Genomic DNA, 72,089 nt, shown 5'->3' with positions numbered 1-72,089 from the left:
TGTTCATTGAAATAAATAAATGATGAAAACATTTCTGCTCATGCAGAATGGGTCTTGGATGCAAAATGGCTCATGCAGAGTAGTTCTTGCCAAGAGCTATTGTAGCCTGCTGTTCAATATACTGTATATCAGGCACCTCTGGATGACATTTCTAAACAAAGGATTACGATATCTGATGTAATGCTGCAGCTGTATCTTGCTCCAGGAAGCCGGCAAATGGAATCACTTCTGTTCTCCCTGTCTCATAACACAAGACCCAAGCGGATATTCAATACAAGGTGGCAAACTCAAAACTGATAAAAGGAAATATTTTTTTCTCACATAGCACACAATTAGACTGTAGAACTCGTTGTCACAGGATGTCACTGAAGCCGAAAACTGAGCAAGTTTAAAGGAACTGAACATTTCTATGGATAATAAGAAGAGCCAGAGTTGCTAATATACATTTTGGAGAAGATATTAGGCTTCAAGGCTTAAGCCAGTCTTTACTGGCATTTAGGAGGTTTTTTGCACCTTTCTAAGAAACATCTGGTACTGGCCACAGTGGGAGAACACATCCTGAATTACATGGAGCATGGATCTGATCCTGGATGGCAATTTCCATTATATTCCTTTGTATGTCTGGAGGAATGTTTAGATGACATTGACAACTGGATGTATTGGAGCTTTTAAATAAAGTGTTGATAAAAAGTCAACATTTACACACGGTAACCTAAAAGAGAGAATAAATGTGATTCTTGGAGTGGCTCTGCATATTCCCACATATGAGTAATGAACCAACCAGTGCCTCTTAACAACAGAACCTTCTCTGAGCAGTGCCTGTCACAGCACACATGTTCCTCCTCTTATCCCTCCCCTCAGTGTCTTTGAACATTCTGAGGGTGAGGCTATATCAGGGTATGCTGTGCCTTTTACCACCTTAGCTCCTTCCAACCGGTTGTGCCAGATGGAAGTGAACCTCTCTGGTGCATCAGGTCTGGGTTTTTTTACTATATTTTAATGCCTTTAGATAATTGTTTTTGTTAGCTTTTAGTGTTAGTTTAATTTAGCTTAGTTTTAGGTTTGGTTCCCTGTGATGACAAAACTGAAGAAGAAGAAAGCAGGATTTAAGAGATGCTCTTCTTTCCCAGCCAGCTTCCTGGCATTGGACGACCATGTTAGGTGCTCTAAGTGCCTCAGAGAAGGTCACTCTCCTTCTTCTGGGTGTTCTTTAGGTCAGACTTCCACACCCAGAGTGGGTAAGGAAAGGCAGAATAGTCTGTCTGTGCTCCTAAGCCAATGGTTTCTGGGAGATTGTTAGATCCGAAGACCAAGAGGCCTATTTCATCTCCAGCTGTCTTGTCTGGTAAGACTAAAGTTCCTAAAGGATCCCACAGGTCTGGGTTGTCATTGGTTCCCGCTCCTGTTCCTGTTTTGTTGGATCATTCTGGTAAAGCTGCTATGGTGTCAAAGGCATTGTCTGGTCAGTTGGTGGCTAAAGACCCCACGTTTAAGCTGTTGGTTCTGAAGAAAAAGGTGAGAGAGAAGCCTGCCACTGTTAGCTGTGCCAGATCCCAGAGGTCAGATTTTCTGGATCTGTCTGATTCTCTCATGTCCTCTGCAATTCTGACACTGAAATCTAAACCGTTTCCATATTCGGCTTCACAGCACACAGTTACGGAGCTGAGACTCTCTCCAGAGCCGCTGATGCCTAAACCCATAATATTGGTACTGTTGTTCATTCCCATTTCAGTGCCATTGTTGGATCTGAAAAAGGCTATTACAGTGGTGGCCAATGTTCACCGTTAATCTTCTGAACATTCATCGGATCTGAATGAGAGACTGTTGGGGAAGAGGAAGAGAGAGGCTTTGATAGATCTGAATTTGCTTCATCTGTAAAAGGGGTAGATTAGAAGATCATTTTGAATCTGTCTCCAGATCCATCTTTGCCTCCTTCTCCTACTACTCTTGTAAGTTCACCAGGCTGATCCTTCTCACCTTTTATGTCTCTACACCCGCTGTTGCTTTCTCTGACGATAGCCATAATGGGATCTGAGATTGGATCCTCAAAAGAGGATAGAGGGAGAGTGAAAAGACTTGAACCATCCAAATTTTTGCCACCTAAGTCTGGGTTTCCTCAGTCTTTTGGAGCATTCCTCCTATGGGTTCCTGGATCCCAACTATTGGAGAGACTGACAGTTCTGTTCTCCATGGTCTAACCTACCCCCAGAATTTTTGATTCATCCACCTTATGGTTGTAAAAATGATGTTCTGACTGATAAGGATCTGGTATCTGAGGATTATGTGGATCCAATTCTGCCAGATCCTTCTGCAGCTCAAACGGTGGATCCCGGCATTTTGTCGGAAGAAGAAGAAGAGGTGTTAGTGCCTCTTTTTGAACAGGGTCAGGTGGATACTGACGTTGATCCTGATTTTGTCACCTGATGAGCATATGGACATTGCTGCTGCATCATCTTTCTGAGCATCCTTTGCAATTTCACAAATTAGTGGATTGTATGGAATCCACTTTGAATTTACCTTGTTGCTGTGGAAGAGGTGCCACATTCTGTATTCAACGTTCTAGGTCCTCCTTCAAGGAATAGGATGTCTTTACCCACATTGGATGCCGTTTGCAACCTGCTAAGGCTGTGTATTTTGTCAGCCTATCTAAGATAGCAGACAAATGCTATCAGATACCTCATGACTGTTTTTCATATGTTCATACTCACTATGTTTACTGTTCCTCTAACAAGAGCCAGAAGGATGAGCAAATTACATGCCTTGATAGCCAATCTTCCATTTACTCTTTTTCACAAGGACAATGTGGTTCTTAGACCTGATCCCAGGTTTTTACCAAAAATAGTGTCTCAGTTTCACATCAGTTAATTTACCAGTGTTTTTTTTTCCCCCAAAGACTCATGCTAATAAAGGGGAATGTGCTTTACATACTTAAGATGCTAGAAGAGCTTTGGTATCTTATTTAAATAGAACAAAGCACTTTAGGAACTCTTCTAAATTATTTCTTATGCTCAGAATGATGCAGTGTCGTTCATCTGCTCAGACAATTTCCAGGTGGGTTAAGCAGTGTATAATTGAATGTTACAAGTTAGCAGCAATTCCTATGCCCACTGTTGTGAGATCTCATTCCACTAGGGCAGTAGCAGCATCATTTGTTTATTCCTACTGGGGCAATATGTAAGGCTACGACTTGGAAGTCAGTCCATATGTTTACTTAACATTATGCTTTGGATTTGGCTTCAAGAGAAAATGTTAGGTTTGGTGGAGCAGTGCTGCAATCATCATTTAATTAGGAATCTGTCCCACCTCCTGAGTTTTTAGCACTGCTTGCCAAATTACACGTAAGTGGGAATATGCAGAGCTATTTGAAGAAGAAATGAGGTTTGGTAATTTTAACCAAAGTTCTTTGAGAGGCCTCGGCGTACGCTCACTTCCTGCTCTTCTCTTCCCTTTTCTCAGAGTCCTATTTTGGTTCCTTTGGGTCAGTGGTAGAAGCAACTGAGGCAGGAGAGGGGGCAGCACCCCTTATGTAGCCTCACCTTCAGAACGTTCAGCGACAGCGAGAAGAGCAGCAGGAGGGGGCACACAGGCACTCTAAGAGGCACTGCTTGCAGAAAGTTCTACCAGTAGGCTGCACTGCACCGCCCATTACCCACACATGTGAACATGCAGTCATCTCGAAGAATTCCAGTTACAAGTATGTAACCTTTTTTATTTTTTTCAGATGCCAGTGAGAACAATTGATAAATACTTTGTAAATGGTTTCTTATGAATAATCTTCAACTCTAGGAAAACAGAAATCTCACTACTGGGTTGAATCAGGTTTTAGAAGGAGACTCTTTCTTCCTTCATATTGACACTTATTGAAGAGACTTGTTCAGAGATAGTGGGCAGGTGGCTCTATCTCTTAGGTACTTATCTGTTCCCTGTTATTGTAGTATTTGAGTTCCTCATAATCTTGAATGCATTTATCTGTGAGTTAAGAAAGTGCTATCCCCATTTTACAAAGGGGGAACAGAGGTAGAGAGAGACTTGCAGAAGGTCATAGAAGAAGTCTGGGGTGGAATAGGGATGTGAACTTGGGTTTCCTGGGTCCCCTTGTGCCCTAACCACTAGACAATCGTGTTATAATAAACAGCTGCACTAATTTAACTGAGAACCTTAAGCATTGCCATGTTTGAACCTACCTGCATCAAAGGCTAAGCATGGGCAGGAGCTCTTCAAAATTAGGCTAGGGCATTTGTCATTTGATTATGATGTAGAAAGGATCGCTGCTACTGAATGAGAGGCAGTGACATTGCAGTTCTACAATATTTTAAACAATCAGCTAAGTGTTATTAAGTAGCTTTTACTGTAAAAGAAAGGACCATTATGCTAAGAGGTACTGGTGACTGCACTGATCACAAATCTCTTGGGACTGGGTGTGAATGCACCTTTCAGTTTACATAACTGACTTAATCAGAAGCCCCCAGTCTAAAACAAAAGGGGACTGTGAAAAACCCTGGAGTTTGGACTGACTGGGCAGGCAGAGAGGCTTTGATAAGTATTGTTCATTTTGCATCTGTGCGCATGATGGAAGGCAGAACACATGGAAATTGAGAACAGAGACAACACAGAGAGGCAGAGGCGAAAAGCAAGAAAGCCAAGCACTAGCTGGTGAGCACAGTGTGCCTTGGAAAAAGCTAAAGAGAGAATTTTGGGTCTGGTTTTGGCTAAAGAGGCTTTGGGGCTGTGAAACTGCGCCTTTTGGTCTTGGTTCCTCCAGAGTTCAGAGAAGGAAGACTTTGTACGTTCCTTGTAAATAAGCAAGCATGCGCCAAAGAAAATGCCACATCCCAACAATTTCTTCTTCCAACTGGCACATCCCCAGGGCCCTAAAATTTGACTAACCACTCAGGTCAAAAAGAGGCAACATTAAAATGAGGCCTGTGACTTTTGGCATTTTTCCTTTATATATCTGTGGTGAGCTGTGATATCTGTTAATGATTGTGCATAATTCTTAGCGACAGCTAGTCTGTACTAAAAACCCACTATTGTTTTTGTTACCCCATCTTACCTTACCGTCCACCTGTTATGTATTGTCTGTTAGACTATAAGCTCTTTGGAGCAGGAAGTGTCACTTATTATACATGTATACAGTGGCTAATGCAATGCTGTCATGACTTAATTGAGGTCATTAGTCACTACCACAATATCAATGTAAAATAATGATAATGTGATATTTGCCTTCCTTCCCCCTCTAATTAGACTGTGTATAACTTACTATGAAAGACCACTCACTCAAATTAGGATGTACAATGATCCAAGTACTTCAATGTTGGAAGGAACCACTTTCACATACATGATTATTGTTTCTGTTTTAGTTTAAAACATCTACAGGTTGTGCCTAATCTACCCAAAAATGTCTCTCTAAATCATTTAGTGAGAAAGTAGGGATGGAAAAGTCTTTAGATGAGATAATACATTATTCATTGGCCATTACCCCTTACGATTTAGCCAATGCAGGACTGTGCACTACAGCACATTTAAGAACTTGTGTATCCACATTCTGTGGCCATATGTTGTATACATGACTTGGCTCATTAGGGTTTGTTCCATGCTCTCATGTGGTATGTGGGACTTTTTCATAATTCTATATTGCAATATATTGGTCCTAGCTAACTTAATAATAGTATCTTAAAACAGGAAATTGATAAAGAAAGCCAATTTTGCTATATTACAGCATTAGCATACCAGGTATTACTATTTCCTTTAATAGTTCAATAAAAAATATTGTTATTAATGATGAATAGCATTTGCATAGCACTTTACACAAACAATAGAGTCAATCCTGCTTCACGCTAATGTACTCACAAGGGCCTTTTTCTAAACTGTCTTGACACCTTTATTTTCCTACTGATTCTGTTTGAAGAGAGGAAAATTAGGCAATGGAAAAGAAAAGAAGAGAATCTGTCCAACAAGGACAGAAAGAAAAGAGAAGAGGCACATTCATACCAGGCCAGGAAGTAGGCAGATCACTTGCTTGATACTATAGGAGAAGTGAAAAGAGAGGGACTCATGCCCACACAGCTCAGGAAGTGGCTTTCAGAGAGTCTGAATGAACATCATACTGGAGAATTCCTTCCTCTCCTCAGTGATCTCCCTAACAGGACTTGAATACCAAGTTATCTTCCTACCACCACACAACAGTCAAAACCCATCACAGCTATATTAAGAAAAGGAGAGAAAACAGTATGGAGAATATTGTTACTGTCACTATATAAATCTGGTATTAAATACATTGGTGACCTTGAGCATTGTGTTTTGGTTTCAGGATAACAAATCTTAAATCTTAGTTTTCTTTTCATTCATCATAATTTCATTGTTCCTCCTCCGCCCCCTGTACTTCTGTTTACCCACTTCATGGTTTTCTATAGCCGTGGTACCTCTAGACTAAAGGCTATTGTGGCTGAATTAGTGTTTATCCCTTAAATCTGTGACTTTGGTGGCTAAATCCTGTGCAGCTCATTGAAAAGGTAGGAGGTTCAGCTAAATGTCCATCTTTCCTGTCTTCCTGTGGTGGCACTGTTCTCATCCTTGAGATTAATGATGTTCTGCTTTAGGTTGACTTGGCTGTGGAGTTTTATGGGTAATTTCTGCACTATCCCTTTCATTAGAAGAGTGTCTGGTTCACAGATTGACAGAAATTTATAATTAATTAAAATAAATGAATAATACTTTGCATTTTTGGTAACACTTTTCATCCAAAGTTTTCAAGGCATCTCACTGCTTACCTGTCTAGAAGTCTATTTAAAATTATTATTTAAATCAAAATAAATATTAATTCAGTTTTTCATAACTGCTTGTTTACCTTTTTCTTGTTTTCTGTGAAGTCTTCTGACTTATTAAGTTGCAACTTGTAGGAATCCAAACTTTGTCACAGAGCCCATAGAAGTCAGTGGTAGAGCTCAACAAAATGTTTTGACTGAAATTTTTCCCCACAAAAAATGCAGGTTTGGCAACACCAAAACAGTTAGTAAATTCATGTTGATTTTGCCAAATCGTTTGTTAGGTGAAAAAAACACTGGAAAAAATACAAAGTTTTGTTTTGACATTTTCAAAACAAAAATGTTTGTTTTTCAATTGAAAATTAGTTTGTTTTGTTCCTTTAACTTTTTTAAAAAATTTAAAAAGTTTAAAAATGCTTGAAACTTAAACAAAACATTTCATTTGACCCGAAACGTTTGTTTGGACTTTTCAATTCACCAGACATTTTTTTAAAATCTTGGTTTTGGTTTATTAGAATTGTCAGTGAAGTAAAAAATACATTATTCACCCAGGTCTAGTCAATGGGAGTTTTTCCATTACCTTCAATGGGCTTTGGTTCATGTCCATAGCTCCTGTGCAATGTGTTCTATAGCCTCTCATTGCGAACGAAAGATTCCTTCATTTGCGTAGCACTTTCCCTGTCACAGTGATTACATTTCTCTTCTAGACTGTTCATTGCCTTCTCTGCATTACAAAGCTGAGGCATTTGCAGGACCACGATAGTGTGAAACCTCTATTCCATTGTGTCATTAACCATTTTGGACAGAGTGACAGGTCCTTGGCTGGTGTAAATCAACACAGCTCCATTGAAGTCAATGGATGTAAAGCAGCTAAGGATTTAGTCCAGAATGTAGGGAACATTTCCAGAGGAACTGATAGCGTGAAACTGTGTGTTTCACTGTGCTTTTTGTCCTGCTTGACAGGGAGGAGGTGGGTTCCCTCCTATTAGACAAGAATTAACTTTCTTTCTTTTTGTCAGCTTCAAAAATATTCCACAAGGCTTTGGGGAAGGGAGAAGGAGTAACCGAGCTCACTGAATTGGACAATGAGGAGGCAGAGATAAAGGGCATCCTAGAATGTCTTGAGAACAGTGATTTGGTATGAACAGTCTCTATGCAATGCAAACAGTTTACATCAACCAGCCTCCTTCCTTTTGCCTCTCCCATACAAGCCAACTTCTCCCCTCACCTGTCCCCTGTGATTCATCCCACTTCTCTACTTACTTGATTTGATTCAGTCTATTTCCCTCTCATGTTTCCCATATACTCTGATTCCTTCTCTCCTGATCCTTCCCACCAATCACAGTAGTTGGAATATTATAATCCACAGCATTTGTCAGAAACTATGTTAAATTCTCACTTTCCCAAGTCACTGTTTTCTGTCCTCCTTGCAGTTGTCTGTGGAGCACCGGCTTCCCATCTTGAGAAACCTAGAAAGAAAAATCAATATTGTCAACCACCTGAACAGTGACCTGGCCCAGCGGCTGGTTGACATCACCTCCATCAATCTAATCAAGAATACGGTAAGAATATAAGATGTAGGAGAGAAAGAGGGACTCAAAACTGAATCCAGACATCCAGGTCTTATTCAGAGCTTCATTCTTTCTCTAGGTAATAGTGCCATGAACAATAAGGATGGTTATTGGTGTCCTGGGCATGTCACGTGACATGCTTCTGAAGCCCATATGATAACCTGAGCTGAGATTTTATCAGCTCTCATGAGTTAAGTAAACATATTTAGGTTTATTCAGTAACTGAAGTGATCTATAACAGACTCTGTGGCACTTTTGGCAAAATTATATTCTAGAGCTAGTCATTATTCTGTTTACTATATGTGAAAATCCTCCTGTTAGATGCATTTTTCTTCAAATGTCACTTAACGTTATTTATTATTTGTATTATAATAGTGCTGAGGAGACCTAGTAAAGGACCAGAACCCTACTGTGCTTGGCATTGCATAAACACAGAACAACAACACAGTCCCTGTCCTAAAGAGCTTGTTGGTATAGAACTACTGCCATGATAAGACACAAATGTGGCTGCATAATCTTTTGGAGATTATATAACATATTATATGCAAAGTGCTTTGTGATCCTTCAGGAACCCAAATTTAATGCTGTTTTATGATTTTATCATGGATATTTGTAGGAAAGCAATGCCTGTCCTGGAATCGCCTGTTACCATTGTCTAACAAGGCATTTAAACGTATTTCCTCATTAGCATTCTGCCCGTTTAGAGGACAGGACCTAATTCATCCCTGATGTAAGTCTATTGAAGTGAGTGGAGTTATGCCAGGGGTCCTGTTCCTTTGCCATGGGAGCGGAGTAATTCCCATTGATTTCAGTGGGAGTTACCAATGTCCTGAAGCTGGAAAATAGGATCCCAAAGATTAATTAGATCCATGATGTGGTAGCTGTCAGACCACAGAACTGTAATGACTAAGATAGGATACACCCTAAGTTAATGAGGTTGATCACTTTTCTAATTCCCTAATCGGATTGCGTTATTTCCTCCGCTCTTCTCCTTCTCCAAACATGGGGGGAGAAGGGGACATGGTTTCCAGATCTCAGCTGAAGCTGTTCACTCCCTTACCTGTCTCTTGGACTCTTTTCTGATGGTAATGCTTCCACAGAGAAAAGTCTTTCACGTGTAATTCTGAGTACAGCTAATGAGGCAAGAATTTCTCTGTGCTGATCAAGGAGCTGAAGGAGGAATTTGAGGAGGCTGCCATTGCCATCCTAGTGGCGGTTGGGAAGCACTGTCCAGGAGATGTCGTGGCCACGCTGCAGGAGAGATTCCAGCCAAAAGTCCTGCCCCACCGCAGTATCCTTTGTGCAATGGAGAAGCTCTGTCAACTCAGTGGTACCATCTTTCTGAACTTCTTGTTGTCTGAGTTTCTTGTTAGAAGTGTTCACCTGTGTGGCCCCACTAAACAGGTCTGAGTTACCTGGGCTTTTCCTATGTACCCTTCCTATAGTGACTGCTATGCCGTGGATGGTCAAAAATTTTCCACCTTACCTGGCTTTCAATGGAAAATTGGGGTTGTGGACTGCAGAGCTGAGTAGGCTGCACCATCCAAAGGGACAGTGCACTCTATATGCTCCCTCCTCAAGCTCCTTTGGGGGCAGTGCAGCTTCACACTGCCTCCACCATAGGCATATGCCTTAAAGGTACAATCTGGCCCAAGGCGCAAGGTAAGTGCTGTACCCTTGTGTTTTTACACTTTCATTTGGTTTAGCTCATGCTTTTGGTTGCAGCAGGAACACCAGTTTGGCAGAGACCATATCATCCAATGATTAATCTTGGCTTCTTGCAGAAGCCACTGACAGCTAGGAAGGTTGGGGTCTTGGGAGGCTTGAGGGGAAGGATCTGCTTCTGGAGCCAGGAAAGGAGCTTTTGAAGGAGTGGGAGGCGGAGGGATCCATTGGCTACTGCTGGGGAGTGCAGGAAGAGGTGGAAAGCTATCCCGGTGAAGATGTAGGTATAGATACCTACGTATATAAGGACCCACAATATATCCTGGACCTGCACAACTGGAGACCCTCCTTCTGCTCTCCCTCACCTATACACATTTCCCCTACAGTTTTATTTTTTAAATTCTTGCAAACATCATTTTCCTGTGAAAATATTGCATTCCATAAGAGTTCCTTTCTGAGAGGCAATCTAGGTATATTTCCAGGCCACAGATAGAAGATCTATAGTCCATAGCCAACCTTTGTCCTCTGTATGTTAGTGGATAATGAGGGGAGAGCCCTTCATGGTATAGTGTTCCTGACATTTGGCTTTTTATAAAAACTACTTGCTGGAGAAGCAGTTTATCAAGGTATCAGCCCACTTGGAACTGCCCACAAGTAACAACTGCTTGTAGCAGGATCTTGAGCTACATCTATCAAAAATGCATAGAGTTGTGTATCCCTTTTATGTATGTGATATGAAACATACACTCCATTGCTCTGTGGTGGGCTGGACAGGCAGATACAATTCCCTTAAGCAAATCTCCCTTCATCCTGTACTGAAGATGAATCCCACAGGACAAAAAAGAACATTCCAGCTGGAAACAAAGGTGATTGTGTTTTCCTTTCCTCTCTTCCAGTAATGGCTCCCTATATAGGTGCAATGTGGGACTGTGTCCTGCCAGCCCTACCCCTAGTCCAGTCAGAAGAATATATGCTGATATTTAGTGATGGTGAGAATTTCAAGTTTCCTTGTATTTAGGGATTTTCCATTTCCCAGGTCTGGATCTCATTTCCCACAGACTTCCTTTATTGACTTTATGATGCATTAGGAGGGAGGAGTAACAGAGGGTCCTGTGGCACCTTTAAGACTAACAGAAGTATTGGGAGCATAAGCTTTCGTGGGTAAGAACCTCACTTCTTCAGATGCAAGTAATGGAAATTTCCAGAGGCAGGTATAAATCAGTATGGCGATAACGAGGTTAGTTCAATCAGGGAGGGTGAGGTGCTCTGCTAGCAGTTGAGGTGTGAACACCAAGGGAGGAGAAACTGCTTCTGTAGTTGGATAGCCATTCACAGTCTTTGTTTAATCCTGATCTGATTGTGTCAAATTTGCAGATGAACTGGAGCTCAGCAGTTTCTCTTTGGAGTCTGGTCCTGAAGTTTTTTTGCTGTAAGATGGCTACCTTTACATCTGCTATTGTGTGGCCAGGGAGGTTGAAGTGTTCTCCTACAGGTTTTTGTATATTGCCATTTCTGATATCTGACTTGTGTCCATTTATCCTCTTGCGTAGTGACTGTCCAGTTTGGCCAATGTACATAGCAGAGGGGCATTGCTGGCACATGATGGCATATATAACATTGGTGGACGTGCAGGTGAATGAGCCGGTGATGTTGTAGCTGATCTGGTTAGGTCCTGTGATGGTGTTGCTGGTGTAGATATGTGGGCAGAGTTGGCATCGAGGTTTGTTGCATGGGTTGGTTTCTGAGTTCGAGTTGTTATGGTGTGGTGCGTGGTTGCTGGTGAGAATATGCTTAAGGTTGGCAGGTTGTCTGTGGGCGAGGACTGGCCTGCCTCCCAAGGTCTGTGAAAGAGAGGGATCATTGTCTGGGATGGGTTGTAGATCACTGATGATGCGTTGGAGAGGTTTAAGCTGAGGACTGTAGGTGATGGCCAGTGGAGTTCTGTTGGTTTCTTTTTTGGGCCTATCTTGTAGCAGGAGGCTTCTGGGTACATGTCTGGCTCTGTTGATTTGTTTCTTTATTTTCTTGTGTGGGTATCATAGTTTTGAGAATGCTTGGTGAAGATCTTGTAGGTGTTGGTCTCTGTCTGAGGGGTTGGAGCAGATGCGATTGTACCTCAGTGCTTGGCTGTAGATGATGGATCGTGTGGTGTGACCGGGGTGGAAGCTGGAGGCATGACTGGACAGTCACTATGCAAGAGGATAAATGGACACAAGTCAGATATCAGGAATGGCAATATACAAAAACCTGTAGGAGAACACTTCAACCTCCCTGGCCACACAATAGCAGATGTAAAGGTAGCCATCTTACAGCAAAAAAACTTCAGGACCAGACTCCAAAGAGAAACTGCTGAGCTCCAGTTCATTTGCAAATTTGACACCATCAGATCAGGATTAAACAAAGACTGTGAATGGCTATCCAACTACAGAAACAGTTTCTCCTCCCTTGGTGTTCACACCTCAACTGCTAGCAGAGCACCTCACCCTCCCTGACTGAACTAACCTCGTTATCTCCACACTGATATATACCTGCCTCTGGAGATTTCTATTACTTGCATCTGAAGAAGTGAGGTTCTTACCCACGAAAGCTTATGCTCCCAATACTTCTGTTAGTCTTAACGGTGCCACAGGACCCTCTGGTGCTTTTTACAGATTCAGACTAACACGGCTACCCCACTGATACTAGGAGGGAGGAGGTGAGAGGAGAATTAGCAAGTGCTTCCTGAGCACAGGGAATGCAGTTCTGCCTAAACTTATACGAGGAAAGGGGCAGGGAAGCTCCTTATACCCTCTTCTTCTCCAACTGAGATCCAGCTACTACTGACCCCTACCTAGCTTATGTGTTTTCTTAGGGCAAGGATGAAAGAGAGTAGAGAGACGAGGCAGAGGAAGTAGCTGAATATACAGGTCAGAGAGGTCTGGAGAAGTGAGTCCAAGGGAGATTTTCAAACAGGAAGGATATATAGAATTGCAGAAATGTACAGAAAGGTGGCTAGGGAAGTCAGTGGAGATGGACAGAGTATGGAGCCATGGTTAGGAAGGTTGTGAATGTGAAAGAGGATGAAGATAATATGCTCCTAATGTCTAGGAAAAGAGTCATTTGGATTCAGTGTCCAGGGCCAGATTTTGAAACCCTTTCCCCCTCAATGTTACAGCATTGAAGCCAATGAGCCTATTCCCATGAATCTGTACCTGTCATTGGGAGTGAATGTTCCAAAATCACTTCCTCAGTGCTTTGGTTTTGTTCTGTACGTAACGTTCACGGAGCAGGTGCATCGATCCACCATTTGTTGTTTGTTTCTAATTTCAGAGGGATTAAAGATCAACTCTCCCTGTGAAATCCTCAGTCAATGAGACTCTTTTACCAAGTGAGCTATGGGGTCTCAGAATTGTCATGTATTTTTTCCTCTGTGGTACAGCGTGGCTAGGCAACATTTCATGTTGACTATTCAACTTGCAAAGGCTGAATCATGTAAACATGTCTGGGATCTCCAGTGGAGTTTAGAGGGGAGTAGCTATCAATTCCAGGAAGGTGGTTTTCCAAATTGAGTTTGTGAAAAGTGTGGATATTCTTTATTTCAATTATGGACCCCGCAGAACTTTCCAAAACTATGCTGATTATTACCAATTGTAGAGTAAAATACAATTATTTGGCTCTCCATGCAGTACTAAGAGAACTCTCCAGGTGTGCATCAAGGTACCTGGAACAGCCACCACAGGGAGTCGAGGAGCTGGACATTACCAGAGAAACTGCAGCTGCCAAAGCCTATGTGACCTTCCTGGTGCTCTTCAACAAATGGTTCCCAACTGCAAAGGGAAAGGTGAGAAGAGGAAATCCTGGGCACTGAGTGTTTTTAGTATATGTGTAGAATTTGGAAGGTGAATGTGTACAGGTGGAAGGAGTCTGAACGCCAGCGCTATAGGTTGAATTGTCTATTTATCTACAGAACAGCTATAGCTTGGGTGACAGCAGGACAAGCTTCCTTCACATCTCTCTCTGCCTCTGAAAATGTGGTCTCATTTTTGATGTGGAGGAATCCACCATGGGAGAAAAAAACCAGGGTGTGAAGTGAGTAAGGATGGGCTAGGCCACCCTTCTGTTTCTAAAGGCTTCCTGATTTTTTGCAGGAACTGAGCATTAACTTTTTGACATTGCGTTTCTAGTCCTAATGGTAGTGAAGATCCAAACATGAAGCAACATGTGAGTTGTCAGACAGACAGCTTAAAACAATACCTCTGTGAGGTTTTAGCTGTCCTTTTTAATCTTATCTGGGCATTCTCACTGAAGCCTAATCATGCCAGTTCAAATGTCAACATTGTTAACCATTTCAAGATTGATAATTTTAGCAGAAACATTCATCTGACATGCTTATCAAGTGTAGTTGGACTATAGGTGACGCAGGTAGGTTTGATTGACATTTTCCTTTATAAGACAGCTTTTCAGTTGCTTATAACTTTGCCAAACTTCAGCTATTTAGGCTGAAATTTGCCATGCCAGGAATCTGAACTTTTCTTTGAGATGGGGTCAGAGCAGGAATTTCAGCAAAAATGGTTCAGCTGTTTCTCAAAACAAGTTTAGGGAAAATACATTTTTCCTGTGTTAAAAAATAATATTGTTTCACTGAAAAGCTCTAGAGCATCTTTGATTTGGAGCTAGGGGGTTGAAATTTTGCGGGGGCGGGGGGAGGAGGTCAGTCTGCTCGCAGAGTTGTGCCTTTTCCCGTTCCTGTGAAAATTTACCCAAATTCGGCCAAGTTCCAAGCCTGTGAAAGACTCAGTGAATGAAGCAGGGGTCCTTTAGAAAAAATCCTGGGGTGCTGTGATTGTCATTAAAGACTGTATACTGAGTGCATACATACAAGAAAGTAGAATTAGGGTTGCACACGCTACCTTAATACTGGAATTTCCTAATTTTTTAGTGTTTTGATTTGCAACCCTAACCTTCTTTTGTCATAAATAGAAGTTAAAGTTGGAAAAGACCTGTTATGTCATTTTATCTATCCCTGGTACCAATGCCAAGTTGTTATCTACGCTGCCATCTCCCATGGTTTGTCTAATATGAAATAATTTAAGCAATGGGAATTCTGTCACTTCTGTTGGACTGTTCCACATCCTGATAGCTTTCTACACTAGGAAGTTATTTAATAATTGTATTAATCCTAACTGCATCCTAGGCTCTAAGTTAGTCTGAGGGAAAGGATAAAGGGAACAACAGACATCATGAAGAGGAACAGGCACGGACAGAACAAAAGAGACCTGGGCAGAGGGATATGACAAGAGTTCTCATCACACTTTTCCTATTTTAGCTCTTGGAGGAAAGTGAATTTACAAAGCACAGTAAATTGGGCAATGTTGCAAATACCAGTGAGAACACAAAAATAATCAAAAGGACCCAAAGAAGCTAAAAATACAGGTAGCAAATTTCACTATCACAGTCAACCTGGGAAAATGCAGGCTAATACACATTGTGGGGGAGGCAGGAGGGTCAAATAATCTGAAATGCTGATATTCAGTGAAGGAGGAATGTTAAAACAAATTTCAGGGTGACAATGAGTAAAACTAGCTGAAAATTTTACTGTATAAAACAGCAGTTATAAGTCAATGTGACTTGACATTGAATACACAGAAGCATCCTATCACAGACCTCAGAAGTGAGAGACCTTCTCTAGAAAATTTTGGTGAGATATCACTGTTAAAACTGTAGATATTTCCAGGAACCTCTACGCTGCCAATACATGGACATGTTGGTAACTATACTCAATCTTGCATGGCAAATGTTTATTCCTTGCCTTTTCTTCCTCCTGTGTAGGTGATGGAAGCCACGCTGGATGTAATTGGTCAGCTGTTTTTCATCATATCTATTCAAACACTGAAAAATCATCTTCAATGTTTGATCACAGAACTCCTGAATCAGTATGGGACCAGGATACAACATTTTTATGTCACAGAGGTGAGCAATCCAAGGGTATGTCTGTGATTAGTGACTAGAGGAGTTAGATTGCTCTTCATTACCACAGAACCACTGCTTCTATGTTGTGAGGAGATACTGATTCCAAGGCTAGGCTATGTCTGAAAGGAGCTGGGCAGGGACACATATCTACAGTAAGGAATAGATGAGGAACTGGTTAGATATTTTTCAGAAAACCAGAAGAAAACCTGAGAATAGGATACAAGTAGTTGAACCACTGACCTGATCTCAAATGATGGTAGGTGACAGATTCAGAGGCCTATGGAATGAAGCATATGGTCAGGGGTAGGAAACCTATGGCACGCGTGCCGAAGGCGGCATGCGAGCTGATTTTCAGTGGCACTCACACTGCCTGGGTCCTGGCCACCGGTCTGGGGGGAGGGAGGGGGGGCTTTGTATTTTAATTTAATTTTAAATGAAACTTCTTAAACATTTTAAAAACCTTATTTACTTTACATACAATAGTTTAGTTATAAATTATAGACTTATAGAAAGAGACCTTCTAAAAACTTTAAAATGTATTACTGGCACGCAAAACCTTAAATTAGAGTGAATAAATGAAGACTCGGCACACCACTTCTGAAAGGTTGCCGACCCCCTCTTTTCCCTGGAGATTCAGGAAGTACAGAAACAAGTGTGGGATAAATTCAGCCATTGACAGGATATGCGGAAAACCTTTCATAATTAGAAGGAGAGTTCCATAGCTGATTGGTTCAATAGATCATTCCTTATTACTCATCTCTTCTTTACCACAGTGCCTGTGCCATCTTCTGGATGCTGTACTGTGCCACAAGAAATGGAGTAAGAGATTGTACCATAGTCTGGACAATATTCTCAGTACTCTATTCACACAGGTAAGGAGGTTGACTCCAATCAGGAGTGGAAAATAATGTCACTTTGCTCCAGATGGCATTCTTGGTCGATAATTGATTTTGCCCTTTGCAGTTGTCTGTTCTCCATCACTTTCCTGTCTCTTGTCCTGGGCTGTTTCGTTTCTCAGATATCCTAAAGAAGGGTGAAAAATCTAACATTTCTGTAGAGGGCTGTCAAGACTGAAATTTTTAGGGATGATTTGATCTGCTATTCCATTGAGGGGGGAATGCCAGCTCTGAGGATGGAAGCACTGCTATTCCCTTCTCTGTCATCACAGATCTGTTCCTCTTCATCTGCTGTTCTCTTCTCTATCACATGGGGCACTGCCCTTCTCTCCCGCTCTCTAGTTTCAGGTCAGGAAGTGGGTGCTGCTTTCTCCTCAACAGGAAAGTTTCATCACAAGACCTCTCTGGAGAGAACCTAACAACCTCCCTTGGAGGAATTCCCTCTTCTGATGCACCAATCAGGGTCACACAGACTCTTGTTCTTCTGTCAGTGGAAAACTTAACAAACGTATCAGAGACTATCTTGGGGCACTCCTGTGGGGCTGAACAAAGCAAATATGCTCTTTCTCTTTTAGAGGAGCTGGTTTGCTAAACATTCCTGGAGTGTTGAAGGACCAGGTTTTCCAGCTTCTGTGAATGTTTCAAATCCTCCTTTGCTGTGGCACCATGTGTCTGTGACAGGGATTTCTTCTGTTTTCAGGTTTCCTCTAAGATTGAAATATCTGATATGCTAAGTAACCGGAATCAAACCTCTGCATTGCGAGCCTTCCAGGTGCTGGGTAAGAATAGAAAGAAACATTGAAATGAAACAACAGTAACAGGATCTCAGATTCCTGACTCTTCTGAAAAACCTCATTTGGAAATGTGGTGATGCATTTTCTTCCCTTTACGTCGCTTTTTATTAGTCAGACTTCTCTTCTGTTAGGTCCTATTTATCAGGAGGATATTATGGCTTTCCTCAGAAGGCCAATGGAAAGTGCAGAAGAGGTGGAGTGCACTGCAGCTCTCACAGTCTTGAGAGAAGTTACCCAGGAGCGTAAGTAAGAAAGGAATGTGTAAGAGTGGAACTGTGGTGGGAGAGCTTGTCTACCACTTGCTTATACTCTCTCTGGCACTAGCAAGTGCCATCAGCTCCTCCCTTTCACGAGTACCAAATGAACGCATACAAATGATATGAATTATCAGTGTGCCTCTGACTGTCAACCCCAGGGACCAGGTGCTTTCTTGGCTGACTTCAATGGAACCGTGTCCCAGCTGAGGCTCTTGCACCAGATTTTTGGAGCCAGCCTCTTGTGTGCAGGGCAGATTTAAGCTTGGCGTTAGAACTTTGTGTGTGAATGTCTGAACAATTTTATATTTGAAATCTGAATTCAAGCATACATTCCCAATCTTAATTCATGTTCACAACCTTACTGATATTTTAATAGTGCCGGATCCTCAGCTGGTATAAACCAGCATAGCTCTATTCAGTCTCAGTCTGGCAGCAGGAGCAGAGTCAGGCAAAACAATCCTCACCATGACAAAGCTGTCTCACGTGCTTAGGGTGAGGCTTGCAACATATTTAAAGAGTCCCAAAATACCCATGGCATGATGCAATGCTACCATACCATAATGGTGCATCATGAAGTGGTGATGTAATCTTACAATAAGACAGCCGTTGTGCTTACATAACTTTTCCTGGATGACAGAGTCTAAAAAGGAGTTAACCAAATGTTTATCTAATCCACAAAAAGGCAAGAATGCTGGTAAAGGAAGTTAAAAAGAGTGAGGAGCTTCTTGTGATAGACTCCAGCCTGCCAAAACTCCTGTCTGTATCCTTTCAGCTCCCCATATGGACAAAGTAAAAGACATCATGGTGCAATCTGTGGCTCTTCTCATACAGGAAAACAACTATCAGGTAAGAGAACATTCAAATGTATGGGAACAGACTTGTCTTAAGCTTGTAGGGTGGGAGATGAATGTATAGAATCACCAGTGTAACTAAAGGGAAGGATTTTGCCTGTTGCACTGTGGCTCTGGCAACAAAGATGATGCAGCTGCATTCTCTGATTTCTTATTTATGATCAGCAAGACCCGACCATCTACTCAAGAAGCACAATGTAAAAAACTCTACTGTGGGGATGAGCATTTCAGACAGTACATTTGTGGTGCATGGTGGGATTTTTAAATATCGTTGACTGTCTTCATTTGTGTGTCTCCTGGAGGTGAAAAGTCCTCTCTTGCAGTTGATTAGAAGTTTTGCATGCTGTGGGTATCTCACCCTGCCAGGAGGCAGTGTACTTGTGGATTTTCTCATTCGGCGGTGTGAACTCCCTGTCTGCACCATGGTAAGAAACAGAAAAATGTCTCCCCTTATTTTTAATCCTCCTGGCCTCTTAACAATTATTGTTACCCTTTCCCTGGACCTTTCAAACTTTGCCATACCTTTTTCTGCCATGAATGTATATACCACTATGTATAGGGTTACCAGCTAGCAACTGTGAAAAAACGGGACAGGGGGTGGGGGGTAAAAGGCGCCTATATAAGAAAAAGTCCCCCCAAATGGGACTGTCCCTTTTAAAAACGGGACGGCTGGTCACCCTAAGTATGTACGATTGATATAGAAAATATCATACTATGTTCTGTATAATTTTCTGCCCCTTATTGCTGTCTTCACCAGTATCCACCAGTTACATTTATTTAAGTTAAAGGGATGGTGTCAAGTATGTTTTATGCCAAAATGCAGGTTTTGGTTTTTGTAAAAACAAAAAATTACAAACCTTAATGTGAATGGGAATGATTTCCCTTTTTCAAAATTTCAATGAAAAGTGCTTTTGGGACATGGCAAGCTGGGAGAAGGAACGGGATTTAATTGGGCTTCAGTTGTTTTTTTAAGGATTACTGTGTTGGACTCAAATAATTATCTTTCAAACATTCCTCTAGATACCTGCAGTCACCCAAGCACTTACTCTATCCCTCTTCCCCTCCATCTCAATATGGTTAGATGGCAAATAGATAAACTTGTCCTGATTTTTCATCTATTTATAGAAGCCTGAAGGTGACTGGGATGAAGAGGCAGTCCAGGTGTATAGTATCGACACCCTAAACCTGGTAAGCATGAATACACATGGGCTGATCAAACTTTCCAGTAGTTCCACCCAAAGGGTTCCCCCTGACTTCCTCACCTGCATGCACCAGCTGAGACATGCCTCAAAGGGACCTTCCTTCGGATGTATTCCTCATGAGAGCCATCTATATGCAAAAGAGCCTGGGTTGGTCATGAAGAGGGCAGAATGTGATTGGCTAGGAAGAGAGGAAAGGGGTACCTTGGATCCCGCTAAGTGCTGAGTTGTTCTTGTGAGATGTTGAGTATGCTTAACTCCCTTTAATTTCCTTGGCATTCAAGGGTACACGTTAACTTACTGGAGGTGCTTAGCATACCAAAGAAATCAGGACCATAATGAGAAGGAAGGATCAAACAAAACAGTATAGATTTGGATGGGCTATTGTGAGAGTCAGAGAAAGGCAGTTGTATCTGCCATTAAGTAAGAGGTCAGAGTTCTGAAATATTGGTTAAGAAGCAGCAATTTTTTTCCATTGATAAAAGGAAAGTCACAAGAGAGCTGATGTTGCATGTGTAACACCAACAGACCCCGGTTGTCATTGGGCGGGATCAAACCTGGGACCTCTGGAGCTAAATGCATGAGCCTCTACTGCATGAGCTAAAAGCCACATGGCTCTTAACTAAGAATGCAGAGCAGAGTCATTAATCTCTCTCTAAGTGATCTCGGTGCCACTACATGGGACAGAGCACCATACCCAGGAGGTGTGTGGATTACACACGTATAAAGATATCCAAACCTATGCTGTTTGTTGCTTTCAGGTGCCCTGGAAAATGCTATTGCAGTTTGTGTGCCCTCTGGAGTATGTCAACACTTTCATCCCCGTCTGCAAAACCTTGACATCTTTGTTCATAAAATCAGGGAAAGGAGGCCTATCTCCTTACCTGGCGGAGTTACACAGACGACGTTAGTATCAGAACAGCTACATTTAATTAAATCTCCTTCATAATATAAGATGTGAATGAAACTTTCTGTTGGAGAAGGTTACCGGACTGACACTAGTAAGGTACCTAGCCTTTTAGCAAGAGGCAAAGCAATTCTTGTGGAATCTTCTCATGCAGTCAGAACTCACCCAACTCCTCAGTATACACTCTTACATTACATATGGAAAGACACAAGCAACCAATGAAAGTGCTGCGTTTCATTCCAATTTTCATACACTGACCAAAACTCTTGTCAGCATTCAAGTTTTGAATGCTAGAAATCTATAAATAAAGAGCCTTATGAGCAGGGAGATATACCTAAAAAGAAGCACAAGTGTACAAGGAAATTTCCCAGGAAGGTGAAAATCATGCCCAGCTATATTGGTTCTACCTTGAACTATTTAAAGAGCAACACCAGTCTTTATTTGAGATCCTGAATGGGACTGTTTCCTACAGTTCATATTTTTATTATAGAGTAGACTGGATTGAGACACCCTAAATAGCTGAAGGTTGCAAAGCAAAGCTCAAAGAGGCATATAAATACTCTGTGGCTGCCATTATATATGTTTATATGAAGATAATGGTGTTCAAAAGGGTCCAGAATCTACATAATTGTTTTCTGTTTTACAAGCATCCTTTCTTGATAAAGTTTTCCAACTCTGATGTCTTTTACTCATCCAGTTGTCTTTCCATCCAGTTACTTCTCGCTTCTCACCCTTTAAGTATCTTTTGCTTTAATGCTATGTGACTCATAGCAGGGATGCTCACAGGAGTCTTGGACACCTGGCCAGATGTTTAAATGCTCTGTTTTATTTTTGGTCATACTCACCTGTCCAAGAGTGACAAAACTGAGACTGACCTTATAACAAGTTAGAGAATGACCCTGTTGATCAGTAAACACTATCGACAGGTTTTAAAAAATTGTCTAATCTCTAACTCACAGCTCAATGTGTTGCCCCCAGTCCTCCAGTACACTCAATGAGCTTCTATTTCTTTTTATGACAGCGACTGAACTCCCAACCCCTCAGGCACTCTTGCTACATCTTTTGGTAAGCAATTCTTCCTGTAACTCATCTATTTGGTCCAGAATACTTGCATTTAGTTCAATAATAAACCATAAAACATTTAAAATATGTCAGTTATGAAGCCAGAGTTTGCAGTGGTTGGGCCAGCTGAGCCTTTCTTAAATTGTACTGGATGGTGATGGGCAGTGACCATTTCCAAGGATAATCTTCCAGATCTGCCATTCAAATGCCTACGCATCCTGGCTGGATCACTTGGGGTCTTTGGTGATGCCTGGTGTGGCAACAGGAAATTGAAAGCAGGCCTCTGTGACTATCACTGTGAAATAATCTCTGACATAAGGGGGACCTGCAAATGCCATTTATGCTATAAATAAATGAACCTGTTCCAGACCACCCTGATCTCCAGCCCAGCACAAGCAACCTTTTAAGAGACAAAATGAAGCATTATACTTCAATCTCCCAACCTTTCCTTTTGCTGCTAGAGTCTTGAATTGAACACTGGCTCTTCATTTTCCAGGTGATTTCATTGTATCCCTACAAAGATGGAGGCTGTGGGGTTGTTGCTCTCCAACTGCTGCATGCCCTCCACCCTCTCAACTCTCTCCATCCTGTGATTCATTCCGATTTGGGACAATTGTGGATGGAGATGATTCCTCAGCTTATACAATATCTAGAAGGTAAGGAAGTGGAAGGTGGGTTCCCAGAACAGCTGATGTGTGTGACAGGCTCTGAGTCAACTCCCCTGTAGATTCAGAGTACACTTGCATGGTCCTATGGAAGTAGTATGTATCTGTGTTAAGGCAGCTCTTATAGACTTACACAGTCCTGCTCCCACTCAAGTGATTTGAAGTTTTGCTTCTGATTTCAATGGTAGCAAGACCGGCTCATAGTGCTTTATCCAGCCCAACACACCACTGTGAATTGACATTTGCTCTTGAGTCAATACATTGTAATACAGTCCATTTCTTCCAGCTTCACTGGGTTTAGGTTTGAGCCTAGATGTACAAACACACTTCATTATTCCTATTGGCTTATGCTCCATTCTTGTTTCTTTTCCTGTTTCACTGGAGTTCTGACGAGTGAGGCAGGTCAGAACTCCCTCCCCACTTCCCGAGTGCATTAGGGATTTTCTTTCCTTGTAGCCCTGGTTCCCTGAGTCAGATCTGGAAGGGAAGGAAAATCTGTTTGCCAAACTTTTTTTTTTTTTCTATATTATTTAGCTAGGATCAAATCCTGAGGCCCTTAGTCTTTATTCAGGCTCTCATTGACTTTTCAACAGGAATTTTCCCCAAGTAACAGTGGGGGTGGAGGGAGGGTGTCATAACTCTCTAAATATAGCCCCTGCCATTCTTTTAGACTTTGCTAAGGAGAGGAGGGAATATGGTTTTAATTTGTCTGCAAAGGGATTAAAACTGAGATGTTTCAGATGAGTGAAAGGGAATTAGGCGCTCAAATTCCACTGAAATTCAATGGAAATTGGGCACTTAGCTCCCATAGGCTCCTTTGAAAATCCCACCTTTAAAGCCCTTGCTGTTTTGCCTGGAAATGCCAGCTGTGCTGTATCTCCATCAGCTTTGATAATAACTTTTTCATAGAGCCATAGATATTAAGGCCAGAAGGGACCATTCGATCATCTAGTCTGACCTCCTGTATAACAGCCAGAAGAATTTCACCCAGTTACCCCTGTATTAATCCCAATAACTTCTGCTGAACTGAAGTATGTCTTCTAGAAAGGCATCCAGTCTTGATCTAAAGACATCAACTGATGGAGAATCCACCACTTCCCTTGGTAATTTGTTCAAGTGGTTGAATGCTTGCATGCAATATGCGTATGTTGATCGCTAAGCTAAAGCACACATTCTAGCTGATACATCTCATTCTGTGCTGGTATTCAGAGTCTCCATTATGTCTTGCTGAGTCAATCTGAACAGTGTTCAAAACACTTTTGCTGACAAGCTGCATTTCTGCCCCTTCTAGCACATAATGAAGGAACTCTGGAAGAGGAGAAATGGAAGGACAAGCTGCTTCAGGTAACATTCATCCTCTCTAGGGGCCTTTAGCTCTTTGAGAGCTACTGTGTTCCACCTATGTTCAGCATGTGCCTATATTACACAAGGGAACCACTGCAGGATCATCTGTAACATAAAATGATTGGTTGATTTACCTACTCTTGCCAACGGTGTGCATCCACATAGCAACAAAATCATGTTTGTGCATCCACATACAGCATGTTTTACAGCAATGGTTGTAGCAGTGCATTCTGGGATTCCTGAAGCATCCTATTTTCCTCACTGCCCTGGGGAGAGAGTACCCTGCACTGGGTCAATATCCAGTGAAACATACTTTGCTCAGTGTACTGAGCACGGTTATGCTGGTAAGCGGGCCATGAGATAATGGTAAGTCTTCACCCTGTCGTAACCCTACCCTCACTATTTCTGAAGTATCTGGTACTGGTTATTGTTGGTGACAGAATACCAGATTAAATAGGCCTTCTAGCAATTCCTCTGTTCCTAATGTCTTGCATCAGTAAAAGACCCTCCGACTAGTTGTCTCTAAATATCAGCTATTCGCATACTTTGAAAATAGGTAGCAATGAGTTTGAAGAGCTGTAAGTATTCTTCCTAACAGAGACTTTCTCTCTACCCCGATCAGCTTTTAGAAAGGTCAGTGGAAGCCATTATGGATGATGCATGGTCCTGTGAGCTTGCAAATGAGATTCTTGTGAAAAGCAAAAGCTATTCTCAGAGGCCCCAAGATAAGGTCAGTTCTGGGTTTAGGGTTTAATGAATAGGAGTGAAACAACAAATGCAGACTACCTGTGTTAGGAGAGGTTTCTGGGGAGATGAAAGTATGCAAGACTGGCTGGACTACAAGGTGCCTCGGGTCAGTGTTTAAGAAATACATATTAGAGCTCTTTCTATGGGGATCTATAAGTGATGCAGCATTAGAACAACATGTTCAATGGGGCAGTTGTCCCTGATGGCACCAGAATACCTGACACAGCAGAATTCTACAGTACAGATCATTTCTACCCACTCCTTTCATTCTTCACTCATAACATTTAGCTTAACGGCTCTCGCTTTGATTTCATCTCCTGTTCTTGTATTTGTGTCTCCTTCCATGCTGCCTTTATGCTGGGGAAGAATCTTCCAGTCCTGTGTATCAAAGCCCTGCTCCAGCAAAGCACTTAGGCACAGGTTTATTTTTCAGCACATGTGTAGGCCTCTTGACTTAACCGTCAAATTTATATGGGGAAACCTACAAAAACACAGGATTATTTGTTAGAGAAAGTGGAATTAATATTCTCTGTTAGAAGAATTTTAAATTCCCATTTGGCTTTCATTGACTGCAGTGGGACTACTCAGATGTTTAAAGTTCAGTGTGTGCCACAGTAGGTTGCTGGATCGAGGTCTAAGTGGTTACACTCTCCTCATTCCAATGCCTTTTTCAAACACACATCTGCCATAAGTCTTAGGTGGTGATCCACCCCAAAAGTGTATATTGAAGATTGCGTGCTGCAGTGGGACTACCAAAATAGTTGCTAATAACCCAGCATATATAATCTACTCTTTGTGGGCAAATTATGTTTCTCAGGTGTAGTATTCCTATTATACTGTCTTCTCTTCTCTGGTTCTCCAACTATGTGGCCAGATCCTCAAATGGTGTAAAACAATGTAGTTCCAGTGAAAATTGGAGCAGCTGGTGCTCATCACTTATTAGACTCCTACAGTGACATGTGATCATCTCTCCTTTGAGCCGGAATCGAACCAGCTACCTAAGGATTCCTATAGGCAACACCTCTACAGTCCTCCACTCTACAAGCTGAGCTTGATTACCTAACACTGTAAGACTTCATTAAACACGTGCCAGCACACAGGTATACAGAAAGACTTACAAGTAAACAGAGCCATTTACAACCAATTGTCCTGGTTAATGGGAGCCATCAAGATTCCAAGCCACCATTAATGGCCCACACTTTGCATAATTACAATAGGACCTCAGTTATATTTCATATTTCTAGTTTCAGATACAAGAGTGATACATTTATACAAATAGGATGAACACACTCAGTAGATTATAAGCTTTGTAATGATACCTTACAAGAGACCTTTTGCATGAAGCATATTCCAGTTACATTATATTCACAGTCATTAGCATATTTTCATAAAATCATATGGAGTGCAACGTCACAGAGGTCACATTGTAACTGGCTCTAGTTAGTGTTCCAACAGACTTCACAATTCTTTATTCATAGCCCATAATGATATGAAGTTCTTTCAAAGATATGAAAACACCAAAGAAATTATTTCTTCTTATATACTGCAAATGGTGAGCTCTAAAATTTATTAATGGGGAATAATCATTCCCTTGTATCTAAAGATAATCCTGTATTTTTATAGTTTTTCCCATATAAATTTTATGGGGCAGTTGTACGAGCATCAAGAAACAGAGAGGTGGTCAGAGAGTACCTCAGCATTATACTGCGGACTTCTCAGCAGGAGGAAGGCGAGAGAGAGGTGAGGGAAATGGAGGGGTCATCAATGAATCTCTCTGGAAAGAGAAAGGGACTAATGAGAATTTCCATAGACTGGAGAGGGGGGCATAGAGAGAAATGGAAGAGTGACCAAATATCTCTGTGTGAACTAGAATGGGAGAAATTATGTAATCTTGGAGTGGAGGAGGGGAAAGGAAGAGGCATATAAAGGCTATCAAAGATTTTTAAGCAAACTAGGGAAAGGAGGAGAGTAATGATGGAGGAGCTAGCCTATACGAATGGAATAGAGGCCCTCCAAAGCTTGGGAAGGGATGTGGAAGGGATGTCTGGGTGGTGGAAAAGTTGGGGTGGAGGGTACAGGTGAGGAACAAGGAAAGGGAAATGTTCCATACTGAAGCATGACTCCATGTTTTAGGGGATTGCTTCTGCCATCAGTCTCGTAGCTACCCGCCACCTCAAGGACATCTTGGTGGTGCTTCAGGAATTCATTAACATTCTGAACCCAGACGAAAGCTCACCCGGTGAGGTACAGCTGATGTGTTATTTTACTGCGAAACCGCGGCTCAAGTGAGGCTTGCAAAGCAGACAGGTTTACTAGACTCCCCTCCACCCCTTCTTTTCAGTGATACTTCTGGGGTCATCTGTACTTGTTTAAAATTACAGAGGAGAGTGCTGCCTTTTTCCAGTAGGAATTGCGTTTGTAGAAGAATGGGTTGCACTACCTGATGATGTGTGATCTTTTAGTGAAAGACCTGTGACCTGGTCACTTCTGGGCTGAGGACAAACTGCTGCAGGGCACCCAATCCAATGGGCGGAAACAAAAGGCCTTCAAGAGGGGCACCACCTGCAGCAGACTCGTTCAGCACCAGCAGATAGGTCTGATGCGGGACGATTGTTTGATTCATCACCAGTGACCTGTCTTCCCTCAGGGAAGCTCTGGTAGGCAGCAGTCTCTGAATCAGTTTCTCCCCTGACTGAGCTATACTCTCCCCTTTTAATATCTTGCTCTGGACAGACAGCAGGGGGGGAAATGTGTTGCCTCATGTGCCACTAGACACAGGAGATTCTAAGTCTAAGTGACTTTCCCTTTTAACCCTTCCCTCCAAGCCTGACACCTATTGCAGGTGTAGCGTGTCTGGGCGAGGATTGACTGCATCCACAGCACCTCATTTGTATGCCCCATCACAGACCCTCTTGTAATGCAAATGTACAAGGTGGGAGAGTTAAGGTTGTAGTGGGAACCTGAATTTTCTGTGTTTGTGTGATTTTAAAATCTCTGCTTCATGTTGTACTAATGTCGCTGATTGATACAAACTGTGGGTCCAATTCTGCAAAGTCTTGTTTATGAGAGTAGTATGTTCTCCATGGGCTTTGAAAAGATTATTCAGGTGAGTAAAGGACTGCAGGAATGAATTCTGTAAAATGTGGCAAATGAGAAATGTTACTCCATTGTCTTGGAGGCCACTTGAGTGTGCTGGAGTTACAGCACCCCACGGAAGAAGATGCTGCTTAGCTTTCCCCTGTTCTGATATTTAAACTTCTGTCTCCTGAAAGAGGGTGGCACTGACCCAATATCATCCAAAATTGATCACTTTGGCCGCACAGCTCTGTTTGCTGAATACCTAGGCAGAGTAAATGTGGTCATGTAAACAGTTTAGTCCTGAAGTTTTTTCCCCCCAGCTCATCACTAGAGGTTAAGGGAGAGCTCATTCAGACTCTGCTTACACAATGGATATTTCTCTTGCAATATCACATCTGTTGTAAATTCCCTACTTCAAGTTTTGACTCAAGAGTGGATGTCCTTTTAAGAGAGAGACTGGATTTGCTCTAGTTCAATCACAAGTTATTGGCCTCAGTAGAGTTCACTCACATGGCAGGAAAGAATAATTCTCTCCTCCACTACAAGAATCACTGGGTGAAATCCTAAGGCCTATGCTATGCAGGAGGTCAGACTAGATGATCAGAATGGTCCGCTCTGCAGGGCCGACTTTAGGTCAATTCCCCCGAATCGGGCCCCATGCCTAAGAGGGCCCCGCACCCAGGCCTAAAAGGACCCTGCGACCTAAAGAAGAGTGCCTAAATTAGGCACCTTTTTAATTTTTTTACTCACCTGGCGGCGGTCCGGGTCTTCGGCAGCACGTCAGCGGCGGGTCCTTCACTTGCTCCGGCATTTCGGTGGTGGGTCCTTCAGTGCCGCAGAAGACCCGGAGCGAGTGAAGGACCCGCCGCCAAAGACCCGGACTGCCGCCGGGTATTCGAATCGGGCTCCGCACTTCCTAAAGCCGCCCCTGCCCTCTGGCCATAAAGCCTATCAATCTCAGCTCTTCTGAGAACCTCTCCTTCATCTGCAGGTTTTCTCTTACCTATAGACAATTTTCTAGCACTGAATATTTGAAGAGTGAAGCAGGTGGCTGTGGGTGTGGATGTGGGTGGGTGGTGGGGGCGTTGTCCATGAGAGAGAGTGATCTGGAAAGGTGAGTTTGCATTTATCTCCCTTTCCACCACAGGATGCACAACAGAGTAAGTGGAGTATGGCATCCAGCACCCTTCACCTTTGCTATGACCAGGTGGCCAAGGAAACAAAGGACAACATCCTGCCCTGGGTGGACCACATCCTGTCCCAAATGTTATACCACTACTGCCGCTACACTGCCTCAGCCACGGTACTATGAACATGGACAATTGCTATGGATGTTTTTCTCTTCCTTAAACTTTAGAGTTCCTGGGGTGCAGCAATCTTTGTTTTGGGCTCAGCTTGTCTCCACTACGAAGCTGACAGGAAACTGTCTGCTGGGACATCATCCATTATTGCTTCTCATGTGAATGTTCTGGAAAGGGGTCACTGTAAGGGCCCTATATCTGCATTGCATCCACAGCATAGAACATAGGGATTGCCATACTGAATCAAATTAGTGATCCATCTAACTAATTTTCCTGATTCTGAAGTAACACTTGCTGTTCTATAATACCCATGATCTTTCCTTTTTTAAAGATAGTAAGAGTTCTTTAAGCAGAACAAAGATTTCTGGTTTGGTGTGTTTTGGTGTTTGAAAAACCGCTCCAGAAAAAGGTAAGGTACAGTTAGCAGGTCCCTTCCCTCTACACTCCCTGTGCCTCTCCCTTGTCTGTTTTCAGATGTTTCTGAGACTAGTAGGTGAGATTGGCAGTAACCTTTTCTAGCAAGGCAGGTTTCTGAAGTGTTGTCCAAATATAGTGATCTCACTTGTCACTTGGTCATGAGAACTGGAATCAGGGAGAAAGACGAGATTTTCTGAGATTTGCTTTCTCCACATGTCCTGAGAACAGAAGGAGGTTTGTCAAATTCTTGGTTACAGGATCTGGTGTAGGGTGTAGAAAATGTGTCTCTTTCCATCTGATCATGGAAAGTGAGGAGATGTGATCAGTGTTACTAATGGATATTTTTATAGGTATGGTGACAGGCCAGTTTCAGGCTGTTCCCTTTTTATTTAAATTAAACTGAAAAGTTTACCTCTCGTGTAGCTTTTGATTTTTCAGATTCATATTCCAATGGTTAGAGTGATTGTTATTACCATACATGGTGAATTACAGCCTTAATGAAATCTTCTGTTAATCATGATAATTAAAACAAATGATACTTGTATGAAGATACTAGATACATATGGGCCCCTTTTTATGTTCTTGTATTTCAGTGGGTCATAAGGTCGCAACACATAATAGTTCTCATTGCCTGAACTCAGAAGCAAGGATAACAGATATTGGATATTAGTTGGCTAGAGAGAGAACATTTCTTAGGCTATGTCTACACTAGCACTTTTGTTGGTAAAACTTTTGTCCGTCGGGTTGTGGGGAAAAACACCCACATGACTGACGTAAGTTTCAGCGACAGAAGCGCTGGTGTGAGACCCTCTTCTGCTGACATAGCTACCACCGCTCATTGATGGAAGTTTTATTATGCGACGGGAGAGCTCTCTCCCGTTAGCATAAAGCGGCTACATGGGAGACCTTACAGTGGCACAGCTGCGCTACTGTAAAGTCTCTAGAGTAGACACAGCCTTAGAATGTGGAACAGGCAGGATGGGTAAGGGACAGTATCTCACTATACTATGTTTTGACATGAGCACTCTAAGGCCCTCTCTAGACTAAGATGTAAAGGCATGATGTTAGCTAACTTGATCTAATTAACATCTTCTAAAACTCTAGCCTAGAGAAAGTCATTGTGTTTTAGAGTGTGATTAAACTGGTTGAGTTAAGGCCTGGCAAAGGAGAAGATGTAAACATTTTACTCTACCAGTAGAAGCTAGCTAGCTGGATCTAATATCTCACCTTTATATTCTAGTCTATAAAGCCACAACCTAAATTGCTTTATTTCTCCTGACATTGAGTTCTGTGTCATTAATGCACTAAACTATCTTTCTCCCCATTCCTGGTGTGGTTTAGAACCTAGGTCTGAAGCTGAGCTTTCTGAGGTCAATGGCTGCATTCACCAGAACTGTTGGTGACATCAGTCAGAAAGCAAAAGAAGCCCATGAATTCTCGCAGAAAGCCGTCATTGTGGCATTCGTGGTGGTGAGTAAAATATACAATTGGGGCCAAATTCAGCTCTCATTTATAGTCTTAGAGTAATGCCACTGAAATCAGTGGAGTTAATCACATTTTACACCCTGGAAACGAGTGCAGAATCTGGCCGAGGGTCTCTGTTCGTTGGGTAGTTATAGAGAACTCTGAGCAACACTGACAGTAAAAAGCTGGGTGTGATGGAGTTTATACACAGAGCTCCCACATTTTGAGCACATGGCAGCCGTACACAGAGCTCTGGCACTTTGAATCAATGACCCCTGCTGGAACCTGGCTGCAAGGCTTATCCAAGCATATCTGGGATCTTCCATGGTCCCACTGATCCACTTTGTCTCCACTTATAAATATAATTGTCATTTTATTTTATAATAGTCCATACATCTCCTATAAATCAGAGCAGAGTGACTGGAGGTGGGGCCGATGTGGGTATGTAGAAGCTTGGCTGGGGATGCATAGAGGTCGGGGTGGCCTGTTATGCCTAGTGGTTAGAGCAGGAGACTCCGCGCCAGGAATCTGAGCCAAGAGTCAGAACTAAATTACCAGGAGTGAGGCAAGCCAGGGGCAAGGCAGGAGCAGGGCTGGAACAAGGCAAAAGCAAACCTGGAATAAGGTGGGAACAATTCTGGGAACAAGCAGGTGCAGGAGCTATCGCAGCTGTGTACAAATACTTTGAGCAACTGCTGATGTGTTGCTGCTGCTGGGCTTAAGAGCTGGTCTGCTGAATCTCCTGACCAATCAGCTGGTGTACCCAATCAGGCAGCCTACTACAGCCAGTTGTGCTTGTTAGGTTGCCCAGATACTGGTTCTGCTGCAGGCTCTGGTTCCAGATTGGCTCTACTCCAGGCCCTCATTCCTGACAGTACCCCACCCGCACTCCCAAGAATGCCTCAGAGGAGCCTCAGGGCTTGGTTTCTTGGAGTACTTCTGATGGAATTCTTACAACAGGTCTGGGGCATGGATGTTCTCTACTGGTTCCCAAACCATTTGTCCAGACCATAGTCTTCCCAGTCCACCGGATATTGGAGCCTTCCCCTAACTCACCAAGAGTTGAGGATTTGGTTGACCACATATTTCTCCTGTCCAAAGACTGTTATGGGTTGCGGTGGTGGTTTGGAGCAATTTGGGTAACCCGTGGTAATGGAAGACATTTTCCAGGAAGATTCAAGGCATCCAACATGTGGTAGGAACAATATAGCACGGTATGAAGTGCACCATTTTGTTAGGAGGTTGACGATAACCAGGATTACTAACTGTCCCTGGGAGCATGGCAGTTCTACAATGAAGTCCATTGATATAGTAGACTGAGGCTGGAGGAACCCTGATTGTGGGTTGTTGGTATGGGCATACAGCTTGCAGGACTTAATATAATTCTTGCAGTAAGCTCATAGGCCTGGCCATTTGAATCTCCTCAAGACCATATTACAGCTCATGGATTAGCCGAAATGGCCTGCAAGTAGTGAATTGTGGCACAGTTTTAATACCTGAAGCTGAGGTTGTCCCCCTGGAACATAAATACAATCCAAGTGAGTGATAGAGGAGGCCATTTGGTAGTCAGAACTAGGAATCTGGTTGGGGAATTGCATCATTCAGATTCTGGTGGATCTGGGCTGCAAATGGGTTGTTGGGGAGCAGAGAGTGGATGGAAGATGTCAAATTGCTATCAATCATCCTGTTGACAAAGTTGGAGACCTTGAGCATGGTGGCAGAGGGCTCTTCTCCAGGTTCATGATATTCATCTTTGTGGGAAAAGGGCATCTGCCTTCCTGTTTCTTGTCACTGGGCAATAGGTTACTACAAAGTTGAAGCAAGCAAAGAAGAGGGACCAGCAGTTCTAAGTGTTAGTTAAGACATCTAGCAGTCCATAGGTACTCCAGATTCTTATGGTCCATTAGGACTTGGACCAGAATAAGGCTTCTTCTAGGAGGCAGTGCCATTCCTCAAAAACCACCTCGATCCCTACATCCCTTTCCCAAATACATTTTTCATCCACTGGGGTTAGCTTCCAAGATAAAAAGCACAGGAATGGAGATGTTTGTGGGGCCCCACATGGTGAAATAATATTGCACCTATGGCAAAGTTTGAGGCATTGGGTTCAATTGTAAATGGTTTAGTGGGATCTGCATGAATCCGGATGGGTGCTGAGGTGAATTCCCTCTTCAGTCAAAGGCCAACTAAGCCTCTGCAAACCAGGCCAATCTGACCCCCTTTTGCAGGAGTGCCATTATGGGTGAAACCAGGTTAGAGAGTCCCTTAATAAATTGCCTGTAGAAGTTAGAAAACCCGAGGAATCACTGGACCGGCATATGTCCTTGGGTGCAGGTCAGTCAGATATTTCCACCATCTTATGCAGGTCCATGGTGAGTTCCTTGGGCAAGACAGTTTATCCCAAGAATTCCACTCAGACATCAGAACTCTGCTGCATATTTAGCAACTCACTGGCATCCCTGCCACAACATTTGAAACATGGCTTCAGCCACACGTTTGCTCTAACAAAGTCCTCAAATTGTCCCAGAAGTGGGCTTCATTTTTTTTTTCAGGAGCAGAGATACCCAAGCCAGGGCCACCCCAATATGCAGTCTGGTAATTAAACCCACTCTGATTTGGTCAGTGGGGTATAGCTGTGGGCATAGCAGAAATAGGAGCCAACACTGATTTAGGAACCCACAACATTTGACATGATTACAATTGAACTTGTCAGGCAGGGGAGCTTGGGCTCATGGGGAGCTGGGGTTGGAGATGAAGGTGAGAGAGAGATTGGCCTTTGTACACTCCATGCGCACTGCATCAGCCACAGATCCCTTATTGTTTATGTAGGGGCTACTCGAACTTGTCAGTGACCAAGACGTGGGCAATCATGCCACGTGATTAGAGCAGGAGTTAGGCCTAGTGGTTAGAGCAGGAGTCGGTTGCCAGGAATTGGAGCCCAGGGTCAGAACCAGAGGTAGAGGCTAGATGCCAGAGGTCGGAGCCAAAGTCACAGGTCTGATTTGGATCCGAGGGTCAGAATCTGACTACCTGGAGTGAGGCATGGTGGGGTCCAAGGCTGAAACAAGGCAGGCAAAGCAGCTATCACAGCCTTGGGCAAATGCTTTGAACACCCACTGAACTGCTGCAGGGCTTAAGAGCCAGTCTGCAGACCCTTCCAACCAATCAGACAGTGTAGCCAATCAAGCAGGCCAGTTGTACTTGTTCGGTAAGGTTGTCTGGAGTCTGGCTCTGCCACAGGCCCTGATTCCTGACAAGCAGTCAGAGGCAACATTAAATGCAAGGAGACACATTGGGTAGGGGTAACATAGAGCGGCTGGCTGGGAGCCCCAGCCATGGGCCAAAGACCTGGGATATGACCGAAGAAATAATGAGAGAAGCCACCCAGTAAGAGAAAGCATGAAATAGCCAGGAGGTTGGGAGCCTGGAGGAAACCCCTAGCTGAGGCAGCAAGAAATGACTGGGTGGGCAGAGACCTACAGGAAGAATCCAGTTCAGGGGCAGCAGGTGAGGAAAGAACACTTATTCTCCCACCAAAATTTCAAATATACCCTTCCCCACTGCCACTTCCTCTCACGTCTCACTGGTTGGTGGACAGGAGGTGGGGAGGTTTTCTCAACACTGAGCAGTTTTAGACTTAGCAGGATCTGAGGAAGAAACATGCAGTCTTTGGGTCCGTGAGGCCCAACACATGGTCAGCTCTGCCTTCCCGCACATTCTCCATATGTGGAGCAGAAGAGAAGCATGCACAGAACTCAAACTCTCTACCTCCCTCAAGGTATGTCTACACTGCAATTAGACACCCATGGCTGGCCTGTGCCAGCTGACTCAGTCTGGCAGGGCTCGGGCTCAGGGATTGTTTAATTGTAGTGTAGATGTTCGGGCCCGGGCTGCACCCTGAGCTCTGGGATCCTCCCACCTTACAGGGTGTTAGAGTCCAGGCTGCAGCCCAAGCCAGAATGTCTACCCTGCAATTAAACAGCCCCTGAGCCCAAGCCAGCTGGATGGGACAGCCACAGGTTTTTAATTGCAGTGTAGACCTACACTCAGTGACCACCGTTTCCATGGCCTGTCAGAACTAGCCCTGCCTGCTGTTGTTGGAGTCTTTCCCCAATTTACAGTCACTCACATCTTGAATGAATGCCCAGCACCCACAGAGACCTCCTTTCAGCATTTAAACACATGCACAACGCATACCCCTAGCACTCCAATATACAAATCAACAACCACCAACACTGCTTTTAGCCATTCACTGCTCTCGATACTGAACTTGTCATGGCACCTGTGTGCCTTTAGCAGCCCCGCCCAGAACCTCTCATAACGGCCTACCTGTTCGTTGTGGTGATATTGACTGAGCCAATTTAAGAAGGTTTTTATGGCACATGGGAAACGAGATATATCCGGGTTTGACTAGATTTCCTCCTTTTAAAAAATTATTGACGTTGTTTTAGTCACATCATCTTCTATCGTCAGAAATTCTTCTTACAATTGAGATCTGGAGAGCTCCAGAGATTAAATAGCCCCTCTGTGTCCCTCTGGAGTTAGTACTCATTGATGCTGCAGAATTTTATAATATCCCATGTATGGGTCCTTCAGGAGCAGTGAAAATAAGGATGGAGTGTTGGTGGGCAAAGCTGGAGCTCAGTTGCTGCTATTCTGTCTCCTCTTTGATTTACAGAAGCTGATTGAAGAAGAGTCAGTGAACTTGCTGTCTAACCCTGTGCGCCAGCAGGCCATGATTGTGGTCACTAACCTGAGGTATTGTGAAAGTTCAACCAGCCTTCCATCAGATTTCAGTCTTGAGTCACTGCTCCATACTACACCCAGGAATATTGGCTCCTGTGTCATGTCCTGTTTGCTAATTTGTTATCTGGAAGAAGCAGGAATATTAACTCTTTTTTGGCTTGCCTATTTTACTTTATGCTCTAGTGATCCTGAATCCAAGCACCTCTTAAAGTGAAGAACTTCTCTGTGAGGAACTAAAAAAAACTCTATAGTACAGTAGGTTTCCCTGTGGGTTTGGGTCAAAGTTTCTGTAATTTATTGCAGCATTTCTGAAACAGATACTGTGGTGTATGTGGCCTGATTGCATAGTTGAGAGATCAGTAATAGAGACCACACCACAAACATTCTGTTTCTTCAGATTCTGCTCTCCTTTTTCCTGTTTAAAGGCCTGAGTACAGGTTCCAAAGCACAGGAGCTGCAGAGAGACATTTGCATAGACTACAGATAGAGTATGAGTCCAATTGTGTCTGGCCCCTTTCAAGTTATGTAAGAGCCTTCTCCCCTTCCCTTGTGCCCACTTGCACATGGGTCAGCCACAATCACAGCAGACTCTTACTCCCTAGTACTGCTGGGAGCACAAATCACCCCAAAGAGGGCAGGGAGGAAGCTAAAGACCATGGTAGGATCATGTTCTGGACTGATGAGGTTTAGCAACAGACATGGTCACTGTGCACTCCAGATGTCTAGGAAGCCTTATGCCAATCCCCAGTGTAATGGGTATATCAGGACATAGAGAGGGTATGGCCAGAGTGCATTGTGCTCCAACTATCCTCAGATGACAGACAACTCCTCAGGCTACTCTAACCACTGGGGCCGGGGCCAGGGCCAGGCAGAGAATTGGGGAGATAACCAGCTCTCTGATGGCCGCCGTCTGTACTATTCTGAGTTGAAACTCCGCACCATAGACCGTCTATCCCAAAGTTTGCCATAAAGTTGAAACAAACTCTTTTTATAGATGCATAGAATCCTGGGTAATAAGCTTCAGGGGACAAATTAGTCATTCACAAAATGTCATGAGAAATTGCTTCAACTCTCTGAATATTAATTAACCTGCTGAAACTTAATGTGCTGCTCACCTATACAGTATACTGCATATGTTGCATTAATTTGGTTGTTAGCCTGTTAAAAGTATGCTTACAGTATATTTCAGTCTTTCAACAAAGAACTGTTGAAATAATTTTGATGCCAAATACGATTTTGTTAAAAATATGGTGGTCAGTTTGGCAGAGGAGAAAGGATATGAGGAATTTTAAATAAAAGTGCATTCCAGAGCTAAGATATTACTAGCACTGAAAGCTTAAGGCAAACACTTTAAAAGCATTAGTTTACATTGTGTTTAATATCTACCAGCTGTAACCCATGAAACTGTCATAATTGTATAACAGTATTGGAGCTAGCAGAGGGTGATATAATTACCACGCACTTGAGCAAGCTTACACGTGCCAGGTAGTTCAGGGAAGTGGTGCATACTTATGCTGGGCAGAATTCAATTTTTATTTTTTATAATTTTGACAGATAATATTGAAGTTTATTTTAGGTACTTTTTTATTTTTATTAATTTAAATTTTCACAGTTGTGGGGAATCCGACAATAATTATTTAATGACAGTAGATGTCGATTTATAACTGTTAAGGCAAATTATTAACATCACATGTCAAAATATACAACAGGGGTCGGCAACCTGTGGCACGCTGCTGCCTGCCGGGGCCTGGCCCCACTCAGTCCCCTCGCCCACCAATTTCTCCTGTGGGGGCAGGAGGCAGAAGCTTGGTCATGCCAGCAGCCAAGCTCCCTCCTCCCCCGCTTCTTCCCTCAGCGTGGTGCTTTCCTGCCCCTCCCCCCCCTGCCGCTGATCAGCTGATCGCCCTTGCGAGGGGGAGCAGGAGCGGAGCCGAGCTGAGCCGCAGCGTGCTCGCTGCTCCAGGGAGGAAGCAGAGAAGAGGTAGGGATGGGGCATATCCCCTCCAGCCCCCTGCCGTAAGCACCCACACGAGCTGAGCACCCCAGCCCTCTGCCCTGACCCCTGAAGTCCCCCACACACCCAGCCCTCTGCCCTGACCACTGAACCCACCCCACACAGACACCCAGCCCTCTGCCCTGACCTCTGTACCCCCTCACACACCTCCAGTCCCCGTTCTGACTCCTGCATCCCCACACACACCAGGCCCCCCACATCCAATGCCCTGACTCTTGCACCCCCCACATCCCCACACCCACCCTGAGCACCAAACGGGAGCTCCTGCACCCACCCCCCACATTCCCACCTGCACCCCCGGTCTGGGGTTCCAGCTGATGGCCCCTTGCCAGCTGGGGTCCCGCAGGCCCTGCTCAGCCCGCTGCTGAACTAAGTGAACGGAACCCCAGGCCGGCAGCGGGCTGAGTGGGCCAGTAGTGTAAGATCAGCATGTTAATTTAATTTTAAATTAAGCTTCTTAAACATTTTGAAAACCTTGTTTACTTTACATACAACAATAGGTTAGTTATATAATATAGACTTATAACGAGAGACCTTCTAAAAAACGTTAAAATGTATTACCGGCACGCGAAACCTTAAGTTAAAGTGAATAAGTGAAGACTCGGCACACCACTTCTGAAAGGTTGCCGACCCCTGATATGCAAAGAATATATCCAAATCAAACTCCAAGTTCTCAAGCAGCATTTTTCTTTCTCTGCCTATGTGTACATTTTGATGATTATCAGTGGAAATATTTTTGTGTTGGTATGGTGAAATTGACATTTATTGACATTTACCAATAAAAATCTAATCCTTCCAAGCCTATACACGCTGTACAACATTCACATTGTGACAGGCAAACACATAAAGGCAACGTGCTATATGTGCAAAGGAAGGCACTACAGTATTGTGGCCACTAGATGGTGCCGCTATAATTTCTGACTAAAGCAATGGAAGCCTTGTGGTATACAAAATTAATATTTTAAATGTCAATAAAACTTCAGAGTTCAAACATAGTTTGTTCCCTAGTTTATACCAATATTTACCCATAAGAAATATTTATTGACAATCAGAGCTAGCTTACTGCATGCTTTATGAACTCTGAACTAAAGAAAGTGAGGAAAAGCTAATTTTCCTATCTTTGGCCTATGAATTTATCCCCAAGTAGGATATTATTAAAATCAGTTTTGGTGCATTATAATAGAGCAGTTATCTTGTACCAAAACACACACACACACACACACACACACACACACACATTTCTATTGCTTACTATGGTAAGAACAAACACCCCATTAAGTTTGGGGGTGTTTAAAGAATAATGGATGATATATTTTTCTTACCTTAGATTCCAGACATTGTCATGACTCTCATTAAGGGGGCTTCTCTCTTTTGTTAGAAAGCTGAAGCCACCACTAAAGTCTGAGAAGAAAGCTGTTCTACTCCGGGCATGCTACAAAAGTGTCTTTTCTCTGCCTCCAGTAGAGATCATGTTAGCAGAGGCATGTGATGATATACAATGCCAACACCCAGAGGTAATCTGTCCTTTAAAAAAATACAGTCATAAAAGAAGCCTCATGTGTCTTTAATTTAGCAGTCCTCCTGGGGATGGTGACATATTGGGCCTGATAAGAGAAAATGTTGAGTCCTACTTACACTTTTTGACCAGCAGGATAATATTACAAGTTGAATATGAGCCTGGATGCCAATAAGCAGATATTGTCTATTGGATCATGGCAATGAAGAGCAAGTAGTCTAACTAGGCAACCCAGTCTGCAGAATTCAACTGATGTCTAATTAAAGAGACAAAACCTGTTAGTAAGAGATAGCACATGGCAAGGTGTGCAATCAGCCAATGTATGCACACCTGGGTCTGTGTGCTAAGGATGCATCTGTTCTGCTTAGTCTCAAATTACTTCACCACTAATAGAGCTAAAGGGAAATAATGGAATTGCACAGTTCCAGATTTACCAGGATTCTGGCTCTTTAGCAGAGAACTGTTCTAATATCATAATAATAGGGGGTCTTCTCTTAGCTAGGGAAGTACAGGAAAAAAATATTATTATCCCAATGACACAATTTCATATTTAAATGGTGAGGTTTTTTTCTCACTTTCTGACTTGGTGCGTATGTAGCCCAGTGTGTATGTAGCAATTTAGCTGTTATTCATCTGGCTTTGTATCAGAATCTTTGCTGAGAATGGCAAACTTATTTCACATCTTGTTCTTAGAAGGAATTTAAGGCAGATTGCCAGAAAATAATATCAGAGGGGTAGCCATGTTAGTCTGGATCTGTAAAAAGCAACAGAGTCCTGTGGCACCTTATAGACTAACAGGCCTATTGGAGCATAAGTTTTCGTGGGTGAATACCCACTTCGTCAGATGAATGTAGTGGAAATTTCCAGAGGCAGGTATAAATATGCAAGCAAGAATCAGTCTAGAGATAACGAGGTTAGTTCAATCAGGGAGGATGAGGCCCTCTTCTAGCAGTTGAGGTGTGAACACCAAGGGAGGAGAAACTGCTTTTGTAATTGGCTAGCCATTCACTGGCCAATCCTCCCTGACTGAACTAACCTCGTTATCTCTAGACTGATTCTTGCCTGTATATTTATATCTACCTCTGGAAATTTCCACTACATGCATCTGACGAAGTGGGTATTCACCCACGAAAGCTTATGCTCCAATATGTCTGTTAGTCTATAAGATGCCACAGGAATCTTTTTGTCGCTTTTTACAGAAAATAATAGTGAGTGCATATATCTGAAGCAGAGAAATAATTATTCCTATTTATGAGATCAGAAAACTTTCCCTGTGTATCGTAGGTGCTTATATGGCCCCCATTACCAGGTGTCTGAGCACCACACAATTTTTAATGTATTTATCCTCACAACACCCCTGTAAGGTAGGGAAATGCTATTATCCCTATTTTACAGATAGGGAGCTGAGGCATAGAGAGACTAAGGAACTCATCCTATCTCTCTAAAGAAGTATTTCTACACCTCACGTTGCCTGTAGAATGTCAGATTGTATGACACTGACTATTGTACTGCCTCTTCCTCTAGTCTCTGTACAAGGAAACTATAGATGCCTTGAGAGGAATGCTTGAGGGTTTGGTATTTGAATGTCCTGTGGAGGCCCAGAAGATTTTGGAGGTAAGCAGTAGTGGGGTATCCAAGAGAGGAAAAGAGAATTATAGACAAGAGATTAAACAATCAAGGTTCGACTGTCCCCTCTGAGTTCAGGGCTGAATTAAGACAATCTGGGGCTCTAGGCACACCACAACATGGGAGCTCTATGCCCCAGCATCTTGACCCTATCCCCCCATCAAAGGGAATGGCAGTGGCAGGGAGCTCCCTCTCCTGTCCCAAAGAGGCAGGGACAGTCATATGGGACCCCTGTGACCCTCAAGATCAGCATCAGAACCCCACTATGCTGGAGAGAAGCAGGGAGAGCCTCTTAATCCCAGAGACACAGGGATGGCAGTAAAGGGCCTTCCTAGTACTTAGCCTAGCAGCCAGAGTATATCTGGTTAGGTGGGTGATCTGGGCCCATTCTTCTCTTTCTGCCATACATAGAGTACTTTGCTGGTATGTTTTGGCAGGATGGTTTGTGTTCCCTTGGAGTTTATACCCCATTGAGATGCACGGAGCAGTTCACACCTCTGAGAACTGTTGTTTCAGGCTCTTTGCAGATGCAGGCGGGCATCTCTACAACACTATGCTCAGATCATGTTTTCAAACTTTTCTTAACAATCATGAAAGCTGAGCTTCTGCCCTGATGAGACAACTCCAAGAGTTGGGGTCCTGGGCACAAGCCTATAGGTCCAATTTTTAACTGTATTTAAGCATCTCATTTTCAGAAGTGATTTAGGCACTTAGGAGCCCAATGAAATTTTGGCTCCTATGTGCCTAAATCCCTTTTGATACATAGGCTCCTAAATCAGTTGCTCATTGTAATGCTGTGTGCAGCAATGCCTAAATACCTTTAAAAATCTGGGCCATAGTGTTTATGCCTTAATTAGCCCTCCCATACTCTTCTCTTTTCAGAGATTATATGTTAGAGAGATTATAAGGGTACGTCTTCACTACCCGCCGTATCAGCGGGTAGTAATCGATTTATCAGGGATCGATATATCGCGTCTTGTTAAGACACGATATATCGATCCCCGAACGCGCTCACCGTCGACTCCGGAACTCCACCAGAGCGAATGGCGGTAGTGCAGTCGACGGGGGAGCCACGGCCGTTGATCCCGCGCCGTGTGGACCCCAGGTAATTCGATCTTAGATACTTGGACTTCAGCTACGCTATTCGCGTAGCTGAAGTTGCGTATCTTAGATCGATCCGCCCAGCCCTAATACTGCAGGGTGCAGGGGTGCTGGAACAATTTGTATTGTGGGGGTGCTGAGAGCCATTGAACCAAACTGTAAACCCTGTATATGATAGAAACCACTTCAAGCCAGGGGGTGCGGCAGCACCCCTAGTTCCAGCTCCTATGTCAGGGTGTTAGAACAATCTAATGTATGTAAAAGAAATGTCAACACTTTTATAACAACTGAGTAATATACTTCCCTCCTCTTCCCTCTCTGAAGCTCTTTCCCCCAGATCTTGACTTGTAGGCAGGAGAGACGTCCTCCCCCCCGCAAATCTCACTCTCCCTAGAAAAGTTGGGCAGGATAAGCCTCCTATGTGGTATTACCCTCATTTCCAGAGATAAAAATAGACTTCATTTTATACCCTATCAAATTCTGAATCCACTGACTAAGTTTCAGAGCGAAGGAAGGAGCCACTCTTTGGCAGAGCAGATTATTATGCCAGTCTTTCTTCTCAGTGGAACTATATTATAGGATGGATTTCTGGAAAATACAGAAGAGAATCCTCTTTCAGAAAACCCATAAACTTTATTTACATAGAGAGGAGAATGCTACGTTTTTTAATCTGACCCACCACTAGACAAAGGACCCACCACATCCTCAGCTGGTATAAATCAGAGTTGTTTCTCTGAAGTCAGTGGCGCTACTCCAGTTTACACCAGCTACTGGCAGATTTGGGCCACAATCTTTTAGGAGTTTACTGTTTTTGTGAGCAGTGATCTCCTTCATTTTTTCCTACAGTACCTCGAGCCCTGGCTAATCTCCAGAAAGGATCATGAACGGGAACGAGCAATGTGGTGCAGTGCCCGGATCCTAAGATGTGTGGCCAAGCTTCCCAATTTTGACGTGAGTAACCCTTCACCTGTACTGACCTGACTCAGTAAAGAACATACACTTCAGCACATACATTTGCCCAAATAAGCAGCCTACTACTCACAGAACAAACAACAAAATGTAGGACCTGATACTGCATCTATTGAAGTCAGTAGGAGCTTTGCCAGTGATTTCAGTGGACTCAAGCTCTGACAGATTTTATTTTTCTGACAAATTACCCTGAAATCCTTACTGGCACTGTGTCTGCTCAGACTTCTCCCTGGAGAAGTTATTCACTTCAATCCATTCCCCAAAGTGATGTCAATGTAAAGTCAATGCAAACAGCACTGGACTTTCAAAACTTCTCAGGGCAAGAAAAAATGTTATTTCCTCTTCTGTTTAGGCTGTTTTTTGTTGAATCTTTTTGTCTTGCAATAATATTTATGGCAGTTGTACCACCAGCTTTACTATGGAATTTAATCACCCACAAAGCTGGTTGTTGCTTTGTATAATCCTACCCCAAAATATATTGGTATTCCTTAAGTGTACTGAATAGTGCTGCAGTAACAAGAAATACGTATCAATGGTTTTAAATGTTTCTAAACTGCTAGACAAAAAACTTCACTATACAGCTAACATTATAAGTAAGTATCATTTAATTAAATATAACATCATAGTTATATGAAATGTTTGAGACAAGTTTTTGTAAACAACTTTAAATATGGCCCAGTATCAACACCCATCTCCGTCTACCCACAAACCCCACCCCCACTTCACTCCAAAATGTATCTCCTCTCCATTTCCAATAGTAACCATAAAACCTCATCTCATATTCTGTGTATAATAAAGATGGATCTGAGCTGAGCAATTTGAATCTGAACTTCCCCAAAGTTTACAGGGTGGTGGTTTTTGGTTTGGGTCTACGTGTAGTAATCACCAGCCTAGAAGCCAATTATATCCAGAGTGTCAGTGCAGCTTCTATCTGGTAGAACCACTATTGACATGGTTGTCTCATTAAGGCAATTGCAAGAAAAGTGTCAAGAACAAGAAAATCCTCTCTGTGGATTTCATCGATCTTATGAAGGATTTTAACCTGGTCAGAAGAAAGGGCCACTTCCAACTATTAGAGATATTGGTTGCCCCTCAATCCTCTTCAGTCTTTTTCAGTACTTCCATGATGGCATGAAGGCTCAAGTCCAGTGTGATGGTGATCAGTCTGACAGTTTTTTGAAAGCTGCTGGGGTGTCAAACTGGGAGGTGTTTTGGCACCTGGTATATTACTCTCTCTGCTGCTTTGTCATGCTTTCTCATCTAGCACCAAGGGGTTTACGTTTTCATGCAAAATTAGATGGAAAACTCCGCAACATTGCATGTCTAAGAGGAAAAAGCAAAGTCAGACATCTGCTGCTAAGAGAACTTATTTTCACTGATGATGCAGTTCTTGTCACGCACAGTGAAGAGGAGCTCCATCAACTTTCCATCAGCTTGTGAGGAATTTGGACTAAGCATCAGTCTAAAGAAGACAAAGATTATGGCACAAGGTGTGTTGAAAACATGACCCACCAGAACTTCTAATAGTAGTACCTAGCTTGAAGTTGTGGCACAAGTTCTGCTGTCTAGAATCAATTGTATTGAATAACTTCTCTCTAGATGGTGAGCTTAATGTTCACATCTGAAAGGCAGCCACCACATTCAGCCTACTAACCAAGCGTGGGTGACAGGAAACCGACACTGAACACCAAGATACAGGTTTCCATGTGTGCATTTTGAGCATGCTGCTGTATGGTAGCAAGACCTGGACCGGCCACAGCAGGCATGAGAGAAGGCTAAATACCTTCCATGTGTGCTGTCTTCACCATATTCTAAATATCAAGTGGGAAACCAAAGTTCCTGATGCTGAAATACTTTAGGAAAAAAAATGACCAAGTCTAATCCTTATTCTCAAACACAGATATCTCTATGGGTTTGATCATCTGTACCAGATGGATGATGGGTGCATTCCAAAGGATTGCCTATATAAGGAACCTGTGGATACCCACCCAAAGGCCACTAGGCCAGCCTAGGCTCAGGTTCAAAAGTGTTTGCAAAAGGGAATAGAAAACTTTCAACGTTGACATCAGAAGCGGGGGAGATACAGCTAGCAACAGACTAGTAGTGCGCTGGCTTCATCTTCTGGCCCTACGCTTTACACCTGCATTGTCTGTGGCAAGGACCGTTGCTTGAGAATCAGACTTTTTAGCCACTCGCGATGCTGCTGCATGATGCATAGCAACATAACTGCTTTAGCACTTACACCATCATCTTTCGATATGGACGGTTGCCATTCATAAACCAACTATTACGAACCTTATATCAGCTTGGCTATTTTTTAGTTCACCTAACCATTCATGGAGAAACACACCAACATCTCTCACCTATATACAGTAAAGAAACCTCCTTCTTGATCTTCCATTCCACTGAGAACCCAATTTTCTTCATTTACCTTCAACATCTAGAGTAGAAATCCTATTCTGTATACCTTCTCCATCCTCCCCACATGGCTCCATCTAGAAACAGGCTGATATCTGCTACACAGATTCTCTGCAGTTACCAGAGAGCCACAATCATTGAGGCACCCATGTAGAATATATTACATTTTCACTTGTTGTCAATGAGGTGAACAGTTTCTAAAGTTATTGGTCCCTTGTACAATGCCAGTTGTGCAAAGGGGGTTTAAAGCTGGCCTAAGTGGGCAGTTGGATATTCCTCTGGCATGAGGGAATTCAGGAGAGATGTCAGGCTCTTAGAGCTGGCTTTAAGCCACTCCCTCACAGTGCTGTTTTATGCCCCAGCAAAAGTGACATGGTAGGAGCATTCTATGCTCCATCAATCCCCACTGGTGTAAGAGCCCCACTTAGAGCAATCTTGAGGCTGTTCAAAGTTGTGCTGGGGACCAACCAAATCCCTAGAATTCTTGGGTATCAATGGGGAAGGAGAAAAAACACCCTTTGCTCTTCCCCTCAGGTATGCGAAGTAGTACTCTAGTGCACCTGTGGGTCTGGCCCATTGTCATCATAGGCAGTGCTTCTAATACACCAGTATCTCCATTAGGTGGGTGGTGAGTAGCAGATTTAGATCACAGTGAAGACTGTGTGCAGAACCTTAATTTCTAATATTCAGGCTTTCAAACTATTTTATTTTTAACTACAATATGCTAATTTGAGACTATAGCTGAAGCAACATATGGTGTTAGGAGGGAAATGCTTAAAACACACAACAAACCTTATTCAGAATTCATTCTTATTCAATAACAATACATCTCTAACTAACCCTACGATAGGACCACCCCAGCCTCTGGGCCTGATTCCAGTCTCATGCAGTGTATGTTAAGAGGGAGAGCACTGAAATCACCTGTTTCGCATTGGTGAGGTGTGTCAAATCACCCACAGGCTCTTCAGAAACAAACTGGGAAAGCTTCAAGGCTCACACTGCATTCTTAGAGCTTGCCTATACTGGCCTCTTTTCTCTGAAATTTCCACCTTGCTAACACTAGTGCAGTTCCCCAACATGTAAAATTGTATGTAGTCAGAATAATAGCGTTTTGGCCCTTGTTTGCCCAGGTGTAAATGACTAAACACAAGGTGCAGGGAAGCAGAGAATCAGGCCCTTTACCTTTGTGTTGATGATGACTCTTTGTTATTGGATATCCTGTTTGATTATGGAGCTTTTGTTGGCATATTTAAATGCCATAAACGTTTTCAGTGTTTAAAGATACCCAGATTTTATAAGCACAGTAATGTACTCCACAGGGTGTGCTCGGCAGCCAATCTACACACACCCATCATAAGCGTGTTAACAGGCACAAGGCCCAGGTATGTCCATATATTCCCTGATGATCACACACCCTTTATATGTTATCTATTGCTAATTGGCTTCTTCTCTTTTTAATTAGACATCAATTGAATTCAGCAGACTGGGTCGCCTGGTTAGGCTGCTTGCCCTTCGATGCCATGACCCTGTGGACAACATCTGCTTCTTGGCAGCCCGGGCAGTATACAACTTGTATTGTATCCAGCTGGTTAAAAAGCGTAAGTAAACACCCTTTTTCTACATCACAGGAAACTGAAAACTTCCTCCTTGGAGCTAACCCTTACAAGCCTTTCTTATTATTACCAACAGATTAGTTTCAAAGTCCTAATGTAATCATTTCTGTTATTTTATAGCGCGGCATTGCATCATCAGGAAAGTAGTGAAATGGGCTACAGCTGCTGCTATTTATTTATTTATTTTTTAGGATACGTTTCCAGTTGAGCCCACAGTGCCCTGCCTGGAGTACAGAGACATGGCTCCCTGCCTTGATGAGCTTATCAGTGCTGGAACAGAACTGTTGTGCCTGGGAGTGTCATTGAAATAGATGCATGTTTCCCTGAGGGCGGTGGAGGGATAAGGGAAGGGAAATGAAAGGGAAAGAGCAAAGTACACAGAGAAATGAAATACAATACACCTCTACCCCGATATAACGTGACCCGATATAACATGAATTCGGATATAATGCGGGAAGGCAGTGCTCCGGCGGGGCGGGGCTGCGCGCTCCAGCGGATCAAAGCAAGTTCGATATAACGCGGTTTCACCTATAACGTGGTAAGATTTTTTGGCTCCCGAGGACAGCGTTATATCGGGGTAGAGGTGTATATGCAGTTGTTTATAAAAAGTATCTAGTATTAAGGTCATATTTGTCAAACTGAGGAGTACCTCGCCCTGGGAGGGCTTGAAGGAGTAGCTGTGGGGTAGGAAGAAAGTGTGGACAAGCCTCTCAATCATTCTCCAGAATCTCTGCTTTCATTCAAAAAAAAAAAAAAAAAAAAATCGCTGGCCATTATGGTTTGAAAAGAAAACCTTGAAAATATGTTTATCGAGTATAACCAATGTAGAGGTGTATGCCTGAGCTTGCAGAGACCCTGAAACAATATCTCTGAGGTGTGAACTGTGCCATTCATTTCAATGGGTGCTAATTTGGGTGCCAATATTGATATTTTATGTGTCAACATTGTTAACTATTTCACTGCTGAATGTATGTAAGGGGAGGAAGTATATTTTGAAGATCTCAGTTTACTCTGAGTAACTGCTCAATTTGGGGAGGCATTTAGCAATGTGAGATGGGGCTGAGGGGGGCCATGATTGGTTTAATTTTCCTGAAGGCTGGGAAGCTCAGTTTCAAAAGGAAAACATTATGTTAAGGGAAGGAATATCTCCGAATGCAGCCCATTTTCCCGATTAAATAATGATTCACAGGCTGATATGAGTCCAGTGAATAGTGCTGATACACTATATACAAGGGCAAGGCTTGTGTTATATCCCTCACCAGCTATTCTACTCAGTTTTGAACCAACTGTAGACTTGTCTCCAGCTAGAATCATGGCCACATTCAGATACATTAACAAGAACGGAAAGAAATGTCACCTAATTGAGAAATGACAAATGACACAAATGTGTGTATCTGTTCCAGAGCTTGAGAAGGGACATGGAGTGGAGAAGGTAGACACGCTAAAAAATCTGGGAACATACAGTCCCTCTGTGTTCTACAACAACACCTCACAAATCGCTAAGGTAATTACACTCAATGCACTGAACAATGAAAGGTGTTTTCCCTATGTGAGTATTATAGAGCATTGACCACAGCTCCATAGTGAAGGATGCAGCTACATATCATTATAAGCCCTATTTGAACTCCCCTTCAACTTTGGCTAGGAAAATTCATTTTTCCTAATTTTGCATTTACTGTGAAGGCCAAGGAAGCTTTTTCTTTTGAAAAAAATTGGCCAAAGTGGTTTTTTGAGTTACAGGTAATGAAAAATTAACCTGATTTTGGAGTTGCTCAACAACAGTTATAGTATCAGTATGGCTATTCAAAATTTTTCCATTGATACTGTTAATCAACTGAAAAACAGGGGTTTTGACCAAACAATTTTTGTGTGTGTGACAAATGTCTGGTTTGCGCAGAAAACTTGGAATTTTCATCAGAAAACAAAATACCCCAAACCAAAAACTTTTTGGCTGAAAACCAAAAAGTTTGATTTGAAAATGCCTTATTGGAGTTGTAGTTCACGTTCCTCATGCTCCCATTCTCTTCTGTGTGCTGGGATCCCCTGCTGGACTACATCTCCCATGTAGGCAGGCCGTTTGTCTGGCTTAAAGCCGGACAGTCCTGTTTTTCTATGGTTTGTTTCCTGTGCGGTACTGAGGCAAAACCAGGAGTGTTTATCTGATGCGATGCACAGAAGATGCCATTTTGAAGAGCACACTGTCTCGCCCTTGCCAGGTGACCTCACACGCATATCTCATGCAAAGTCATGCCTGGCGGGGGTAGGGTTCTCATCAAAATGGCATAATCTGTGCAGTGTGACATGAGTTTACGACGGTGTGGTTGGGCCCACACCATTCCTGGAAGTAATGCAATGTTCAGTATTCTGGGGATGTGTCAGTAGTCAACCTACTCCCATGATGCATGTGGCGAGAAGACTCCTATTACACACCACAGGGGATTAGCAAGAAAGGAGACGGCAGTGAATATGGAGAGATGTAATCTGGCCAGTGAGACCTGCCCATGGAGGGAGAATCCGGGCATGAGGCGTGTGAACTACAACTTGATGGGGAACCAATGCAGCACAGAAGGGTGTATTTAATGTCAAACCAAAATGAAATGTTTTGATTAGTAAACGTTGAACCATTTTGTTTTGATTGGAAATGTCAGAATGAAATGGTTCAACCTTTCCTAATTGAAATTTTTGGCCAAAATGTTTCAGTTTTTGATTTTTCAACAGCTTAAATTTTCTGTGTGTGTGAGGAAACCTCATTTCCCAACTAGATCTAATTATAAGACCTATTTTCACATTCTTTGTAACTTAACACAGAAATATTATTTTTATCTAAAAATATGAATATTTTCAGAGTAAAGATGAGGAGAAAGGATGGTCTTATGGTTAAGGCTTTGGACTAGACATCAGGAGAGCCAGGTTCAGTTCCCAGCTCTGCCATGGAATTCCTCTGATAGCCTGGGCAAGTCCCTTGGTTGTCTTTTGATTCCTTATCTGTAAAATGGATACAATACCTCCCTACTTCATACCAGTGCTGTGAGGATAAGTTCATAATATTTGTGAAGCACTTGGATAACAAGGTGATTAGGACCATATACTGTGCATATTTACACAGTGTTTACTGTAATTCTTTGAAATGTTTTGAGATGGTTTACTCAGTGACCAACTTTTTGGGGGTTTCTTGAACAGAGAGCGAAAAAAGCTTGATTGATTTATATTGTACATTCAGTTAAAAATCTAGTGCATATGCTCATTTAAAATATTTCAGAAAGACATATTTACAGAAACTGTCATTTGGTAATGAGATGCATGCTTTATAAAATCTGCGTGGCCCCACAGTATCTATGCAGAGCAAGGACAGGTAGGGAAGAGGCAGGAGCTCTGTGGAGTTCCTAAGTAGGCTCGGTGAGGTGTTTGGGAATTCTAGGACGAGCAGTGATGGGGACTTGGTAAAACACCTCAACTCTACCTTTGCCCCCCACTTTTTTATAAACATGGGACTTAACGTACAAACAGTTTTGTTGCCTTTTAATTAAGGCTGCTACTTAATATTATTGCTGAAACACCTATATACCAAGACATTTTCAATTAAAAATTTCAAAGCATCTAAAATATGAAAATGGATCCTTGAAGGATGTTGGATAAACATTCAAATATCCCCACAGTTCATGTGATTTTCCTAGGTCCCACCCATCTCTTCTTCCTTTCAAAACTGAATTTTGTCTGTTAGTTGGTCGCTCCAGCTCTGGTGACAGCAGGAACTGTGTTACCATGACATGCTCTTCTCTGTTTGTTTTAGGCTTTTGCAGAATATTTTACCCCACTTCAGCTAACAAATCTGGTTCTGACAGCACTTGATGGTTTGACAGATCCCAGGGAGAAAATATCTCGGGCAGCTGGAGAACTGCTCAGCGCAATTCTGGAAGAACGGGGAGCTGATCTGGAGAAGGTAGGAGATGGTGAGAGAGGCCGCTATTAGAATTCCCTGTTCTGGAGCCAGGAGGTGCGGCTGCCGGCTCCCTGTGCTGAAATTGTCCATTGTCTTAGTTCCAATGCACTTTGTAAGAAAGTCGTGAAATGGCTCCTCTTTTCGGGGAACCAGAATCTGGGTGCATATGTTGGTTTTTGCTGAGGTGCTGCCAGTCCCTCATATTCTAGTTAAAAGTGTAGATTAGGGTGGTTTATGGAGCCACAATAATGACTCTATAGGTAAGCCCATAAAGTAGCTTCTATTATAAGCCCAATTTTGAAGCCTTTCTAGATTTCTGAGGGGCAGGGACCTCCTTTCTTCCTGAAATTTCTCATGCTTCCTCTTGGGCCAGTTTGGTTTGTACATTGAGAAATAAAGAGAGGAAAGGATTTGGACAATTTTTAGTAAGGCTATATGGAAAATACTGTAGTTGTTAGATGTGAAAATTTGAAACTGAAACTTCATAGTCTTTGAGAAATGCATGAAGGGACTTATAAGCAAGGAGAGGATATCTTTAAAGGTTAAAGTTCAGTGATACAAAATAGTTAGGACAAAGCAGTATCCGCATTTCTATTACACACCTGATTTTGATGCCCCATCACTCCAAAACAAGTACTCCACTCCATCACTCCTAAATACTCCTTTCCCCCTGAAATTTAGCATATGTGCTCTCTTGGCTGGGGAAGACTGAGGTGAATCAGACAAGATATGTTTGATTTATGAGTTTGAAAAAAAGATATATTTTCTGCTTTTAGCAGATGTTCTGACTTTGCTTTTCTTGAAATTTTGTATCTGACAAGTTGATCCACAGACTCCATTTTAGTCACTTGTTCTCAATGAGATCTGGTGCATAGACTGATGATAGAAGGTTAGTATTGTTAATTGTGGAGTTACTAGCTGTGAATATTTACACCTCTGAGAGCTGTGTGAGGATTATGAAGTTTATAAACTTCTTGCTAGGTTTTGTTGAGCTGGTAAAGTCAATAAACCGAATAACATTGGACTGAGGTGGTGGCAAACTTTGCAGCAGGAACATAGCACCCACTCATGATACTGGGGAGAATTTGTGTGGATCCATAACACTGTTAGGGAGAAGGGAGACAAAATGAGTCTCCAATTGATGTTTCTCCCCCACTGAATGATCTTCTGAGGACAGAGAAAAGAGAGAGAGAGAGTTACACTTGAAAGTAGAGTAAGGAAAGCTGATACACACTGTATCCTATCCATACTAGAGAAATATTCAGCAAACAGGCTGAGGCCTTACCACATCCCCATAGAGCAGTGGTTCTCAAGCTAGGGCCACCGCTTGTTCAGGGAAAGCCCCTGGCGGGCCGGGCTGGTTTGTTTACTTGCCACGTCCGCAGATTTGGCCGATTGCGGCTCCCACCGGCCGCGGTTCGCCACTCCAGGTCAAAGGGGGATGCAGGAATTGGCACGGGCCGAGGGACATGCTGGGACCCCTTCCTGCAGTCCCCATTGGCCTGGAGCGGCGAACTGCGGCCAGTGGGAGCCACGATCGGCCGAACCTGCGGACGCAGCAGGTAAACAAACTGGCCCGGCTCGCCAGGGGCTTTCTCTGAACAAGCGGCGGCCCTAGTTTGAGAACCACTGCCATAGAGGAGAGAAGAGAGGCACTTTCATTGTCATTCACTTGTGAAAAGGGGTTCTAAACAGGGTTTGCAGTTAGCAGTTATACTATATACATTAGATGGAAAGGTAGGGTTATAGTTAAGGTGATTTGTGAATCCTTAACTTGTTCAATTCCATGACTTTCAAAAGATTTTTTTTCATGAACCACAACCTTCTAATGAGATTCTTATGGTCTATGGCATATGTGTGTGTAAGTGAAAGGAAATATTATCATTCTTTATTCCAATTTCTGCAGCTTTAATTGTAAAGGGGATGTCCGTAGCCTGTGGGGAGGTGCAGCTTCCTATGGAATGAGAGTTAGTTCAAGATACAAAATGTTATAGAGGGGTCATATTGTCCTCTCTCCCAACAAGACTTTAGATTTCCGCCACTGATTGTTGTTCTGTCTTAATCTGAAATAAGCCATGTAACAGAAATATGTTTGCTATTTTGGGGAGGGTATGTGTGTGTGCGCGCGCGCGTATATGTATGTATATGTGTGTGTGTGCGTGTGTGTATGTATGTGTTTGTATATACAAATACATATATATGTGTGTCTCTGTGTGTGTATATATACACATACATATATGTCTGTGTGTGTGTGTATATATATAAAATTATTTGTATAAAAGACATAAGTAAGTGTGGGTGAGTGGGTAGGTAGAAAAATTCCAACTGTAACTCTGCCTACCCAAAAAAGGATTTTGTCTGGGAATATATTTACCTATCTGGTGTTTCTCTGGGAGTCCCCTGCACTCCAGAAATTGACCTGTTTTGTTCTTTAGGAAGGTATCTTCTCTGGAGAGGGGAACTCATCCTATTGCTGAGTGATCATCACTGTGGGACTGAGATTTAAACTCACCAGGAGAGGGAAATAGAATAAGATCCCCCATTCCAAACATACAAACACATACACCCAAGTATAGGAAAAAACCTTTGACTGTGTTTTTCTTGCAGGTAGATGACACTCTGACTGGCATTTACAAGCGCCTCAGCATCATCCATGAACCCATTACGAGGCAGGAAATGTTGAGGGCAGTGTGCTTCTTGGCTGGAAACAACACCAAGAAAGTGGTGCCTATCCTGTTGGACCACAATCTCCCATGGGACAGGTAGAAAGCTTGCCAATGCTCTTCCTGCCTTGGCTCTCCAAATGTATGTTCCTTCTTTCTCTTTGTCTCAGCATTTTACGCACTCAGATTTCATGTTATTCTCCTCATTGCACTGGGTTGTGATTAGAGCTAGTTGAAAAATAGGATATAATTTTCACAAAAAAATTCATCTTCTATTTGGCAAAAGTTGAAATTTTAACAACAAATTCAGTCAATTTTAAAAAAGTTTTTGACCTGCTCTAGTTGTGATTAATTATTTGATGTGTTATAATCTATACTGTGTGATAGGTTTCAGAGTAGCAGCCGTGTTAGTCTGTATCCGCAAAAAGAAGAACAGGAGTACTTGTGGCACCTTAGAGACTAACAAATTTATTAGAGCATAAGCTTTCGTGGACTACAGCCCACTTCTTCGGATGCATATAGAATGGAACATATATTGAGGAGATATATATACACACATACAGAGAGCATAAACAGGTGGGAGTTGTCTTACCAACTCTGAGAGGCCAATTAATTAAGAGAAAAAAAACTTTTGAAGTGATAATCAAGCTAGCCCAGTACTGCCACAAGTACTCCTGTTCTTCTTCTTACTGTGTGATAGTTGACTGTATGGAAACGACATGGCTGGCTTTACTGGAAACCGTGAGACAGCCTACTTTCCTGGTGTAATAACACACAGTTGTGACAAATGGAACCAGTGTCATGTCCATATGATTGGTGGGGAATCCCTTCTTCCTTCTTTTTTCCTTTCCCAGGACACATTGTTTCTCTGCTCTCTGACCCAGGGCATGATTCCACTCAAGACATCACCAATATATTTGGATAGGGAGACGAGTTATAGCAGTATAGGTCTGATCCATGTAGAAGGTCCATTCATGAGGGATGATCATATCTAGTGGTCTGAGCACACAGCTAAGCATGAGACCCCCGGGTTCTTTACCCAGCTGTCAGTGTCTCATTGTTTGACCATGAGCAAATCACTTTATAGCTCTGAGACTCGGTTTCTTCATCTGTAAAATGCAGATAATTATACTTACTTACAGTACCGCACATAGGTGTTGTGAGGCTCGTTTCACTGCAGCCCTCTGAGATCTTTGAATGGAAGTTGTTATAGAAGTACAAAGTATTATTTTATTGGGCCTCTAAATTCGTAGCAACACAACTGAGCTATGGAGGTTCCTGGGCACCAGAAGAGAAACCACCCTCAATGTTCTTCAGTTGCTGATAACGATCCTGGAGGAGAAACCAGTCCAAAAAGTCAATAGCAGTATCTCGGATGATGAGACCTCCCTCCAGCCTGTTGCTGTGAGTACCCTAGCATTTCATAGGCTGTTTTTTTGACAGCAAAAGGTATAACTGGAAAAGCAAAGCCTTTAGGGTTGCTTTCTTTTTTAGTAGTATATAAGGGGACACTCTGCCGTCCCCTCAGGGCCTGGAAAATTCCTCATTTGATCAGATTTATACTGGCCCTTCTTTTCCTTAAAGCCTTGAGATGAGCCTTGTGTCTGAGCATCTTGGGGATTCAATTTAATACCCTTTGCATTCCTTTCTAAGGGTATGTCTATACTACCCGCCGGATCGGCGGGCAGTGATCGATCCAGTGGGGGTTTATTTATCGCGTCTAGTCTAGACACGATAAATCGACCCCTGAGCGCTCTCCCGTCGACTCCGGTACTCCACTGGTGCGAGAGGCGCAGGCGGAGTCATCGGGGGAGCGGCAGCAGTCGACTCACTGAAGTGAAGACAACACAGGGAGTAGATCTAAATACGTCGACTTCAGCTAAATTATTCACGTAGCTGAAGTTGCGTATCTTAGATCGATCCCCCCCACTAGTAGACAATGCCTAAGAAAGAAGAGTAACAGAATCTTCTTTTATCCTCTTCAGGTAACGTGTGCACTGTGTGAGATGCTCTCTGTCCCTGGCTGCAGAGATGCAGTGCAGGAACTTTACCCTCGCCTCTTGTTGGCAGTGCTTAGTCATGTCCAGCGAGTCATTGAGCAGAACCCATTAGAGAACATGGTGGTCTATAGGAAAGAGTGTGGCCAGGGGCACAGGCCCAAGGCATTCGATCCTTCCAGGTAATTACTAAAAAGTCAAGGTTCTTATTAGTCTGGTTGTAACTACTATAGTATTTCTGTTCTGATGAGCGTGTGTGGTTTATCTCACTGTGTGTTACATTTCCATGCAGTCAGCAGGGCTCCTTTACTTACAAAGAATGGACAAAATGGATAGTCTCTGTATCACGCAGACAGAAACTAAGGGCAATATCTGAGCAGAAATGAGAAGAAATGGCTCCCACAGTCCTTCTCCCATTACTTCAATATTCACACTTAGATTAAATAATCACTCAGCTCCCCTTGCCCACTTCTGGTCTCTCCACTTTCTTGTTAATATTACACAGGGTGCTGAGGATTCAGGTTATGTTATGTTATAATACAGTATCTGTGTCTTGGGGTTTCTACAGACTCACGTAGCTTCTAGGAGTGGCACTGATATCACTCAGTAACACTGGAATTGTTTTGAATCTAGCTGTGCTCTGGAGGCTGTGAAGACCCTGCTCTCAGGCGCTGGTTACTTCGAGGTGTTAGACTATGTGGAGGAACACAGAGGGTGGGACCTGCTCTCCAGCCCCAGTGAATACTATTGTGGAATAATGGAGATCACAAGGTAAGAGACAAAAGCCACTCATTCATCAGCCTGGAACCAGTTGGGGTCTTTGTTCCAGGAACTTGCTACACAATTCATTTTTCACCTGATAACACACAGGTATGTTTGTGTCCTGTTGCAGTGCCATGGTGAAGCATTTCAAGCCTCTTCATCTGCACAGGATTTTTAACAAGCTGATCCCGCTGCTCAACAGTGAGAATGAGCATGATAAAATTATGTCCAGGGCCTTCTATGCTCAGGTAAGTTTCTTTAGCTATTTGCAGAGCTGGAGTTCTAGAGAGTATCTTGCTCCAGACCTATTCCAAAAGTGAATGGGGCATATGCACTAGAAGATTTCAACAGCAAGTCTTATTGGGATGGAGACAGATCACCTAGGAGATGGTTCTAGTTCTCTTGGACTATATTAAATGGCACATTTTATCTGTGGTTTTCACTTTTCAGTTCTTGGGGGTCATCTCTATTAAATGACCCCTAATCTAACTCAGTGAAAACCATCACTACCACCATTTCAGTAAGGGAGATTTCCCTTCAAATCTAAACATTACTCTGATCTTGAGAACAGCTGTTTATTCCAGAGCTCAAAATGGCTGGCTTAAACCTCTGGGTGAGGTGTGAGCTTTCTCGACACGGCACAATTTATTTCTCAGGAAAAAGATATCCACCCAGAGAATAGAACTGGAAAGTCTGTTGTTAATTGGCTGCATCTCATTTTGTGTTGCTTGTAGCTTCTCTGGCACCGTTCTGTGGCCCAGAGTCTGGAACTCGACGTCTTGGCCCCCCTGAAAAAATGGATCCAAGAGCCAAATCCCATCATGAGGCTGCTGGGACTCAGAGGAATTAGTAATTTAGCTCTTCACCCAGGGAAGGTGAGAGATATATTATTCAATTATTAAACAAACCCCAGAAAAATACACTAGAAATGATGGTGACGCAGAACCGAATGCAGAGCAATTATGTGAGAACTAGGGCACTTGTGTTGGTGTCACTGAAACAGAGTAAAACCAAACCAAGAAGAAATAAAATTACTGGGCTTGATCATGGTTTAGGGGGTAACAATTAGATGAGCTCCAGTACATGACAATGCAGTCCTGGAACAAGGAAAAAATTATCCTTTTGTTGTAAAACACACATTAGATAAGGGATATAATAAACCTAGGATAAGACATTGTATAGTAAATTGTTCTGTCACTGGTAATTTTTAGAGTTGATCGCATAATGAAAAGCCATGTTTATTAATTTTTTAGTGAATAAACCACTCTACCCTGATTAACTGGCATTCATAGTGTCAGACAATTGGTAATTTGTGAATATTACGATGACTACCAGTATGGAAATATTCATAAATCCTTAAAGTGTCACAAACTTGTAATGGAAGTTTGTTTTTCAAGACTGGACACTCACCTTTTGTTGTTCTCCTGTTAAATAGCTTCAGTCATCAATCAGGGAGCAGAAACAGTACTTTGTGATCAATCACAAATCCAGAGTTATGGATAACTGGAGCAGACAGCTGGCAAACTGTGGATAAGCCACTCGTACTCTGAAAATTATTTGTTCAGACAATTCAGGGAATACTTGTAAATGTAACAAATGCATCTTCCAAAATGAGAAATGGTTTACACGTTACTAATTAATCCCCCCCAAAGACTAAATTAATTGCATTTTTAGTTTGATTAATCCTATTCTACCAGTTCTCGTAGCTTTTAATAGGCTGCTGCTTCTGTGCAGGCGACACATCTCAGAAACCACCTTCCAGTCCTCCGGGAGTTCCTAAAAGAGAAAGAGGAGAGGATTGCAGAGCAGGCTGTGAAAGCCCTAAGAAATATCATTTACTACATGGAAGGGGAAGAGGTCAAGGTTGCATTCTGCCATATCGTCCGACCTCTTTGGCAGCTAATTACTGATGTAAGGCAATACCATGAATGACTCTGCATATGTGCACAATATTATACAAAGGAGTGTAGTAGTTACAGAGAATACAGTGAATGGAGTGACTGAAGGCAAAGAGCCTCCAATACTTGTTTCCTTGTTTAGTTTGCTTTGAGTGTATGGGCCTGTGCTGTTCATGCCTTTCAAGTCATATGATGAGCACTTTCACAAAGCATGATTGATGAAGAGTCAGAAATTCTTTAGAATACAAATAATCAACAAGCAAGGCACAGCAGACAGTGCAGTAATGCTGAGAATCCTACAGACATGGCATAGAAAAGGCCATTTCTCTATCTGAGGGAGCAAATGGAGGTTTGTTCCTTTAGGGCTTTCTCTAGTCTAATTTTAAATAATTAAAGCAAACAGATTTCCACCATTTCCCTTGGGAAACCTCTACGGTCCAAAAGACCCTCAGTGATAGGATATGTTTGCAGTTGGACCAGCCTACATTGTCCTTTCATCCATTACCCCTAGTTATATCTGTTTGCAGGGCCATAAATAGAGCCCAGCAACCCAGGTAATATGTATTGAGCAGGCCACAGAATTCTACCATCACCTCACTGATCTAGCAGAACTTCAGGTAGACAGCAGCGTGTTGTGGATTGAATAAAAGATCTTGTTACTAATCGGTCTTGCTTGCTTTTGTTCCTCTCTTTTCATTTTCCATTCATTCACAGCATTTTTTTTCTTTCTTTATGTATATTTTTGGTGTATCTTTTGCAAGTTAATTTTTTGATAATGGTTAATAATCACTTCTTTTCCTCCATCCTCTTATTCCCCCTTCCTTTTAGTATTTTGGTGTTCTCTCCCTCCTTCACCCATATTCTTTTTTAATCTTTTTCCTTTCATGCCTTCCTCATCCCTTACCTTTCTTCCCTCATAAATTAAAAATTCCCATCTCCTAGACCTGGAAGGGACCTTGAAAGGTCATTGAGTCCAGCCCCCTGCCTTCACTAGCAGGACCAGATCCCTAAGTGGCCCCCTCAAGGATTGAACTCACAACCCTGGGTTTAGCAGGCCAATGCTCAAACCACTGAGCTATCCCTCCCTCATCTTCCCTCGTTGTACATACTCTTTCCTTTCTTTCTTCTTGTCGCTAATCTCTCAATTCTTCTCTTTTAATCTAATTCCCTTCCCTTCCCTTCCCCTTCTTTAATTTTCTTATCTCCCCTCCTACACACATACACATTCTACCCACTCCTCTCTGCATCTAGTTCTTGCCAGTCAGTCAAACTGCATTCCTCAGCCATAGTTCACTCACTGTTTTCTACATGGACCTGGCATGTGTAAGGTGAGAGTTGGGCATAAAGGGGGAGAAAGAGGATTCAGCTACTGGCACCCTCTCAGATCTTGAGGACCATGGAGCCATATTGGTGGGATTTCCTCCCCAGGTTCAGTCTGAGGGTTTTTCACTGCCCTCCCCCAAATAGGAGAGAAGACGAAAGTGAGAAGGGAATCAAAGATCACCATCCCCTTCTCTTCACCTGTCCCTACCCCCTCACTGCTTAGCACGCCTTCTTTAGACACAACTTGGTGTCTCACTAGGATGGACTATTTTAGGTAAACTGCTGCAGCCTGGCCAGAGAGAAGCACTCATTTAAAATGCATAATTTGTTCCCTTCTTGACTGCATCTTGGTCAGGACAAGGTCCCCAGCACTGCCCCACAGACCTGTACATTGAAAAATTCACTAGGAAGCAAGCAGTGGATTGCCAAGGGTGGAGCACTGTGCTGGGGAATCTAGTTGCTTTTATCCCTACTCTGTCCCTTTTACAGTCTGTACTTCTGTGTTTCATTTCAGCCAGTTTATAATTGCAGTCAAAGAGATTGAGAGTTAGCATGTGAATTCTAGTGCTAGTGATAAGTATCTGGGTGACAACACGGGATACTGATGTCCTCTATCCACAGAAAAGGGGTACACAAACAACGGCACTGCAAGCGGCTCCATGCTGCCCTGCTGATGTGCCTCAGTCCTGACTTGGAAGGACTGTGAGGGGAGTCCAGTCTGCATGGTCTGATCGTTCCTTGGTGCTTTCTCATAGACTGCCAGCAGTGATAAGGACCTCAGGAAACTCAATCAAATCACCAAACAGCCATTGGACCGAATCCACCACAATAAGACAATTCATATGCTGTGGTAGTGCTGACTGACATGTAGTTTATGCTGCTTTGCACCTTGCCTCTCTATACATCTAAAGATTGTGCTAATTGGCAGTGTTGATGATGTCACTTATGTTATGTGGAGATAATTTTAGTAGTTGATTGCAGGAGTCTTTCACCCTGAGAGGTTTCCCCATCTCTCTTTTGTCATTCACAGGAGAGAGAAAAAGTGCGCATTTCTGCCATCATTGCCTTTGGCAAAATGCTGAAATGTGTGAACAAATATAAACCTGGACCTGTCATCCATAATGAAATCTACTGTGCTCTGGTGCCTCTGATGCTCGTCATGCAGGGGAATAATCACGAGATATTAAAGGTGAGTCAGAACTAAGGAACCTGAATTTTCAGGATCTCCAGCCATGTGGAAGTTCTTCTCTACATCCATGTTTCAGTAGAGAATCTTATCGTCAACTATCCTTAATCTTACCCTGTGACGAGAGGCAAGAGACACCTGACCTCTCCCTTCACTTCCCATGTCCCAGGAGTCTTTGACCTTATTCTTCATTCTAGTTGTATTTTATCACCAATCATCAGCTTTCAATTCTTGTAACCTCAGGAACTCCTCCATGTCTTTCTTTATCTTGCAGGCATGTGGAGACACCTTGGCAGAGTGTGCACAGGTAATGGGATGGAACCAGCCCAGGAACTTGTTCAGACAAATGACACTGAGTGACCATCTTCAGGTCTTGCAAGAGATGTGCAAATTTCTGGTAAGTGAACTCTGGGTTTTCAATGGGGTTAGGAACAGGAGATGCAAGCTAGTGCTTCCCCTAATTCTGAGTTTGGAGAAGCATAAGAGGCAATATAATGTGTCCTCTTTGGTGTATTAAGCTCACTAAGAAGACACTAGAATCTGTCTTTCATCACCACAGATGCCCCACCCCATGTTGCCATTTTATTTCCTTTCTACACAACTAATGCTGCTACATGGAGGCTTCTTCATTCCACACAGCAGCAAGAGCAGTTTCCTATGAAGGAAAAAGCTCAGCTTGTTGAAAAATTAATTATTAACAGTAGCATTTTATAAAAATACCAACAAAACCTGTCACATAAGAATGGCCATACTAGGTTAGGTTAGACCAATGGCCCATCTAGCCCAGTATCCTGTATTCCAACAGTGGTTGTGCCAGATGCTTCAGAGGGAATAAACAGAACAGGGCAATTATCAAGTGATCCATCCCTTGTAGTCCAGTCCCAATAGTTGGAGATTTAGGGACAGCCAGAGCATGGGGGTTGCCTCCCTTACCATCTTAGCTAATAGCCATTGGTGGGCCTCCATCCTCCATGAATGTATCTAATTCTTCTTTGAACCCAGTTATACTTTTGGCCTTCACAACATCCCCTGGCAACAAGTTCCACGGGTTGACTATGTGCTGTATGAAGAAATACTTCCTTATGTTTGTTTTAAACCTAGCGCCTATTAATTTCATTGGGTGACCCCTGATTCTTGTGTTACATGAAGGGGTAAATAACACTTCCTTATTCACTTTCTCCACATCATTCATGATTTTATAGACCTCCGTCATATCACCCCCCTTAGCCATCTCTTTTCTAAACTAAACAGTCCCCGTCTTTTAAATCTTTCCTCATATGGAAGCTATTCGATGCCCCTAATCATTTTTGTTGCCCTTCTCTATACCTTTTCCAATTGTAATATATCATTTTTTGAGACGAAGTGACCAGAATTGCACACAGTGTTCAAGGTGTGGGCATGCCATGGATTTATATAGTGGCATTATCATATTTTCTGTCTTACTATCTATCAACCCTTTACTAATAGTTCCTAACATTCTGTTAACTTTTTTGACTGCCACTACATATTGAGTAGGTGTTTTCAGAAAACTATCCACACTGTCTCCAAGAACTGTTTCTTGAGTGGTAAAAATCTAATTTAGACCCCATCATTTGTATGTATAGTTGGGAGAATTATGTTTTCCAGCATGCATTACTTTGCATTTATCAACATTGAATTTCATCTGCCATTTTATTGCCCAGCCATCCAGTTTTGTGAGACCCCCTTTGTAACTCTTCACAAGTCAAAGTTAAGTCGAAAGCTGATTGTGTAATTCTTCAGCCAGCTTTCGACTCAACTATCTTGAGTAATTTGTATTGTTTGCAAACTTTTCCACCTTACTGTTTATCTCCTTTTCCAGATCATTTATGAATATGTGGAACAGCACAGGACCCGGTACAGATCCTTGAGGTCCCTGCTATTTACCTCTCTCTATTCTGAAAACTGACCATTTATTCCTACTGTTTCTTTCTTATCTTTTAACCAGTTACTGTTTCATGAGAGGACCTTCCCTCTTATTCCATGACTGCCTACTTAATGTAAGGGCCCTTGGTGTGGGACCTTGTCAAAGGCTTTCTGAAAGTTCACCTACACCAGGGGTTCTCAACCCCTCAGGGGGTTGCGAGCTGTCAGCCTCCACCCACTTTGCCTCCAGCATTTATAATGGTGTTACTTTTATATATATTTATTTTTCATTTATAAGGGGGGTCGCACTCAGAGGTTTGATATCTGAAAGGGGTCACCAGTACAAAAGTTTGAGAACGACTGACGTACACTATATCCACTGGATCATTCTTGTCCATATGCTTGTTGACACCCTCAAAAAATTCTAATAGAGCGGTAAGACATGATTTCCCTTTACAAAAGCTATGTTGACTCTTCCCCAACATTCTGTGTTTATCTAGGTTTCTGATAATTCTGTTCTTTGCTATAGTTTCAACCAGTTTGCCTGGTACTGAAGTTAGCCTTACTGCATGTAATTGCCAGGATTGCTGCTGGAGCCTTTTTCAAAAATTGGCAACACATTAGCTATCATCATCATCCAGTCATCTGGTACAGAGGCTGATTTCAGTGATTAGATTACATACCACAGTTAGTAGTTCTGCAATTGTATATTTGAGTTCCTTCAGAACTCTTGGGTGAATGCAATCTGATCCTGGTGACTTATTACTGTTTAATTTATCAATTTGTTCTAAAACCACCTCTACTGACACCTCAATCTGGGACTGTTCTTCAGGTTTGTCATCTAAAAAGAATGTCTCAGGAGAATCTCCCCCTCATGCTCTGCAGTGAAGACTGATGCAAAGAATTTATTTAGCTTCTCCACAACTGATTTGTCTTCCTTGACTGCTCCTTTAGTACCTCTATTGTCCAGTAGCCCCACTGATTGTTTGGTGGGCTTTCTGCTTCTGATGTACTTTAAAAAAATTACCTGTTAGTTTTTGTGTCTTTGCTAATTGCTCTTCAAATTCTTTTTTGGCCTGCCCAATCATACTTTAACTCTTGCCAGAGTTTACCCTTCTTTCTATTTACCTCACTAATATTTGACTTCTAGTTTTTAAAGAATGTCTCTTCGACTCTAAATGCTTCTTTTACTGTAGGGACATTCCTAGCCTCAGTGCCTACTGGTCAGTACCAGATTTCATACCATCAAGGTCAGGATGTCAGAGCCTTGAAAGCATCATTAAAATAGTCCCCCAATCATAGGTGGTTAATGGATCCTCTCTGCCCTTGAATCCAAGCTGTGTGAAGGTGTCCTTTGACCCAGGGACAGTGGTGAGCTCCGTGCTCTCCCACATGACTGGCTCAAGTGGGAAGGAGAGTCTTTACTATGGTGTATCTCTTGTTGTTTTCTAGGTGAGGAAATGCAGGAGAATGGTGGGGGACTTCTTACTTAGGAGCATAGCCTACCTAAAGAACCCTCAGCCCCTTTTACGAGAGGCAGCAGCCAGGTTTATAGGTAAACACAATGGCTCAAACCCATTTTTTTCATCATTCTGCTTTGTTACCTCTAGCTGTGAGAACTGCATCCTTGGCTCCTAAGTTACTGACCTGAATCAGACCCCAGGGGTTTGTACAACAAATGGGGCAACTGATGTCCTAACCACCTAGTCCTCTGCATCTAGGAGACTTCCTCTCTCCTGTTACCCCAGAGAATCTCTCTATTTTCTCCCTTCTAGAACAGTGGTTCTCAACCCATTTATCATTGTGGGCTGCAAGTTGAGAACCACAACGCCCCTATCCTAAAACCGCCCACAGTCCCCTATGCCCACTTCCTCCACCCAGAGCGGGGCCAGGAGTGGAGCCCTGGGTGCAGGCCGGGCAGCTGGACCCCAAATCCTGCCATGGGGGGCTGGGCAGCAGCGGGGATCTGGACCCCGTGCTGCAGGCCAGGTAGCAGTGGGGAGCCGGACCCCATGCCGTGGGCCGGGTAGCAGCAAAGAGCCGGAGCTGGACCCTATGCCACAGCGGGGAGCCGGGCAGCAGCTGGAACCCCCAGCACCCGCCAGGAGCAGAGCGCCTGGAGGGGCCGGCAGCCAGGACCTGAGAAGGGGGTCAGGAGCGGAGTCCCACCTAAAACCTGGGGCAAACCCCTAGTTCCCAGAGGCCCCCCCCCTGCAAAAAAAACCCTACCTACAGACCCACTCTCCCACCCCCTACCCCACTGCGGCACTTACCAGTCCCCTGCTGCCAGGAGCACTGGTGTAGGCTGCGAGAGGCTGTCTTCCCCTCAGCCAGCCCCGCTCCTTGCCAGACCAGAGTGGCAAATTTTGAATTTTTTTTTAGCGCACAGCTGGGCCACAGCTGTGTGCTAATTGGGCCATGCATTGAGAACTGCTGTTCTAGAGGAATTGCCCTACCTTTGCTGTTCTTCAGCTGGACCCATGGGAATTTCTGTAGAGATCAGATCCTCAGATGTTGTAAATGGGTTCAGCTCCACTGAAATCATTTTACACTCTGAGGGCCTGGCCTCTAGTCTCCTTTAGAATTTGGTCTCTTGGGAACTTCTTAGAAAACTTGGGACTTGGAGGATTTGACAGATTTCCTGAGAGAGCATCTTCCTACCTCCTTCATCTGGGAGGAGTGAAACTTTAGAAGTTAGGAAAAGTACCTGATTTTTGTTTGTATTGCATATCCAGAGTTCACAGTAAAGAATTTGAACTTAATTCAAGTCGACAGAGATGATGTGATGCTACTGCTCAATGGTAAGGAATTGCTTGTGATCCAGGTTCTTTTGCAATCTATAATGTGCCTTCATTTATGTTATCAGATGGCCTCTGCCTCCCCCCACCCACCTGTCCTCTGGGCAGTAATTCAGGAGGAGTTTATAGAAATGAAGACAGTAGCAATTACATTTTAAAATAATAATTAAGGCTATAAACAGAGAGAGTGCCCTTATAGATACTTGTTACACCGCTTCTCATTTATTACTACAAGAGGGCAAACTACAATATTTGTAATGAATAATTTATTCAGTAAATGTTCCCCTTTAGTTTGCTTGCAAATTATTTGTGAGCAGACTTCAATTTTCTACAGATTTTGTTCATTATTCCAAAAATGCAAACAGTACTGCTAATACAAACCTCATTCAGCCTATGAGTTGTCATTGATCTGCTCTGCTTGTTTTATTTATTTATTTACTATTCATTATTTGCTATTTTTGTGGTAAATGGTTGCTCACACAAATCACATGCTGTTTCTTCTTCCTGAATGGAAGAATGAAACTTCTGTACACAGGAATGGGAAATCAAAGGTTTCCAGTTGTTCATGCAAACACCTGTGGTGTGGACCTTCCTATGGTTGCTTATTTTCACAAATATTTGTGAGTCTTTTGTTTTGTGAGAAAAAAGATCATCCCTGGTTTACAGAAAATAAAAAGGGTCACAAATCAATAATTTTTTTTAATGAACAGATGTTTGTGAATATTCTTTTAGCATTCTCTCAGCCCAGCTCATAACCTTCTGAAAAAAAATCTCAAGAAGACTTTCCATGTTTAGTTTCAACCCATAGGTGAATTTCTGAAAATGCTGAGGAAAATCCCTTTTGCTACTTTTGAATGAAAAGAAAGTTAAGTTTTTATCCCTCAATAATGAATAACAGCTAAACTTTAAATCTTTGCACAGCTAGTTTTGCATGATGAGTTAAAATAAGTTTGGGGGAAAATAATTAAACTAAAGTAAAAAGTGAAAAATAGCATGAGAGCATGCTCAGTGGGCATGTGCTAAGATTTTAATGGAAACTAAAAAAGTATATCTGTTTATTATTTGTATTACAATAACAGCCAAAAGTTCTTATAAGGATGAAGGGCTAAATTGTGTATAAACACAAAATAAAGTCCAGTCCCTGCACTGAAGAGCTTACAGTCTTAGAAGGACTATCCTCTACTTGTTTACATTAGAGGACTGAGGGAACTGCATGTTTTCCCTTACAATGGGGCCAGCATGGACAGGGTTTCTTGGTGGGGCAATTTGCAGGTGGGAAATTGGAAATCTCTCGTTGAAAACAGAATTTCCTATAAAACTGGTGTGAAATCAGGGATAACAAAATTATGGACATTTAAAAAAAAAAAAAAGTTGATCCTGGATCCTCCCATTGCTATATGTATTTCAGTTGTGAGTTAAATGTATATCTTAATGTGTGCAACATGGGCATAATCATCAGAGTCTCGGGTGAAATCTTGCCCCACTGAAGTCAATGGCAACAGAATTTCATTCCTCACCTTCCAATTCCCTGCCTTTGGGTATGAAGTGCCTTTGCATTTCCAATGGCAAAATGTAGAGGCAGTAAGCACAGAACTGGAGGAGTTGCTAAGCAGCATGCTTCTGTCTTTTGCGCAAGCCTGTGGCAGTCATTACGTTGCTGCTCTGTGGTGGTGTGCTCCATTGATCAGGAAGGAACGTGCTGGGTTGGGAGGGAGCCAGGAGAAGCAGCTACTCTCCATGGCATCTTTATATGACCTATCCAAGCAGCATTAACTCTTCCCATATCCTCTCCCAGAAGGAAGCTTTGTGCAAGGAGGGAAGCCATAGCTTTTGCAAAAGCCGTATTAATAGGGAAGATAAAGAAGCAGGGAAGTACCACAGAGCGGGCCAACTTCTCTGGCAGAGTCCCTGGCATCTATATAGTCTAAAGGCCTTGCTTTTTGTTTGCTCTCTGAGGCCTCAATCTCCTTCCTATCCAGGAGACCCTGCAGCAGCATGTGATGCAAGTCAGACTTCTTGATCTTTTCTTCTGCCTCTTTCCCTTCTGTGAAAAAGCTGGTGAGAGGGAGGGTTGGTTAGACGGGTTTAAATTCTTACGCTCCTTTAACTGATTTGTGGGATTTAATGTATTTTTCAATTAATTTAGTGTTGAAAAATGCCAAACTGAAATTGATCACCCTAGAGAGTTGAAATCTTCCTATTAATCTGCAGAATAGGTACAGCATAAGTAGTGACCATGCATGTTACCCCCTGCCCATCCCTATTGCCTCACCAATGTGCTTCAACCTGGACTGGGACAGGAGGGACATCCTCGAGGGTTGAGACTGGACTTTGGGCTCCAGAGGCCATACCTTTTTTGTGGCATCTTTGCTGCAGCTGTCTAGAAGGGTGCAGTTTGCTGTATACTTGTGTTTGAAATCTGTCCAATAAGTTACTGGACTGAGATGGCAATATTTTTATTATAAATAATTCCTATATTTTTTGCAATAAATCACCAGAAATGGAGGGTCTTATGCAAGAGTTCAACAAAAATGTGTAATATATCATTAGAAAGAATTTCTTCCCTGGAGGACTGAAGGATTGCCAACCTTGTACCAATTTTTTTAAATGGTGCTAAGGGAAATTAAGAATTTATTGACAACTTACTTCAGTGTCTGGAAAAAATAGATCAGAAAATGGTTACATTTATAAAGCACTTAGAGGAGTGATGTCCAGATAATCCAGGATCAGTAATGGTAGCTGTCAAGGCTGCTTCCCCACTCTGAACTTTAGGGTACAAATGTGGGGGCCTGAATGAAAACTTCTAAGCTTAACTACCAGCTTAGATCTGGTCTGCTGCCACCACTCCCAATGTGCTAATTCCCTTCCCTGGGTAGCCTTGAGAGACCTTCACCAATTCCCTGGTGAATACAGATCCAAACCCCTTGGATCTTAAAACAAGGAGAAATTAACCATCCCCCTCCTTTTTCCCACCAACTCCTGGTGGATCAAGATCCAACCCCCTTGGATCTTAAAACAAGGAGAAATTAACCATCCCCCCTCCTACCTCCCACCAACTCCTGGTGGATCAAGATCCAAACCCCTTGGATCTAAAAACAAGGAAAAATCAATCAGGTTCTTAAAAAGAAGGCTTTTAATTAAAGAAAAAGGTAAAAATCCTCTCTGTAAAATCAGGATGGGAAAATAACTTTACAGGGTAATCAAACTTAAAGAGCTCAGAGGACCCCCCTCTAGCCTTAGGTTCAAAGTAAAGCAAACAGAGATAAACACTCTAGCAAAAGGTACATTTACAAGTTGAGAAAACAAAGATAAACTAACACGCCTTGCCTGGCTATTACTTACAAGTTTGAAATATGAGAGACTTGTTCAGAAAGATTTGGAGAACCTGGATTAATGTCTGGTCCCTCTCAGTCCCAAGAGCGAACAACTTCCCAAACAAAGAGCACAAACAAAACCCTTCCCCCCCCCCCAGATTTGAAAGTATCTTGTCCCCTTATTGGTCCTTTGGGTCAGGTGTCAGCCAGGTTACCTGAGATTCTTAACCCTTTACAGGGAAAAGGATTTTGGAGTCTCTGGCCAGGAGGGATTTTATAGTACTGTACACAGGAGAGCTGTTACCCTTCCCTTTATAGTTATGACAGTAGCATAGTTTCTGTCATGGTAAATGCTGCCTTTCTAAGATGAAAGAATTGTTTGAAAGCGTTAAGAAAGTAGCAGATAAACGAGGAAATAAATATGTTTAGCTTTTCAAAAGACTTTTGATAAAGTCCCTCATAAAAGACTTTTAAGGAAACTTAGTAACCAGAGAGCGAGAAGTAAATTTTTGGCATATTAATAACTTGTTAAAAGACAGAAAGCAATACAAAAAGCATGTTGCAGTCTCTCAAGGATCAGTAATAGGACCTGTTTTCAATATCCTGGAAGATGGGATGACTAGTGAGGTGGTGAAATTTGCTGATGACTCAGTCATTCAGATTAATCAAGACTGGGAAGAATGAAGAGGAATTTTGTAAGACTAGAAAATTGGGCAACATAATGCGGGAGAAAATTCAGTGTAGTTAAAAGTGGGCACATTGAGAGGCTATGAATTGGTCGTAACCCCTCAGGAAGGAGACCTAGATGTCATTATGAACAGCTCAGTGAAGACTCATAAGTGCTGGGATAAATTGGACAGTAGCTTTTTAGCACTTCCTAATAAAGATAACTTTATGTATCTTGAGGTGGTGGAAAGCTAATTTATTTTCTTGGCTCTGCAGTGTACAATTGACCATATTTTGATATTTTACCTTGGTTTGTTATCTCCTTCGCTTGCATCAAAGCCTAGCAATGTTGTGTTGGGCTGGTTGCACGTTTGGATGGGAAATCTCCAAGCAACAGTGTAGGTCCAGTGTGTGAGGTAGCAATTGTGATTCAGTGAGCAGCATTCTTCCTTCTGCATGAGTTCTAAACTGATGCCAGACCATGTTTCTAGGGAGCGGTGTGCTGCTGCAGGCACTACCCAAACCTGAGATCTCAATCTTTTCTGGTTATTGAAGATGCCCTTAATAAGATTATTTGAACTTTAGTGTCCTGGCCAAATTTCAGTGGGAGCAACTACATTCTGCATATCTAAATCCCTCCTGGAGCTGCAGTAGGATAAAGGTTTTCTTCACTTTGTGTCCTGAAATGTGTGCAGTGGGTTGTGCACTTGAAGGAATCCTTGTGTATAGATTGTATTTGAATTTTTAAGTTTATAAAGTGCTTAGGGATCCTTCAGGATGAAAGCCCATTATATCAATATAAGGGACCTAATTCTGCTCCCACTGACAGGTATAAAATAGGAGAACGTCTGTTAAAGTCAGTGAGCAAAATTTGGCCATCTGGCTGAGTTGCACTTGGCACAGGCCTGGAGGCAGGGCAGGGGGTGGTTTATATCACGTCTGCTGCTTCCTAATCCTTGGGCTGCTCTTGGATAGTCTCAGGGCTGTTCTAAATTGCATCCAGCTCCCCTGGGCAATGGCCCTCCTGTCATGTGCCATTTCCCTTGGTCGGGCCCCATTGCTGAGGGGTGAGGATAGCACCGTGCCACTACTGGCTCTGCCTCTCTTGGGAATACCCCTTCCACTGGGGAAGTGCTCGGGAGACCAGTTAAAACAGCTCTATGGCCCCTTTGCCCCAGTGGGCTGGCAAAGAGGGGCCAACGATCTAGCCCAGTAGTGTCACACTGATGTAAAACCAGTGTCACTGAGATCAAAATTAGGCCCATAATAATATTTCCCTTATGATATGGTATTACATACTTAGCTTAAGGGCATATTGAGTTTTTATTTGCTTTCCTCTGAAGCATCAAGTACCAGCCACTGCCATGATAGGATACTAGGCTAGATGGACCATTAGTCTATTGCACTATGATGCCTTTTGTATTCTTAACTCATTTCACATAGCTATCCAATAGAAAAGTCATTTACAAATTATAGATCCAGGCTGAATTCGAACCAATGATTTGAAAATGAAAGACTCTATAGACCAGTCCCAATCCTCAGCACTGCAGTTTTTATTTCTATTTAAAATAGATTCAAATGAGGTTTATAAAATAAATTAGAAATGGGGAAAAAAGTGCTATTTCAGGAATGTTCCCTACAGTGCTGTGTGTAGTCATGTGGTAAACATCAGTCAAGTCATAAGGCATCCAGCCCTTTTTTCTTTGAGACTATACTACAGTTTGAAAGACTTCACTATTTGGCCTACATCTTTTGTGCTTAATGTCATCCCATTATTTCTAGTTACATCCCTTTATAATTCCTAACCCCTCTTCTGATAGAAGGAGAGTTCCCAGGTGTGAGTGTGTTCTGTGTTTGCTGAAGAGGTTCCAAATTTCCCATTTACAGAGGAGAAATGAGGACTTCACAAATTGAACTCAATGGTTCTCAATCTATGGCATCTAATGTGATGACTGAATGCCTTGGCCTGAAGGTGGTGACGGGAGGTGAGGAAGGCTAAATTCTCATCCTGGCACACAGGGCAGATTAGAAATAATATATATTCTCTGCTTCTGATGTTGGGAGATGGCAGGGGGCCCAGGAAAATGGCATAAGATAATGGAGCCTAATGAAATGTCATCTCCTTAATACTGTGTGCCTTGACTTGCATTTCTTCTTGGTTTCAGCTCTTGATGATCTCAAATATGACCCTATAGCCTCAGTTTGCATTGCAGCTATAGACACCATAACAAATATTGAGACAGCTTGTTTGCCTGAAGCAGAGCCTCTCTCCAGATTGAGGAGGTTTTTCTGCTCTCTGCCTGTTCAAAGAAAGATGAAGATTTTTAAAGACAGAGAAATCCCATTAAAGTTCAAGTCCAGCTCAAAGCAATTGAGAGGCAAAACCGTCCCTGAAGATACCTCAACAGCAGGCCAAGAAGAAGGGGAAAAGAGCATGAAACAGAAGCTATGGAAGCTCACAAGGAATATGAAAAGGAAAAGACTCTAATGTTGTGGAAATATCTTCCTCAAAGGTATTTTCTACCCTCTCACGTTCCAGTAATGATTGATTCTGTTGAATATCCTGCTGAGAGAGGTCATGTGAACTTGAATGGGAGGCTGCCGCTCCCCAGCCTACATCTGATGGGTTAGAGTTGTTGAACCCAAGACAAGAAATCCCATTGTATCTTCCCTATTCACCCTCCTGGAATGTGTTCAAGATCCCATTCTCCAAATATGTCAGAT

The 72,089-nt window shown here is 42.7% G+C and overlaps 1 protein-coding gene and 1 long non-coding RNA gene across 2 annotated transcripts; both read left to right on the top strand.

The window, feature by feature from the left end:
- The first annotated feature begins 46,831 nt into the window (after positions 1 to 46,831).
- LOC128834055 (uncharacterized) lies at positions 46,832 to 50,801 on the top strand. The gene is made up of 3 exons (XR_008444380.1): positions 46,832 to 46,919; positions 48,338 to 48,438; positions 50,725 to 50,801. It is a non-coding gene; the product is annotated as an uncharacterized LOC128834055 (long non-coding RNA).
- Positions 50,802 to 52,962: 2,161 nt separating this feature from the next.
- Positions 52,963 to 71,853, top strand: LOC128834239 (maestro heat-like repeat-containing protein family member 7). The gene is made up of 12 exons (XM_054022856.1): positions 52,963 to 52,983; positions 53,482 to 53,636; positions 54,791 to 54,941; positions 55,523 to 55,716; positions 56,168 to 56,305; positions 56,427 to 56,544; positions 58,031 to 58,207; positions 60,548 to 60,706; positions 60,978 to 61,100; positions 64,040 to 64,142; positions 65,323 to 65,388; positions 71,531 to 71,853. The coding sequence occupies exons 1-12, from the start codon at positions 52,963 to 52,965 to the stop codon at positions 71,851 to 71,853; spliced, it is 1,728 nt and encodes a 575-aa protein (XP_053878831.1).
- Positions 71,854 to 72,089: the final 236 nt, after the last annotated feature.

This window comes from Malaclemys terrapin, chromosome 3 (assembly GCF_027887155.1).
Source record: "Malaclemys terrapin pileata isolate rMalTer1 chromosome 3, rMalTer1.hap1, whole genome shotgun sequence".
Classification (NCBI taxonomy): domain Eukaryota; kingdom Metazoa; phylum Chordata; order Testudines; family Emydidae; genus Malaclemys; species Malaclemys terrapin.
Note: the sequence above shows the minus strand (reverse complement) of the source record. Positions and strands in the feature narration are given on the sequence as shown.

Bases quoted from the DNA above. Each gene is read 5' to 3' on its own strand.
- LOC128834239 (XM_054022856.1), top strand. From the start codon at position 52,963: ATGTTTGCTATTTTGGGGAGG. The intron at 54,942-55,522 runs GTGAGTACCCTA...TATCCTCTTCAG, and splicing joins CCTCCCTCCAGCCTGTTGCT to GTAACGTGTGCACTGTGTGA. The intron at 65,389-71,530 runs GTAAGGAATTGC...TCTTGGTTTCAG, and splicing joins TGTGATGCTACTGCTCAATG to CTCTTGATGATCTCAAATAT.